General features: G+C 45.4%; 1 long non-coding RNA gene across 1 annotated transcript; it reads right to left on the bottom strand.

The window, feature by feature from the left end:
- Positions 1-24,651: 24,651 nt before the first annotated feature.
- LOC122693294 lies at positions 24,652-55,842 on the bottom strand. Its single transcript, XR_006340851.1, has 3 exons — positions 55,687-55,842; positions 26,660-26,765; positions 24,652-25,148 (listed from the first exon to the last, which is right to left on the bottom strand). It is a non-coding gene; the product is annotated as an uncharacterized LOC122693294 (long non-coding RNA).
- Positions 55,843-72,089: the final 16,247 nt, after the last annotated feature.

Raw genomic sequence — 72,089 nt, 5'->3', positions numbered from 1 at the left:
ATAGCCCAGCCAGCTGCTTTTGTATGCATTGTATCTCTATCCTCACCATGCTTCATGAAATAGCTATTATTACCCAGCATTTCATGATGAAGAAATTGAGGATCACACAGGTATAGTATTTGCCCCAGGACAGGCAGTTAGAAAATATTACTCATTGGTTCATTGATTCTGCTATTCAAACCCCTGTGTATTTTAACTTAGGTCCCCAAACAAGCTCACACACAAACCAAAACACCAGTTTGAGATGGCAATGGACTTCCATGTTTGTGACTGTCTTTTTAGATCATTATTCATAGTAGTAGTGGTTTGTAGTTGTAATTGTAGTAGCGTTTATTTTCAAGAGTAGAGGTGAATGAAGATCTCTGAGTTTGTTTTTGGTATTAAATTATACCAGGGACTTCCCCGGTGGTCCAGTGGTTAAGAATCCACCTGCCAATGCAAGGGACGCAGGATCGGTCCCTGGCCAGGGAACTAAGATCCCACATGCTGTGAGGTAACTAAGCCCCACAGCACAGCCAGAGAAACCCCTTATTCCCCACAACCAGAGAAAGCCTGCAAGACACGATGGAGATCCAGCAAAGCCAAATGGATAATGACACTGCTACTGCTCTAGTTAATCATTGTTACTTATTTAGTATTAATCAGACATCAGTACTTGATTGAAGATCTTTCCATGACCATCTCACAAACACCTCTGGATGAGGCACTATTTTATCCTCATTTTATAGATCAGGAAACCTGAGGCAGTGCATTAATTTTGAAGCACCTTATTGTTCAGCCGCTCGGTTTTGTTTGACCCCATGGATTGCAGCACGCCAGGCTTCCCTGTCCTTCACTAACTCCTGAGTTTGCTAAAACTCATGTCCATTGAGTCGATGAGACCATCCAACCATCTCATCCTCTGTTGACCACTTCTCCTCCTGCCCTCAATCTTTCCCAGCATCAGGGTCTTTTCCAGTGAGTCAGCTCTTTGCATCAGGTGACCAAAGTATTGGAGTTTCCGCTTCAGCATCAGTCCTTCCAATGAGTATTCAGGGTTGATTACCTTTAGGATCGACTGGTTTGATCTCCTTGAAGCACCTACTATGTCCTGTTCCAGGCATTATGGGTACAGTGGTGATGAGAACAGACCTGCTGACCTCAAGGGGCTTAGTTCTATTTGGTGGATAGGTAGATGCAGATAAGGAAGATATAGTGAATGAGCATTTTCAGCATGTGTAAGTGCTGAAGAAGGAAAAAACAGGGTAATGAGAGAGAGAAAGGGTGGATGGAAGGAGGAAATGCCCCTGTGAAGGTGACATCTGGGTCAAATTTGAATGATGCAAAGGAGGCAGTCAGTGATAGAAGCATTCACAGCAGAAAGAGGGATGGGTGTGTATTAAAGTAAGTACGTCTCATGAACTGTTCTCAGCACTTGCGCAAAGGGCTGGCCCCAGCATGGACATCCTGAACCATCTTATCCTCCTGCTTCCCGGGATACCTCATCCACCGGTCAAGGCTACAGTTGAACTCTCAGCAGGGTGGTTATTTGCAGGGTAGAACTGTCCAGAGTTTGATTTCCCAGGGAGCGAGCATCACCTAGAGGATGCCTGCCCCAAGAAAGAGTGGCAAAACCCCAAACGGGGCCTCAGTTCCTGGTTGGCCAAAGAGTAGAAGACCAAGCACAGACTCACGTCCTCACCAAGAGGTGTAGGCATAAGCTGTGCATCTATTAAATTCAAAGTTGAGAGGGCGGGGCTTTGGAGTGGCACAGCCAGTGTTTTTCAAACTTCAGGGCAGCCGTGCCTCCTGGGGGCCAAGGGGACATGCCGATCTGGTTCAGTAGATCTGGGGCAGTGTCCCAGGCTCTCCATTTCTCAGAAGCTCCCAGCCCAGCCCAGGCTGCTGCTCCATATGCTGAGTAGCAAGAATATATGACACTGAATATCCCAGAACAAAGAAAGAAACTGACCTTGCAGTGACTGTAATAGCCACTGCATAAGGAGCATTTGGGCTTCATGGTGACAGGTCAGTCACTCAGTCGTGACTCAGATCTTTGTGATCCCATGGACTGGAGCATGCCAGTTTTCCCTGTCCATCACCAACTCCCAGAGCTTGCTCAAACTCATGTCCATAGAGTCAGTGATGCCATCCAACCATCTCATCCTCTGTCGTCCCCTTCACCTCCTGCCTTCAATCTTTCCCAGCATCAGGGTCTTTCCCAGTGAGTCAGTTCTTCACATCAGGTGGCCAAAGGATTGGAGTTTCAGCTTCAGCATCAGTCCTTCCAATGAATATTCAGGACTGATTTCCTTTAGGATGGACTGATTCTCCTAGTCAATCTCCTTGCAGTCCAAGGGACTCTCAAGAGTCTTCTCCAACAATTCAAAAGCATCAATTCTTCAGCGCTCAGCTCTCTTTATAGTCCAATTCTCATATCCATACACGACTACTGGAAAAACCATAGCTTTGACTAGATGAACCTTTGTTAGCAAAGTAATATCTCTGCTTTTTAATATGCTGTCTAGGTTGGTCATAGCTTTTCTTCCAAGGAGCAAGTGTCTTTTAATTTCATGGTTGCAGTCACCATCTGGAGTGATTTTGGAGTCCAAAGAATAAAGTCTTTCACTATTGCCATTGTTTCCCCATCTATGTGCCATGAAGTGATGGGACCAGATGCCATGATCTTAGCTTTCTGAATGTTGAGTTTTAAGCCAGCCTTTTTACTCTCCTCTTTCACTTTCATCAAGAGGCTCTTTAGTTCTTCTTTGCTTTCTGCCATAAGGGTGGTATCATCTGCATATCTGAGGTTATTGATATTTCTCCCGGCAATCTTGATTCCTGCTTATGCTTCATCCAGCATGGCATTTTGCATGATGTACTCTGCATATAAGCTAAATAAGCAAGGTGACAATATACAGCTTTGACGTACTCCTTTTCCGATTTGGAACCAGTCTGTTGTTCCATGCCCAGTTCTAACTGTTGTTTCTTGACCTGCATAGAGATTTCTCAGGAGACAGGTCAGATGGTCTGGTATTCCCATCTCTTGAAGAATTTTCCACAGTTTGTTGTTATCCACACAGTCAAAGTCTTTGGCATAGTCAATAAAGCAGAAGTAGATGCTTTTTCTGGAACTCTCTTGCTTTTTCGATGATCCAATGGATGTAGGCAATTTGATCTCTGGTTCCTCTGCCTTTTCTAAATCCACTTTGAACATCCAGAAGTTCAAGGTTCACGTACTGTTGAAGCCTGGCTTGGGAGAATTTTGAGCATTCCTTTGCTAGCATGTGAGATGAGTGCAATTGTGTGGTAATTTGAACATTCTTTAGCATAGCCTTTCTTAGGGATTGGAATGAAAACTGACCTTTTCCAGTCCTGTGGCCGCTGCTGAGTTTTCCAAATTTGCTGGCATATTGAGTGCAGCACTTTCACAGCATCATCTTTTAGGATTTGAAATAGCTCAACTGGAATTCCATCACCTTTACTAGCTTTGTTTGTAGTGATGCTTCCTAAGGCCCGCTTGACTTTGCATTCCAGGATGTCTGGCTCTAGGTGAGTGATCAGACGGTTGTGGTTATCTGGGTCATGAAGATCTTTTTTGTATACTTCTTCTGTGTATTCTTGCCACCTCTTCTTAATATCTTCTGCTTCTGCTAGGTGCATACCATTTCTGTCCTTAATTGTGCCTATCTTTGCATGAAATGTTCCCTTGGTATCTCTCATTTTCTTGAAGAGATATCTAGTCTTTCCCATTCTATTGTTTTCCTCTCTCTTTGGGTTGATCACTGAAGAAGGCTTTCTTACCTCTCCTTGCTATTCTTTGGAACTCTGCATGCAAATGGGTATATCTTTCCTTTTCTCCTTTGCCTTTACCTTCTCTTCTTTTTTTCAGCTATTTGTAAGGCCTCTTCAGACAGCCATTTTGCCTTTTTTGCATTTCTTTTTCTTGGGGATGATCTTCCTCCCTGTCTCCTGTACAATGTCACGAACCTCCGTCCATAGTTCATCAGGCACTCTGTCTCTCAGATCTAGTCCCTTAAATCTATTTCTCACTTCCACTGTATAATTGTTAGGGATTTGACTTAGGTCATACCTGAATGGTCTAGTGGTTTTCCCTACTTTCTTCCATTTAATTCTGAATTTGGCCACAAGGAGTTCACGATCTGAACCACAGCTCCCGGTCTTGTTTTTGCTGACTGTATAGAGCTTCTCTGTCTTTGGCTGCAGAGAATATAATCAGTCTGATTTCAGTGTTGACCATCTGGTGCTTTCCATGTGTAGAGTCTTCTCTTGTGTTGTTGGAAGAGGGTGTTTGCTATGACCAGTGTGTTTTCTTGGCAAAATTCTGTTAGCCTTTGCCCTGCTTCATTTTGTACTCCAAGGCCAAATTTGCCTGTTACTCCAGGTATTTCTTGACTTTCTACTTTTGCATTCCATGGTGGCTCAGTCTTAAAAGAATCCACCTGCAATGCAGGAGACGTGGGTTTGATCCTTGGGTCAGGAAGATCCCCTGGAGGAGGGCATGGCAACCCACTCCAGCATTCTTGCCTGGAGGATCCCATGCGCAGAGGACCCTGGCAGGCTACAGTCCATAGGGTTGCAAAGAGTTGGACTTGACTGAGCAACGGAACAGCAATAGCAACAACACAGAAGCATTTACCTTTCACTAGGTGTCCTTTTTTCCTGCCCTTAGCACCCCCTACAGGTCATGCATTGTCATCACCTATTTTGCAGGTGAAGAAGCTGAGGCATTGGAAAGCTTGCCAATGCCAGTCTGGTAGTGAATGGTGGGATCCAGGCTGTCTAACTTCAAAGTGCCCTCACCACTTACATTGCCTATCCCCATCTTCCCTTCTACCTGGAAGATGAAGTTTGGACATGGGTCCAAAGCTGTTCTTCCAACCTGATAGGATTTCACAATTGCAGTTATAGATTCCATACTGTCTCACTTTAAGCAGATGCTCATTCTGAATCTTCAGGCTCACCTGTCAGGTGGGAATGTTTGGGGGTGTTAGTTGTTGAGACTGAGATTCTATACCTTGTGAGGAAGCACCCTGTATTGTCTTTTAAAGGAACTGTGGGAGCCAAAAGGGGCCTCCCACTGTCTGCGACTTTCCGGAGTCCTAAAGTTGTCAGCTAACCAGTTTTTCCAGACACATCAAATCCACCCGCCTTAGGAACAGTGCATCAGGTTTTGTGTTAAGTTCTGCTGACCCAGCCATGGTTGGCCCAGCAATGGTTGTGATCATTAAGGGGCACACTGGCCAGTGAAAAGAGCCAGGTAGTTAAAGAGGTAACTGTGATAAAGGGGAGTGGGGTAGGTACAAGGTCCTCTAGTGTGCAAACCTGGGACCCCTACCTTGACCCCGGGTAGAGATGCTGAGAAAGTCTCATGGATAAGCCAGGCTCTCCCTGCCCAGGGCTAGGGAATGTCTGACCTCCCACTTACACCCTGGCTCCTCTCCATCAGCTTGAGCCTGGTCCAGGGACAGCGCTTGTGTCTAAATCTTTGCCACTCTTCCAAAACCCAAAATAATAATATCAATAGAGGTGGCCCAGCTGCCACCTCCCAACAGTGGGCATCCTTTCCAACCCAGAAAGACACAGCTGGAGAGGAAACTCAGAAGCATCCAAGGATTCCCCTCTCCTCCGCCTGCCTCCCCCCTCCCACAAATGCTCCCCGCGCGGTCCCCTCCTCCCTTCCCCTCCTCCCCTTCCCCCTGCCCCTCCCCGTCCTTCCTCCCTCCTCCCCTGCCCCCTCCCCCAGAGGAACTTGGCAAGCCATCTCGTCGCCGATCAATCTGTGGTGTAACAATTAGCACTTAGGCACCACTCCTGCTAAACACACGCTTTGAAAACACTTAAGAAAAAAAAAGGAAGAAGAGTCACAAGGAGCAGAAGCCAGAGCAACACCCGGGTGCGGGGGGTGGGCGGGAGATGTCAGGGAGCGCCGCCAGAAGGAGGGGGTTGGGGAGGAAACAGATCAATGCTCTGCGGCCTGGGAGGCATCTCATCCCCTCTTACTGACGAGGCCAAAGCACTTTGAGGCGTGTTTCCACCGTGAGCAATTAGTCTGCGAGACCACAGGAGTTAAGCTAACACTGGTTGCCCCCCACCCCACCCCCCGCACCCATCTTCCCTTCCTCGGGGAGAGAGAGGTGGATGACAGTTTCAGCGGGTAGCGAGCCCCCGCAGCAGTGGCGCCAGCCTGCAGCCTTAATGGGGGCCCATCCGAGGAAGGCCAAATGCTCCAGCCTCCCAGAAGGGCTCCCCCCCCCTCCCGCCGCCCACCTGCCCCAGCTTCACTCCCCAGCCTCCCTCACCCCTCTGCTCCCTGTAACAGAATCCAGTCGACACCGAGTCTGTCTGCGCGCCTGCGAGCTGCCTAAATTGATTGTAATGGTTTTATCGCGCGCTGAGAGCGCTGGCGGTTTTCTCGCCTCTTTTGTCGGCTTTCATGCACAACTTCCCCGGGCAAGGAGGAAGTTGAGTCCTCTTCGGGAGCGGTGGATCGGATGAAAGGCAACTTTTGTTTGTGGGCAAAAAACTGGCCGCCTCCGCCGGCCGCCTGTCTCCAGCCCCATTCAAAGCTGCCCTTTCTCTCTGGGCCTTGTGGCTTGTCAGCAAACCCCCAACAGACAGCGGAGGAGGAGGCAAAAGGGGTGGGGAGGGGTCCTTTACAGTTCTGGGTTCTTCTCTAATAGCTAGAGCGTTTGAGGATGAGGGGGCTCCGGTGGAGAGAAGGGTTCTTGAAGTTGACAATATTGATCAATAATAATAACGCTGAAGATGGTGATGGCTAGCCAGCCTCTGAGCCCTCATCAGGAGCCAGTCACTGTTGATTAAGCACTCTATGGACCCTCACATTGAATTTTCACCCCAGTCCTGCGAGATAGGCATTATTTCCTCCATTCTACAGATGGGAAAACTGAGGCATAAGAGAGGATGAGACTTGGTCCAGGTTACACAAGAAACAGCTGGAAGAGCCAGGGGAACTAGAACTCAATCTTGCTGATTTATAATCTGGTCCCTTCTCTATCCACCCTATGGCTTCCTTGACTGGTACGATGAGAAAGATAGCACTGTAACACTTCAAATATTGGGTATCCATCCATCTGTGCATGCTTGTGAGTCGCTTGAGTTGTGTCTGACTCTTTGCCACCCTATGGACTATAGCCTGCCAGGCTCCTCTGTCCATGGGATTCTCCAGGCAAAAACATTGGAATGGGAATGATGCCCTTCTCCAGGGGATCTTCCTGACCCAGGGATTGAACCCACATCTCCTGCAGGCAGATTCTTTACCACTGAGCCACTGGGGAAGCCTATCCTTCAATCTACCCTTGTAAGAATGGCCCAGGCATGCGCCACGTAGGCAAGGATTCCTTGGGGAGTGGGTGGGGTTGGAGCATAATCTACTAATAAGATTTATGCCTTCTTGCTTGGGCATAGGTCTCTATGTGAGAAGAGTGGGCAGAGTCATTAAGAGGAGGTGAAAGCACAGTTTCTGGTTATGTTGCAGAAAGATCCTAGTTTTCAGAGGAGGGACCAAGACAAGGCAATTGGAAGATTGGGGGATTATCTGTGGATTTCACTATTGAGGGCATCGTTAATGTCACTAGCACCAATAACCAAATCGAGATGTAACCGTGAAATTGATGTCTGCTCAGCTTGTTAACAACATTGTAGGCTATGAATCTATATATAAAAAAAGAAAAACGAACAGGCAGTTGTTTACATTTCAAAGCCTGGAATTGAACCAGCAAATACATGGAGTTCTTCTGTGATCTTTTTTCTTTTAATTTTTATTGGAGTATAGTTGCATTACCATGTTGTGTTAGTTCCCTGCCACACAGCAAAGTGACTCCGTCACATGTATACATATATCCCTTCTTCTTTAGCTTTCCTTCCCGTTTAGCTCACTGCCCAGCACTGAGTACTGTGCCCTCTGCTATACAGGAGGTTCTCATCAGTTGTCTATTTTACACATAGCAGGGCAGTTCTTAAAGATCTCTTTCCTCCTCTTCTCCCATCTCCTCCCCCGCTCTGTCTTTATCTCCAATTTCCTGTTCTCATGCCTCCCTGTGTTTCTACGTTTCTATGTGGAGACTGGCTAAGGCATCAGCTGTCTTTGGGATGCCCAGCACAGTAGGAGGAACTGTGGGAAACAAGTGAAGGCAGCCTTGTAACCCCCAATTGGAGGTGCTGACCCCCTGCTTTTCAAAAGACAGTACAATGGTTCCCATTAGCTGTTGGCATTGGTGGGATCTCTTCTTTACACTGGACAAACTCTCTAAGCCTGGAATCCAGCCACAAGCCTAAAGGATGATATGAAGCCCCTAGGGGCTCAGCCCCCAGGAAAAGAGAATGTGACCAAGGTCAGAATGGAGAGATGAGCAGGAGGTGGGGTGGGAGGAAGAGGAATGGGTCTGGGGAGGTAGATGATGCGGTAATCACTCCCTGTCTCCAAGAGGAGGGCGACAAGGATAGGCTTTGGTAATCCCAAGGGCCCATGTGCTTGACGGTCCATCCTTACAATGGGCTGGAAGTTGAATGAGAGAGTGTGGGATCCAGTCCACTGTGATGACAGGAGGGGAAGCTGATCAGCCTGTGGGTTGAAGAAGCAGAAATGGGTGTGTGCATGGCCTGGTCAGCAGAGTCCTTACCTTTCCATAAGGTGGCTCCTTCTTACCTGAGTTGGTCCAGGTGTCTCTCTCTGAGGATGATGCTGGGAGCAGAGCTATAACAGGGACGGGGCTGGCCTTGGTGGTGGGGAGAAAGAATGCTTGGTGAGGGACTTGGGTGAGTTGCATACCAGTGTCTCCAACCCAGCTGCCCCTTTACCACTCCCAACAGCAGTGGGGTTCTATTTGAACCAAAGTGGGACCCAGAGACTAGTTTAAGTAATGAACACTTTTGTTGTACGGGATCCTCTGCAAGTTGTGTTTTTAGAGTAGGGGTCCTCAGCCTCCAGAATCTAATGCCTGATGATCTGAGGTGGAGCTGATGTAATAACAATAAAAATAAAGTGCGCAATAAATGTAGTGTGCTTGAATCATCCAGAAACCATCCCCCCAAACCCTGGTCCATAGAAAAACTGTCTTCCATGAAACCAGTCCCTGGTGCTGAAAAGGTTAGGGACCACTGTTTTAGAAAGAAGGATCATTGAGAGGGTTGGGGCAGAGCTGGATGGTGAGGTAAACTTAGAGGCCAGAAAGGAAGCAAACACAGGTCGGGATTAGAACTTGGAAACAAAGTGTAATTTCAGCTTCTTGTGGATGGTCATTTGGCCCTGAAAAAACAGGGACTCTGCAGTCATATGGCCCCTGGCCAAGCCAGCCAGGGCAGAGATGTTCCATTGCCTCTCCACAGTGGGCTGAGCAAGAAGAGAGGATTGAGGAATTAAAGGAAACATTTTAGAACAGCTAGAAGGAGGAAGTTCTTCCTCCAAGTTGATAGGAGTACATGAAGAGTCAAACTTCTAAGTGGAAGGGTGGGGCCCCAGTGCTCAAATGAGAAGCTCAAGGAGCCATGAAGTGAGTTCAACATGCCTAGTAGGGTACCTGCTGCTAAGAGTGTTCTTAAAAATAAGAACAATGGCATATTTTTGAGATGTTTGTCATTTGGTGGAGGAAATCAACATGGCGTATGAAACGACTAGAAGAGAATTGCACATAAGTGTATGATCAAGAACAGAATGATAGTTTACAAGCTCTACCTTCCAAAGGAGATGAGAGAAGGAGGTGAGAAGGTGGATATATTGGTTGCAACGAAGGAACACATCCAATTAACTGAAGCCCAAGCTGTCGAATACATAGCACACATTATTATCTCTCCTTCCATTGCCCTGGCAGACATCACCAATCTATCACCGCTACTCTTTCTTTCACTGTCCAGTTTCTTAAGACAATGAACTGGGGAGGTGTTACCAGAGGTGGTATGAGATGAAATCTCATGACCCTCTGGCCCTTAGGTGATGAGAATTTGTTTTAAAGACATGCAAGGACATGTGAAAGCACAGAGGATTTAGTAGCCATAAACACACTTGTATCTCAATACTTTTAAGACCAGGATAGGGAGCAAGCTTCCTAGATAATTGGACCAATGATTCATTTCCATTTCCACTCTGGATCTAACAATAGTTCCAGTAAATTCTGCATCTTTCATTCATATTGTGTGTGTGTGTGTGTGTATGTGTGTGTGTGACAGAGACAGAGACAGAGAGGGAGACAGAGAGAGAGAATCCAATTGGGGTAATTGTCATCAGCCAATATGGCATGCCTTTATAGGACAGACTGTCTCCCAAGACAACTTATAAATGCTTGACTCCTATTAGGAACAGACTTCCCTCAATTGCTTTTGGCTTGGATGGCAATTGTTTAATCCAGGGGCTAGTAAACTTTCTGTAAAGGACCAGATAATAAATATCTTAGATTCTGTAGGCCATGCAGCCTCTGTCACACTATTCTACTCCATCGCTGGAGTACAGAAGCATTCAGAAACACTACATCAACAAAATGATGTGTTTCCATAAAATTTTATCTACAAGAACTGGTGCCTTCCATGAGTCCGTGGTGGCCAGGTTAGTAGAGCACCACAGAGCACAATCGTGACATCTTTATGCAGAAGAAACTGTGTCTTTCTCAGAAGAAAACTGTATGCTTTGCAGATGTCTAGTGTTTTTTGACAGGCTTCCCTGGTAGTGCAGACAGTAAAGAATCTGCCTGCAGTGCAGGAGACATTGGTTCGATCTCTGGGTTGGGAAGATCCCCTAGAGGAAGAAATAGCTACCTGCTCCAGTATTCTTGCCTGGAGAATTCCATGGACAGAGGAACCTGGTGGGCTACAGTCCATGGGGCCAGTCCATGCAGCCTCAAAGAGTCGGACATGACTGAGCAACTTCTACCACCAGTGTTTTCTGAATTCTCTGGGGTTGGGCTAGAGATAGCAGCTGCAGCTATGGCTGTCGTGTGCAGTTTCTAAAAGATATCTGGTGGTTTTCAGTGAATCAGATTGCATTCATGTTTGACCTTTTCTTTTCCTGGAGTCTTCCTTCTATTGCTATATCCTTTTTGTATAAAACAGGGATGGAAAATACGTGGCATGCCTTCTGTGTTCCTCCTTGCCTCACCCATGGCAGACATCACTAATAGATCACAATAGTTTTCACTGAGTCCATGCTTAGCCTAGAATCTTTTTTATTTTTTTTTAAATTATTTGTTTACTTGGCTGTGTCGGATCTTAGTTGCAGATTGTGGGCTTCTCTTTAATTGTGGCATGTGAGCTCCAGAGTGTGCAGGCTAAGTAGTTGTGATGCCTGGGCTTAGTTGCCCAGCAGCACATGGAATCTCCCTGGACCAGGGATCAACCTGTGTCCCTGAATTACAAGGTGAATTCTTAACCACTGGACTGCCAGGGAAGTCCCCAGAATCCTTCTTAACATAAAAATAGTCAGAACCAACCACTCAGACATGGCCCTCAACATGAAACTCGTTTGCCATGCGACTAAGAAAACAGTAGAAACCGAGGAATGATAAAGTTTGAGAACAAAGTCCAGAAGGGTGTTAAGATTCCCAACTTCTCCATACCGCTGGGCTTAAATCCCACTTTAACTGACTGTCAACAAACCCTAGGGCAGAGTCAAAAAAGATCTTGCCAAGTTGTTCAGACTTTTCCTTGTTTAAGCAGTTGTTCTCATTTTTGTTATTCTAGGGTCCCTGGACACTGGGTTCTAGCCGCTTACTTGGAGAAGACTTGATGTGGAGTCTGGCAAATCTTTCTAGCTGAGCAGGGAGAAAAATATTTCAGCACAGATTTTTGTGACCCTTCATGAAGCTCCAGAGTTGGAAGCCAGACGGGGCCCTATAGTCCTTGCTCCCACGAATCAGTCCCAGGGCCTGGGTTGGCAGCCCCTGCTGACTTTTTCCTGCTGTTTGGAAAAACACCCTCTGCTCCTGGCCCGTGAAGTAGTCACAGCACCTGGGAGAGCATCTTCACCACCTTCCAACTCACATTGGTAAGAGGAGGAGAAATGGGCTTTCGACAGCATCATATGATGCACTTTCTGCATTTGATCTCACGGGGTGGAGCGAGGTCGGATCTGAGCCTTGGGAACCTTGTCAACAGGCATTTACACCAGGTGAAAGGGGGACTATCAGAGGCCCCACTGGCCGGGGCAGCCAGAGCGCTCGCTTGGGAAATATTTCAGGAGAAGCTGTCATGGGTGTTCTGAGTGCTGACAAGATGTCAGGGGAAGTCCACCGAGCGCTTGTAGGACGCAGTCTTCTTTTCTCGCAGAATCGTGCTGACTTTCTGGTTAGGGGCCCAGAGGGAGTTGGTTGGCATTGAGGAATGAGTCAGAAGAATTGGAGCAGCAGTGGTGGGGAAATCACCTCTGGGGCTGGAACAAGGCTGTATCCCCTTTGCGCTCATTTCTCCCCGCCCCCAGCCTCCCCTGTGCACGTGGCCTTGCCCCCCATTTACAAAGATGGCGAAGTGGTTAAGAGCGTGAGCTTGAGGCAGTACTTATTGAAACTGAGTTCCAGGCCTGCCATTAACTTGCTGGGGGATGGTGGCCAGGTTACTCAATCTCTCCGTGTCTCGTTTTCTGCATCTGTAAGATGGTGATAATACTAGTTACATGCCCTGTAAGGTTCGTCTTGTTGTTTAGTCACCAAGTCATTTCTGACTCTTTGTGACCCCATGGACTATAGCCTGCCAGGCTCCTCTGTCCATGGGATTTCCCAGGCAAGAATACTGGAGTGGGTTGTCATTTCCTTCACTAGGGGATCTTCCTGACCCAAGGATCGAACCTCAGTCTCCTGCATTGACAGGCAGATTCTTTACCGCTGAGCCACCTGGGAAGGTTCCTAGGAGGGTTCGAAGAATTAGTCCTGGAAAAGGGTTTAGTAGACAGAATAAGCACTTTGGGATTCATTTGGTTTATTTTTTTTAAGTCAGATTTATTGAGATTTAATTTATATCCAGTAAAATACATCTTTTCATCCATAAGTTCATTGATGAGTTTGATGAATTCTAACAAATATTTATGATCATGTAACCACTGCAATCGGAGAAGGCAATGGCAACCCACTCCAGTACTCTTGCCTGGAAAATCCCATGGATGGAGGAGCCTGGTGGGCTGCAGTCCATGGGGTAGCTAAGGGTCGAACACAGCTGAGCGACTTCACTTTCACTTTTCACTTTCATGCATTGGAGAAGGAAATGGCAACCCACTACAGTGTTCTTTCCTGGAGAATCCCAGGGACGGGGGAGCCTGGTGGGCTTCTGTCTATGGGGTCGTACAGAGTCGGACACGACTGAAGCGACTTAGCAGCAGCAGCAGCAGCAATCACTGCAATCAAGATGTAGAAAACTGCCATCCCCTCCCAAAGTTCCTTTGTGCTTGCTTCTTGATCCATCTTGGGCTCTAGGACCCTGACAGTCATTGATCTGATTTCTGTCTCTATAGTTTCACCTCTTTCAGAATGTCATAGAAAGGAACTTATTCAGTCTGTAGCCTTTTGTCCCCTGTTTCTTCCACTTTCCATAAGACTTTTGAGGTTCACCCATGCTGTTGTGTGTATCAGTAGTTTGTTCTTGTTTATGGTTGAGTAATAGTCCACTGAATGGAGACTCCACTTTTTGTGTATCCATTCATCAGCTGGTGGACATTTTGGCTGTTTCCAGTTTAGGATGATTATGAATGATGCTGTTATGAGCACTCACATACATACATGTGTTTGTGGTCTTTGTGTTGGATATCTGTTTTATTGCTCCTGGGTTAATACCTAAGAGTCACATTACTGGGTAACATGATAAGAGAATGTGTAACTGTATATGATACTGCCCAGCGGTTTTCCCAAGTGGTGTTGCCATACTGCGTTCTAATCACCAGTGTAAGAGAATTCTAACTGACCTGCATCCTCGCTACTGTTTGACAAGACCAGCATCTCTTTTTCCTTTTAATTTGATCTTCTGGTAGGTGTGTGGTGGTATTTCACTGGAGTATTAATTTGACTCTCCCCAAGACTAGTAATGATGACCGTATTTTAATGGACTTCTTTGGCAAACGTCTCTCCTCTTTGGGGAGCTCTGGGGTTTTTTAAGGAGTGAAGACAACCACTCACTTCCCTGTCCTCCATGATCATGTATATGCATTTGGAATCACTCTGTTTTGAGAGACTAATGAAGTTGAATAATTGAAGGGTCTAGTTTGGCTTCCATTACTTTGGTTTCTCTCCATCTCTGTGTTGGTTTCATTGTTCACGAGACTCTGTGGCAACTCCAGGACCTCTTCTCATTGGAGAAAGATGGTGTCATTGCACTAGGAAGCCCAACCGCAGCTGGAAGGCACACCGACTTCTCTTGTAGCTCTCCTAGCCTGGAGTTATCTGTAGCTCATTAGGCGTTTGGTCACTAAGAACCATCTCTGTGGCCACAGGGACTGACTGACTAACACCTAGATTCCATGCCCATCCCTCGGGCTAGTGATGGGGGCCCATGGATTGAAAGTGAGGAAATCAGAACTTCCCCAGGCAAATCAGAGCTACTGAGTGCCTTAAGCAGTGAAACTAGGGCCATGTGCAACCCCTCTCCTCTGGTCTTATCCTCCGTGGAGGTTTGGATGAGCTCCTCCTGCTCGCATCATGTGAACCTCCTGGGACTCCTGTTGGTCTTGAGTGGGCAGGTCTGAGCGGGGGGACCTAGGGTGTGGGTGCTGCCTGGACCATACCTGGAGCAGTGAGGGCACCAGATAGGCAGCTGATAAAGGGTAGCTGCAACCACTACTCTTTCTTTCCCCAGAAGAGGGCTGTGGCGATCTCTTGCTCAGTCTCTCCCAAACATCCCGAGAGGGCTCATTTCTCCAGAGTGGTTGCCAACTCGGGAACAATGAGGTGACACGAGACAGTGGCAGAAATGGCGTCTGATGGCCGACACGTGCTTCCCTGGGCAGGTGTGGAGAGCGCAGGGCCAGCTGCAGGGGAAACCTCTAATTGGCGAGGGAAGTCACTGGGCTTAAACAGGATGCAGGCAGAGGGCCCCGTGTCCCGGCTCCCCTGCGACCTTGGGCCTGAGCTGCCAGGGAGCGAAGGAAAGTGGAGCTGGAAGCCCAGGCTTTCCTTAGGGTTGAGTAGCCACCCCCGGACTTTCCATCATGGGAGGCTGAGCTGTGTGCAGGGCATTCTTCTGGAAAGACGTGTGTGCACGGAATCCTTTGTAAACTGCAGCTGCCGCTCTATTGTTCATTTATCAGATTTCTTTAAAGTATCTGTATTTGTCTCGTAGGAACAGATTACCATTAACCTGAGGGCTTAAAACAGCAGATGCTTCCAAGCTACTCAATTTGTCCCCCTACTCCTTGCCCTGCTGTGTCCACACCTCCGTTCTCTACCTCTGAGCCTCTGCAGAGAGGTTGATAGGGACCATTTTTCTAGATTCCACATATATGCCTTAATATATGAGATTTGTTTTTTTCTTTCGGACTTTTTTGCTCTGTATGACAGACTCTAGCAAAAGTGATAGCTAGTGGGCAGCTGCCGTGCAGCACAGGGAGCTTAGCTCAATACTCTGTGATGACCTAGAGGGTGGGATGCGAGGGGAGGGGAGGAAGGTTCAGGAGGGAGGGGCTCGATATGTAGACATAGAGCTGATCCACGTTGTTGTACCACAGAAACTAACACGATGTTGTTAAGCAATTATACTCCAATTAAAAAAAATGAATCCATTGATCAATTAAAAAAAAAAAACACAGCAGATATGTATTCTCTCACAGTTCCTAAGGTCAGAAATGTGAAATCAATATCACAGCCAAAATCAAGGTATCCAGAGGGTATCCTCAGAAGGATCTCAGAGATCTCGTTTCTTGCCACTTCAGCTTCTGATGTTCCTAGGCTTGTGTCAGCGTCGCTCCCAACCTTCAAGACCAGCACTTGCAAAGCCCTTTTCTCTGTCTTCACTTGGCTTTCTACTCTCTGTCTTCACATGGCTTTCTGTTCTGTGTGTGTCAAATCTCTGCTTCCCTCTTGTAACTGATGTGTTTAGAGCCCACCTAGACAGTCCAGGAAACTCTATCCATCTCAAGTTCTTAATTATAACTGTAAAGCTCCACCCCTTTTTCCCTATAAGGTAAGGTTGCAGGTTTCAGGGATTAAGACATGGATCTCTTTGGTGGGGGTTATTTCAAACACATTATCAGTCTCCCTGCTTGAAGGCTATAAGCCCTGTGAAGGCAAGGGTTTTGTCTATTTTATTCAAAGGTATGGCTTCAGCACCTACAAGAGTTCCTGGCATACCGTAGAGGCTTGATAAATTTTATTTTTTTATTTATTTGTTTATTTATTTTACTTTACAATATTGTATTGGTTTTGCCATACATTGACTTGAATCTGCCATGGGTATACATGTGTTCCCCATCCTGAACTCCCCTCCCACCTCCCTCCCCATCCCATCCCTCTGGGTCATCCCAGTGCACCAGCCCCGAGCACCCTGTATCATACATCGAACCTGGACTGGCGATTTGTTTCACATAGGATAATTTACATGTTTCAATGATAAATTTTTTTAAACAATATTTATGTATTTGTCTGTCCTGGGTCTTAGTTGCAGCATGTGGGATCTGCTAAGAGTTCCCTGAACAGGGTTCGACCCCAGGCCCCCTGCAGTGGGAGCACAGAGTCTTAACCACTGGACTACTAGGGAAGTCCCAATAAATGTTTTTTGAATGAATCAATCAGTGATTACATTTTTAAGTCAGAGAGATAGGGGGCTGCTGTTTCAAGAAACCGGCTTAGAATCTGTTGTGAAGAGTGGTTTGATAATCTGAGTAATTGCCTTCAATTCATGCTCTGAAAAAGTGGTTTTTATCAGCATCACTGTTTCTTCATGACACGCTTCCTCCCTATGCAGCTTGGGATGTTGTTCTTAAGAAAAGTGGCAGAGAATCAGCAAGGAGCCTTTTTGTTTCCACGGAGTGAAAAGAAAAGCTCTTAACTAATGTCATTGTCCCTGTACTTTTTCATCTCTAAATTTCACTGGATGTATCACTCAATCATGTCTGACTCTTTGCAACCCCATGAACTGTAACCTGCCAGACTCCTCTGACTGTGGCATTTCCCAGGCAAGAAAACTGAGGTGGGTTGCCATTTCCTTCTCCAGGGGATCTTTCCAACCCAAGGGTCAAATCTGGGTCTCCCAAATTGCAGGCAGATTCTTTACCATCTGAGCCAAGAGCAGCCAAATAGTCCAGAACACAGCCCTGAGTCCTGGAGGTGGTGTTTAGAGAACTGAGCACCTAGGTTCAAATCTTAGCCCTGCCCCTATCAGCTGTGTGACTGTAGGCAAGTTCCTTTCCCTCTTTGAGCCTCAGTTTTTTTCACCTGTCACATGGGATTGATCATCATATCTTACTTCATTGGACTGTGGTGAGGATTTACGACCTTGATGAGTACTTAGTATGTGATGGGCACTGGGTCCACAGTGTGAAGAGAAGACACACAGTTCCTACGTGTCGGGAGCATCCATGCTCTCAGGAGTATCAGGACTGTGAGGGCTCCTCTGGACTCTGGACTGGGTCACGTGATCCATGAATGTTTGTGGTTGCTGTTACTATGAATAGAAAAAGTCATCACCATTTCCTTCTTATTATTGGGCACCAAATCAGCAACTGGGATTATTTTTCCTTTCTGTGGCTTTAAGGAGGGGTCACTGCGCCTTGGAACTGAGCAATGGACCTGGGGTTCAGACAGAAAGAAGTCTTATCCTTGCTGGCCAGTACGGATGGGAGAAACTGCTCTGGCGTTAAATTAGAGGAGGAAAAAAGTGACTAGGTTGGGACTGGTGATAGGAAAGAAAAGTGGATTTATGGTTCAAAAGTGTGGGCCCACCTAAGATGGGTAATAATCTAGAAATTCATTCCTGGTATGTGGTCTGAACTCTAGAGCTTTTACAGACCAGAGAGGCTATGCACACAGGAGCAGAGGCCATGTGTGGCTTTGGCTGCAGGGAGCTCCATGAGAGGCAGGGACTACTGGGAGAGGAAAGGAGAAGAATCTGAGGAGCAGGGCTTGGGCAGGGAATGTCCTTGCTTCCATTTCTCTGGATGGTGACAGCAGAACTGTGGGCACATGGCAACTTCTTTAATCATTATTTTTCTCTTACCCCATCTTACTAGATTAGAAGCTCCCTGAGGAGTGTGCTCATCTTTCTCATAAGTTGGCACTTAAATCAGGTGTACAATTGGCTACAGTTATGAGAAAACTCAACTCTTATATGACTTAATAACTTATTTTCCTTACATAACATGAAGTCCAGAGGGAGGTAGATCTTGAAATTAGCTTAACAGCTCCAGGGTCCCTCTATGATATTCTTAGCTTGATTCTCTTCCTGCTTAATGCCTAAAAAGTAGCTGATTACAAAGTAGCTGCTGTGCCTCCAGAAATCACATCTGCTTTCCAAGCTGGCAGGAGAGTGAAGGGACAGAAAAGCCTCAACTAGCCACTCACTCATTGGCTACACTGGAGCCAACAGAGAAGACTGGGAAATAAAATATCATTTTTTTAAAATTATGCTTGTATGGAAACCCCAATGGGATGTAGGCTGCTTGAAGACTCTTGAGAATGAATGAAAGAAGGAAGGAATTGGCAGTTATCTTGAGGATGAATGAATGAGCCCATAGTCCATCTTCTCAGTCCAGCAGTTTGCCACAATAACGTGTCTTTCTGATGCCCACGAAGATTATGTGGATCCCAGGGCAATTAAGATCACTGGGCCTTAGTAATTGAGAAGATGAGGGTTGGGTGATGTTTGATTTAATATGTACATTTGCTCATTCATATTGAATAAGCTCCTCCTTGGGGTGGATCCCTCTTCCAAGTGGACAAGAAGGTCTTACTTTGATGCTTCCAGGTCTCTTGAAGATGCCACTGGGGTTGTCTTCAAAGAAACAAGTGAAGTGTAGGGCTATCGGGCAGTGCTCGGGGTTCCTGTCTTGCTTTCAACCTTAATTAGTTCTCTTTTGTCCTTGCCCGGCTTTAGGAGCTGGCCAGCATTTCGCCCTAGAGCCTTGAGTCCTTGCAAAGGCAGGATGGAAGTTCAGCTGGATTGAATTGGGACACCTCTGCCCCTTAGCTCCTTCTCCGGGGCCCTTGGGATGGATATTTAGCCAAGACCTTGTCCAACTGGGGCATCTTGGCCCAACAGCCTTTTGTGGGAGGCCCTTGGGGATAAGTGCCTGACCACTTGTCCAGAAGTGGAAACAGAAATGTGACCTTGGCCAAGTTACTTAACTTCTCTGAGCCTCAGTTTTCCCCTCCGCATTGGCTTGCTCTGAAATTCAACTGAGACACGCTTTTAAAGCATCTCTATACAACCGTGCCTGGCACCTAATAGACGTGAATAAAAACAGGGCTGTTCTACTTCCTTCTTATAATTATTACAACATGATTAACTGGAAAGACCCGGGTTTGACTTATATATTCAATTTGTTATTCTATAGAGAGAGTTTTCTCTTGTGTAACATGGGTGATGATAGAGCTTCCCAGGGTTGTGGGGAGTTAGAAATGTGGCCAAGTGGGACTTCCCTGGCGGTCCAGTGGTTAAGACTTCATCTTCCAGTGCCGGGAGTGCAGGTTCAAGCACTAGGGTGCTTTCCTAGTTGGGAAGCTAAGATCCCACATCCTTCATGGCCAAAAAAATCAAAACATGAAACAGAAGCAATATTGTAACAAATTCAGTAAAGACTTTAAAAATGGTTCACATCCAAAAAAAATCTTAAAAAAAAAAATGAAAGAAATGTGACCAAGCAAAACCCTAGGGTGCAGAAAAGGCAGCCACGTGGGATGAATGCGTGTGCCTGTTATGTGCTGAATGAATGGGAGAGCTCAACTTGAACCAAGTGAAGGGTCTGCCTTGGGACGGGGAGCTCCGCTGAGGAAGGAGAAGACTGGAGGAGAGAGGTCAGACTGAGTATTAAGGGAAGGCGGGCAAGGCAGGGGAAAAGCCTGGATTTTGAATAATTAAAATATAGGGCAGAGGAGATACATTTGATGAAGTCTTAATAGGATGATGGGAGCTGGGATGAGCCCTGAGCCTCTGGGGCTCTGGTTGGGGCAGGTGCTGAAAAGTGCCCGCCCTGGATTGGGCCAGAGGCGGGGGCATTTAGGGCTGTTTTCCAGGGAAGAAGAGGAGGTGTCCGTTCGGCCTACCCTTTCTGCGGTTGGTCCTGGACTCTGAGGTCAGATTCCATAGTTGGAGAATGCAGAGGCCCCGGGCGGGAGAGAGTACAGTGGGAATCAGTGGAGTAGCACATGCACACCCGGGGATCCGTCTGGAGTCACAGTCTGAGAAGCTCAAACATTCATGGGCTCCGACCTGACATTCCTATCCAGGCTTCCTTCTTCACTGCCTTGTTGATTTGACCGTGTTCACTCAGTCTCTCTGAACTTTCAGCATCCCCATCTCTTAGTGTGGTACAGCAGTCGCTAAGTCGTGTCCAACTCCTTGTGACCCCGTGGACCATAGCCCGACAGGCTCCTCTGTCTGTGGGATTCTCCAGGCAAGAATACTGGAGTGGATATTGCCATGCCCTCCTCCGGGGGATTATTCCTGACTCAGGGATCGGCCCCTTGATTCCTGTGTCTCCTGCATTGGCAAACAGGATTGTTTAGCTCTGAGCCACCAGGGAAACCCTTTAAAAGCTCACAGCTCCTGGTAATTTACATAGTATATTACAATGCCTCAGTTCTCTGCGTGTCCCATGGTTGCAGACAACCCTCACTGCAGCCCTGTGAGGCAGAGGCTAGTATTATCCTCCTTTGACAGATGAAGAAACTGAGGCACAGAGCAATGAAGTGACACCGCTGGCGTACCCACTCAGGCAGGAGAAGACTAGAGGCCCAGACCTTCACCACTTGGTTCTTTAATAATTGCTCAAATAATTCACTGTCAGCAAATGAGATGCAGTCCCCCTCCCCCCCCAAAAAAGATGTCTGGGGCAACCCAGTCTTCCAGGCTGGAGCCAGAGGTCAAAAGGCCAGTGTCCTTCTCTGGCTCACCGCACAGACTTTACTAGGTGGAAAGTTGGATGCCAGCAGGAACCTTGGGTCTGGCCACCGCTTCATTCATCTCCAGTGCCCAGCACAGTGTGAGTGTACACTCTGTGTGATTCAGTGGCTGCCTTTTGCACTAGGCTGTCAGTGAGCATCCAGAGGCTGGTTCCAGGCTTATGCCTACATTACGTCTCTCCTGGGCTTCCCAGGTGGCTCAGTGGTAAAGAATCCACCTGCTGAAGCAGGAGACACAAGGGACGCGGGTTTGATCCCTGGATTGGAAAGATCCCTCTGGAGGAGGAAATGGCATTCAACCCCTTGCCTGTATTCTTGCCTGGAGAATTCCATGGGCAGAGGAGCCTGGGGGGCTACAGTCCATGGGGTCACAAAGAGTTAGATAAGCCTGAGCACATACACACACGTAGTCTGACTGCTTGCTTCTCAAGATCAGGGGCTGTTTGGTTCATATTCACCCATCTTTCCACCTGATCAGGTACCCAGTTCCTATGGAGGCTGGAGGCCCACATCAAGGTGACCAGGGGCAGTTCTTGGGGTAAGAGCCTGCTGGAGATGGGAGGGGGTGGACTGACTTTCTTGCAGACACCATCTGCTGCCCCAGATCTGCTAGCTTCTTCAAATTCCAGCTTCTACTGACAGGAGCTTTCTTATAGGCCTTTAGCCTCCACCTGGGATTAGCTTCTAAAAGATCAGAAAGCACTTAAACATATAAAACACCATGTAAAGACGTAAATAATCCCCAGTAATTTCACAGGGAATTAACTCTTTCCTTAGGCTGTTGGACCATCCCTGCCCCGGTTGCCTTTGGTCAGAAGCTGAGTAATCAGGGTGTCAGCAGATGTTAAGTCAGAAAGGAACCTGGGAAAGCCTCTAGTCATGGAGCCACATGAAAAGATGGGGAGACTGAGGCTCAGAGATGGGAAGAGGCTTGTTGAAGCACATACCCCTAAGCCAACTCTAAAGTTAAAGCATAAATCAACATGTAGGCTTGGGAAGGCTTCTCCTTTCTGTTTTAAAGTCTCTTGCTTCAAGTAAGATCTCCAAAGCAGTGTGGGCAGAGTCATGTTATACTGCAGAACACAGGCTCCTGAATGGGAAAGAATTATGTCTGCAACTTAACTGCTGGTGATCTTGGAGAAAGGCATTTCACTCCTTTGAGACTTAGTCTCCACATCTGTGAAATGGGTTGATACATGAATGGAGTCAAATTCACTGAATAATGTAAAGATGAAGTGAAGTGGTGATCTTAAAGAGCTGTGTGTGTATTAAACACCCGTTAAATAACTAATACATAGCTATTATGATAATTACCATCCTCTCTTGCCCCTCCCTCAAACCCTCACCTCCCAGGGTCTTCTCCACTTAGGTGCCTCCTAAGGGCTTCCCTTGTGGCCCAGCTGGTAAAGAATCCACCTGCAATGCAGGTGGCCTGGGTTCGATCCCTGGGTTGGGAAGATCCCCTGGAGAAGGGAACGGCTACCCACTCCAATATTCTGGCCTGGAGAATTCCGTGAACTGTATAGTCCATGGAGTCGCAAAGAGTTGGACATGACTGAGCAACTTTCACTTCTGGTTCCTCAGGCCCCGAACTTTGGCATCATCTCAGATTTTTCTCTCTTACACTTTGCAGCCAACCTCTCAGAGGTCCTATTGTCTGTACCATAAAATATATCTAGAATCTCCCACTTCCCTAGTGTCATGTTCCCACTCTGGATGACTTTAAAAATCTGAGTTTGATAAACTACAGCCTCTGGGTCAAAGCTGGCTTGATCCCTTTCTTTTTTTTTTTGACTCAATGAACTAAGGTTGGTTTTTACCTTTTGCAGTGGTTGTGGGAGAAAGCTATAGAAAGCATATTTCATAACATGTAATGATTATAGGAGACTCAGAATCCAGTGTCCAGAAAGTTTTATTGGAGCACAGCCAGGCCCATTTGTTTCGGCATGGCTGATTTTGTGCTGTAATCACAAAGGTAGGTAGATATAACAGAGGCCATGGGGGCCACAGAGCCTAGGGGTAGACTCTTCATGGGCCTCCTTGCACCCATGTTTTCCTGTCTAGTAGTCTAGTCCCAATACAGCTTTCTGAGTGATTCTCTTAATGCATTCCCGCCTCTGCTCACAGCCCTTCAGTGTGGCTCCCTGAATCATGTTCTTCAGTGTCACTGCCTGAGCAAAAGTCGTGGTCTTCATAATGGCCAACAAGACCCTACCTGATTCACCCAGCACCTCTCCATCCCACTTAGTTCTTGGGCCTCCATCTCCTCCTCTCCCCCTTTACTTCACTCTAGGCACTCTAACCTCCACCTCTATTTGAACAGGTTGGATACACCTCTACCACAGGGCCTTTGCACTGGCTGTTTCCTCACCTAGAAGCCTCACTCCCTCATCTCCCTCAACTCTTTGCCTGAATCTCACCATCCCAAGACCTCTTCCAGTGTCCATCTAATCCTCTGACCCTTCTCCATCCTCTTACCATCCTCTATTTTTTTTTTCTTTTTGTTATTACACTTGTTCTCCTCTTATGAACTAGCCAATTTGCTAATCCATTTTGTTTACCATTTATCAACTGTCTTTCTCCATCCCATCACTTTATTGCAAATATAAGGGGAAAAAAGTGGAAACAGTGACAGATTTTATATTCTTGGGCTCCAAAATCACTGCAGATGGTGAGTATAGCCACGAGATTAAAGGGCGCTTGCTCCTTGGAAGGAAAGCAGTGACAAACCTAGACAGTGTGTTGTTGTGGTTGACAGTTGCTCAGTTGTGTCCGACTCTTTGCAACCCCATGGACTGTAGCACGTCAGGTTTCCCTGCCCTTCACCATCTCCCAGAGTTTACTCAAACTCATGTCTATTGAGTTGGTGATGCCATCCAACCATCCCATCCTCTGTCATCCTCTTCTCTTGCCTTCAATCTTTCCTAGCATCAAAGTTTTTTCTAATGAGTCCGCTCTTTGCATTAGGTGGCCAAAGTATTGGAACTTCAACTTCAGCATCAGTCCTTCCAATGAATATTCAGGGTTGATTCCCTTTAGGATTGACTGCTTTGATCTCCTTGCTGTCCAAAGGCCCCTCAAGAGTCTTCTCTAGCACCACAGTTCTAAGGCATCAATTCTTTGGTGCTCAGCATATTAAAGAACAGAGACATCACTTTGTCAACAAAGATGCATATAGTCAAAGCTATGGTTTTTCCAGTAGTCATGTATGAATGTGAGAGCTGGACCATAAAGAAGGCTGAGTGCCTAAGAATGGATGCTTTGAACTGTGGTGCTGGAAAACACTCTTGAGAGGCCCTTGGACTGCCAGGAGGTCCAACCAGTCAATCCTAAAGGAAACCAACTCTGAATATTCATTGCAAGGACTGATGCTGAAGCTGAAGCTCCAATACTTTGTCTACCTGATGTGAAGAGCCGACTCATTGGAAAAGACCCTGATGCTGGGAAAGATTGAAGACAAAAGGAGAAGAGGGCAACAGAGGATAAGATGGTTATATGCCATCACCGACTAGATGGATATGAGTTTGAGCAAACTCTGAGAGATAGTGAAAGACAGGGAAGCCTGGCGTGCTGCAGTTCATGGGGTCGCAAAGAGTTGGACACGACTTAGTGACTGAACAACAACAACTCTCTCCATCAAACTGTGAGGTCCCCTGAAGGCAGGCATGTCTGTTCAGATGTGTTCACGACCATATCCCCAAACCCCACAACCGTGCTATTGGGCTGGGCTCAGAAGGGCTGAGAAGGGGTCCCTGCTCAGAAGGATCCCGCAGTTGGTTTAATGCTCTGTGCCACCGTTGTGAAGCTCCTAACAGCTTTTGGACAATGAATCTCATATCGTCACTTTGCATTGAGCAAGGCCAGTTTTCTAGCTGGTGCTGGCTGTAGAAGCCTGCCAGGCGCACAGTGGGCCCTGGGAGAACATTTGTGGAATGAACGAATGAATGAATGATCCTTATTATGATTTAGCTCCATGCCCGACCTGCTTCTCTGGCCATTGCAGCCTCCACCCTGTGCCTCCCTTCCTCCTGCCTTTTGAAGGCATGTGTATTGATGGAAGTGGACAGGAAGAGGAGTCAGTCCTGGATCGGGGAGCCAGGAGAAGATCACCTACAGAGCAGAGAAGACACAATTACTCCAGCAACTGTCCATCCCACCGACCGCAGCTCGGAGCCTCCACTTAATGTAATTGAGTGTGAAGGCCGGCTGGAGACACAGGCGCCCCTGCCGCTCCCTCTCCATAATATAGACACTGTTGGTTGCTAATTGGCGCCAGTGGGCTGGTGCTAATTGTCCTAATGCACTCGGCTTGATGGAGGCCGAGGCCGCCCAGGATGGGGGGTGGGGGGGCTCCTTGGGAAATGGTGGGGGCAGTGGGCGCCCAGCGGCAGCAGACACTGCTACACTGCTCATAAAAGTTGGAACGGGCTTTAATTTTGCATCAAATATTTAAGCGGGTTTGGGGAGGGGGTGGATTGAGGGGGAGGCAGATCATTGAGCTTAGCTTGTGGTAACCCGCAAGGGGTCCCAGGTGGGAATAGGCCCCCCCTGCCATCTTTATCAATGGATTAGAGATGACCGTGTCCCCAGCATTGTCTAATTAATTGTGTGAATTTCTAATGACCCTTTTACCATCCCCCCTCCCAGTCCCCTCCCTTCTGCCCTCATTCTGGCTGCCCCCTCTTATTCTAGTTGTTTCTGAAATGTGTGTTTTAGTGACGTGACTTGTCATCTGCACAGGGAGGCAGCGTTGAACAGAAAGCAGTGCAGGGGGCTGGGGACCAGGGGTGGGGTGGGGGAGAAGCTGCAGTTGGCCTTGAACTCACTGTAGTCTCAGCAAACTCACTCACCTCCTCCAGGCCTCAGGGTCCCTAATGAATGACTGTTGGGTGGGGCTAGTGAGTGTCAAACGACAGCACTTCCTTGCTGATGGACAGCAAGACCTTTGCGAGAATATGGCAATATATATATTTTAATTTTGCAGCTGATTTGTTTTAGGGAGCATTAGGGGAAACAAAGGGGCTTCCTGGGTGGCGCTAGTGGTAAAGGACATGCCTACCAAAGCAGGAGACATAGAGATGAGGGTTCAGTCCCTAGGCTGGGAGGAAGGGCATGGCAACCCACTCCAGTATTCTTGCCTGGAGAATCCCATGGACAGAGGAGCCTGGCGGGCTACAGTTCATGGGGGTGCACAGGGTCAGACACGACTGAAGCAACTTAGCATGCATACATGCATGCAGGGGAAATATATTTATATTACATATTATACTAGACATATTATATGGATTTAATAATGACACAAAGATGCAGTGTGCTGGTGAATATTTAGCCGTCAGCCCTGCAGGGGAAGAAAGCCCTGATCTGGAGCATTTTCCAGTTTCCACGTGCTTCCCTGGTGGCTCAGTGGTAAAGAATCCATCTGCTGATGCAGGAGATGCAGATTCAATCCCTGGGTTGGGAAGATCCCTTGGTGATGGAAATGGCACCCCACACCAGTATTCTTGCCCGGGAAATCCCATGGACAGAGGAGCCTGGTGGGCTACAGTCTATGAGGTCCCAAAAGAGTCAGACACGACTTAGCGACTAAACCACAGCAACAGAAATGGGGTCAATACACTTACCATCAAGCTGCTGCTGTGTCACTGAACACAGAGTTGGGAAAAGATGTCCAGGATTAGATAATGAATACAGAATTCTCATCCTCCAGAAGCAATAGGTGAAAGTAACCTGAAGGACAGAGGTCATAGGAAAATGTAGTAAAATAATGAGGAAGGGATGAGTTCTGTGTACTTGTTCCCCTTATCTTTCAAAAAATGTAATTGCAAGCTTGTATAATTTAATTTTTCACAATGGCTGTGTTTCACGGCAGGCTTGCAAAACCCTTGACAAGTGAACACTGGCTTTTATTAACATTCTGGGCCAGCTGTAGCACACCATTGTGTGTGCACGTGTGTGTGTAGCATATCACCTGTGCTTCTCATGATTTCTCAGAGGGAATTTCATAGGATAAAGCTGAGTTTTTTTTCTTTTAAGATTCTTTATAAATCAACTTAGAATAAAATGTTAAATGATTAATGGCCCAGGTGATTTGCACAGATAGTAAAAGTCACGAAGTTGGTACCCATGTGATTGTAATTCAGAGAGAGGGGTGGTTTCCTTCTAGCTGTCCATGGGGCAATTTGCTAGCGATTTCTTGAGCAGTTTGGGCAGCCAGTGTTTGCTGCCCTCTATCTTGTTTGCTAGGAGGCATGAAATGGCCATGTCATGCTCTTTCCTTTTACCACCGACTTCACTGTTTGTCTCTTTCTTCCCAAACCCAAGGCACCCACTCCGATGCTGGTCTTTATACTGTTCTTTCTTTTGTTTTAATTGGAGTGTAATTTATTTGCAATGTTGTGTTAGTTTCTGCTGTAAGCAGCATGAATCAGTCATATGTATAGATATAGCCCCTCCCTCTTGAACATCCCTCCCACCCCTCTAAATCATCACAGAGCACTGAGCTGAGCTCCCTGCATTATACAGAAGCTTCCCACTAGCTATCTATTTTATACATGGTCAACATATGTGTAAATATATTTACACATATACACACAACACAATGGTGTATATATGTCAATGCTACTCTCTTAATTCGCCTCCCCCTCTTCTTCTCTCTGTGGGTCCACACGTCTGTTCTCTGCCCCAGAGTCTCTATTCCTGCCCTGCAAATAGGTCCATCAGTACCATTCTTCTAGATTTCATAGAACTACCATGAAAGTGAAAGTGTTAGTCGCTCAGTCCATGGGCTAACCCCATGGACTGTAGCCTGCCGGGCTCCTCTGTCCATGGAATTCTCTAGGTAAGAATACTGGAGTGGGTTGCCATTCTCTTCTCCAGAGTATCTTCCCAACCCAGGGATTGAACCCAGGTCTCCTGCATTGCAGGCAGATTCTTTACTGTCTGAGCCACCATGGAAGCCCAGAACTACCATATGACCCAGCACTTCAACCACAGATAATATGCCCTGAGAAAACCATGACTCAAAAAGACAACATGTATCATAATGTTCATTGCAGCATTATTTACAATAGCCAGGACATGGAAGCAACCTAGATGTCCATTGATAGATGAATGGATAAAGAAGATGTGGTACATATATACAATGGAATATTACCCAGCCATAAAAAGGAATGAAATTGAGTCATTTGTGGATGAACCTAGAATCTGTCATACAGACTGAAGAAAGTCAGAAAAAGAGAAACAAACATTGTCTATATTGCTCTTGAACTCCTGTTTCTAGCCCTTTCCTCACTTTCCAGCCTCTCCCACCCACTCCTTTTCAGAGATTTGACTGCATTGCTGATGGCTTCCCTGATAGCTCAGTTGGTAAAGAATCCACCTGCAATGCTGGAGACCCTGGTTTGATTTTTGGGTTGGGAAGATCCCCTGGAGAAGGGATAGGCTACCCACTCCAGTATTCTTGGGCGTCCCTAGTGGCTCAGCTGGTAAAGAATCCACCTGCAATGTGGGAGACCTGAGTTCGATCCCTTGGTTGGGAAGATCCCCTAGAGAAGGGAAAGGCTACCCATTCCAGTATTCTGGCCTGGAGAATTCCATGGACTCTATAGCCCATGCAGTCGCAAAGAGTCGAATACGACTGGGTGACTTTCACTTTCACTGAGGGCATCAGTGGCTGGAGGATCACCACACCTTCCTGACACCATTCCCTGGGGAGGAAGCATGAGATGGGAGTCGAGAGGGTGGCTCCCGTCCAAGAGGACTGGAATAAGGACCAGTTTGTACAAGGTATAGGGAAATCACGAGTGCTTTGCATCTCAGGCACCATTCTCCTCTCTCCAGACAAATCATCTCAACGTGCTTTGCCTTAGATTTGCTTTATGAATCTGTTGTTGTTGATTTTCAGTTATAAATATGGTTCATGAGATTGCAAACACACACGCCCAGGGGGGCCGACAGGAATCATTAACGCAGAAAGCAGGCCAGTGAGGAGCCATGGCAAACTGGGGAATCTAACATCCGGCCTGAGGGGACATCAGGAACCCACCAGCCAGCTGGGAGTGCACATAGCCAGAATTCCTTATTGGAGCTGAAAAATGCTGATTTGAACACAAATTTCCTTCTTAAAAATTTTTATATTTTTAATTGGAGGATAATTGCTTTACAACGTTGTGTTGGTTTCTGCTAAACATCAAGATGAATCAGCCATGAGTATACGTATGTCGTCTCCTCTTGAGCTTCCCTCCCACCCCCCACCCCGACCCCTTCCGATTCCTCTAGGTTGTCAGAGAGCATGGAGTTGAGTCCCTGAGTCATACAGAGAATTCTTACTGGCGATCTGTTTTACATGTGGTGGTGTATATGTTTCAGCGCTACTTTCTCAATTTGTCTCACCCCCTCCTTCCCCCAACTGTGTCCACAAGTCTGTTTTCTACCTCTGTATCTCCATGTCTGCAAATTCTTTTTTTTTTTTCCATGTCTGCAAATTCTTATATACATCCCCCATGAAAGAGGTGGATCTGTGGCCCCTGCCCTGTATAGACACCATGGTGCTCTGTGACTTCCATCAGTAGAAAAAAGCAGAAGTGGTGCTGTGCTGGCCCACACTTTAAGAAACTTGCAGGTTCTACTTTCTGTCCTGTGGAGTCCTGAGCCATCATTTAAGACATCAGACTATCCTGAGGCTACCATATTGGAAATACTCTGTCAAGAGACACTGTCCAGCCCTTCACTTTTTGAGTCAACCGCACTTAGAACAGACAAATAGCACAGAAAAGGGGCATCTCCAGTCAGCCTTGCCTATGTGTCAGATTTGTCAACCAAATAAAGAACTGTGGTTGTCACTTAGCTTTGGGATTTTTTTTTTAATGTCAAAAGAGATAATCAGAACATTGACTTAGCAAGACCATGTTGGTTGTGATCCAATTGTTTCCTATTTTTAAATTTTAGACTGAAAACTACAACAAATGTGGTTGTGAAATTGATCACTTTTGCCCCTGTTTCAGATAATTTGCTTGGGTGAGGTCTCTATAAGCAGATTTATTGGATCGAGATGTTTAGACATTGTTGGTGCTCATGAGAATGACTCTGCCAAATTCCTCTCTCCAAAAGTTGAACCAATTTACATTCTGGTGAGAAGTGATGTATTTTTTTTTAATTAATTATGTGAGTGTAGTTCATTATGGGTCTTCCTGGTAGCTCAGCTAGTAGAGAATCCACCTGCAGTGCAGGAGATCCTAATTAGATTCCTGGATTGAGAAGATCCCCTGGAGAAGGGATAGGCTACCCACTCCAGTATTCTTGGGCTTCCCTGGTGGCTCAGAATCTGCCTGCAATGTGGGAGACCTGGGTTCGATCCCTGGGTTGGGAAGATCCTCTGGAGGAGGGCATGGCAATCCACTCCAGTATTCTTGCCTGGAGAATCCCCATGGACAGAGGAGCCTGGCGGGCTACAGTCCATGGTGTTGCAAAGAGTTGGCCATGACAGACTCAGCACAGCACAGCTCAGCTTATTCTGAGTTGTGGAGGGAAGAAGAATCAGAGGTGTAGAAAGGTCTTTGGTCCTTAGACCAGACAAGTGTCGGCTGACCAGAAAAATTTATTCCCAGTTGAGAATTTACTGTCGCTGAAGCTGATGCAGAGCCTCCCTTTTCACTACAACCATAAAAAGGATTTGCTGAGTCAACCTCTTACACAAACAAAAGATCAATGCCTGACCCGGGTGCCTCTCTCCCTCCTTAATTTGTATGTTCAGGTATATTTTCATTATATCTTTCTTTGCATGTAGTAGTAATAAAAACTGATGTAAAATACAGCCACCGGCCAGTCTGGGCACTTGATGCAAATGTAGGTTTGGTGAATGTCTATGTTGTAATGTGTACTCAGTCGCTCAGTCGTGTTAGACTCTTTGGCAACCTCATGGACTGTAGCCCACCTGCCAGGCTCCTCTGTCCGTGGGACTTCCCAGGAGAGAGTACTGGAGTGGGTTGCGGTTCCTTTCTCCAGAGAGTCTTCCCGACCCAGGGATTGAACCTGCATCTCTTAGGTCTGTTACACTGGCAGGTGGATTCTTTACTACTAGCTACCAGTGTGGGGTAGCTTGGGATGGAAGTGCCTAGACTGACCGGGGCAGGGAGCTCTGGGTCAGGACCCGCTGCCCAGGAGAGGAAGTGACACAGAGAATAACAACCAAACAGGTATGAGAGAAAGATAAGGAAGAGTCTGAATCCCCAGTGAGCAGAAGAACCAGCTTACAAGTGGTCCAGGGATTTGGTGTCCCTAACCCCTCCATTGTTTTAAGGGTCAACTGTGCTTTCAAAGTGGCCCAGAAATAAGGATATAATGAAAGTGCAAGACATATTAATGTTAACATTAATAATACTGTGGTTAATGATAAGTAACATTTATTGACCACCTATTACTTGCCAGACATCCTTCTAAAGGTTTTACACAACACTGTGTCGTAAGGATTGTTATTAATTGATCTGTGGACACAGGGCTACAGAGAGGTTAATCAACTTGTTACTCAGGTTGGGGGAGGGGGGACTGGTTAGCAGTGAGCTGTGATTGAACCTGGAGCCTTCTGACTCCAGAGCACAGGCTCACTGGGATTCTGGGCCTCCCCTGGTGTTTGTTGAGTGACTGAATGATGATCCTCATCAGGGCTGGAATCCGAATTAGCATAAGCAGCGGGGGAACACCTCCTACACCGTCAGCCCTGGCCTAGGTATTCACGGGGTGCCCGAGGCCAGGCAGGGCTGTGGGTCTGGGCTTCGGAGAGGATGGCGAGACAGTTAGGGGGCTTGATGGATGGAACATCCTGGTTCCCATTGTTTGAAAGAGAACATGGGACGGAAGGGGCCAGTGACACCTCCCTGGGCCCTGGCCCTGTAAGGAGGGCCACAAATAGCCAAGGAGCGGAGAGGAAGCAGCTTAGCTCGCCTGGGATCTGGAGCCGAGACAGGATTGAGTGGGCAGCCCAGACGCCTCCTCATCCCGCCAGGATATCTGGACGCCTGGGACAGGAGCTGACAGCAGCTGGTGTGACCTGAGGGTGACGCGGGCTCCCCTCCCGCCCCGCCCTCCGCCCTCAGCAGATGGCTGCTTTAATCCTTTTTTTTTTTTTTAACATTCACATTTATTTTTATACTTACTATCTTCTTAAAAGTGTGTTATGAATTGGGATATACTTTTCAGGGCTTTATATTGAATTTGTCATTAGATGCATGCAACTCAGTTCTTTTGATTTCCTTGTTAACCTGAGAATCACTAACAGTAACATTGTTTTAAAATTTTTTTTAAATGGTTTTTTAAAGTTAATTTTTATTGGTGTGTAGTTGCTTTATAACGTTGTGTTAGATTCTACTGTATGGCAGAGTGATCAGCTACACATGTGCGTAGGTCTCCTCCCTTTTGGACTTCCCACTGAGGTCACCACAGAGCATTGAGTAGAGTTCCTGGTCTTAACACACCTTCCTGCCTGAGCAGTTCCCACCTCATTCCCTCCAGACTAATGTATTATTATCTCACTTACAATGATGGGGTTGACCATACAGTCTAACTAAAGTTAGGCATTCATCCTGTGTCCAGCCCCAGGTTTTGAAACCGGAAAATGAAGTAGATTCTATGATTCCCATTTTACAGAGAAGGAAAACTGAGCCGTATAGACCCGGTGGCTAATACTAAGCAAAGCCTGGACTTGAACCTGGATCTTAATCCTGGCTTCAAAGCTCATGCTCTTAATAGTTACACCATGCTTCTCCCCAGAGCAGGGTCAGGAAGTGGTTAAACACATGTCCTTTGCTGCCTGCCCTTGGTTAGGGTGACCCAGCTGACCTGATTTGCCTTGGTCTGAAGGATTTGCTAGGTCACACAGCTTTCAGCACTAAAGTGGGGACAGTTCTGAGCAAACCAGGACTGCTGGTCACCCAGGTCTTGGCTCTGCCACTTCCATGCTAACTTGGGCAAGCTACTTAACCTCTCTGTGCCTCAGTTTCCTTGCCTATAAAATGGGGTTAATGATGGTGGCTTGAGTGTGTATAAAGTTTGGCTTATAGGAAGTCTAAGCGTTACTTTTTTAAAAAATGTTTTATTGAGTTATAATTTACATACCATATAATTCACTTGCTTTACTTGCACAATTCAGCGATTTTTGCTATGTTTACAGAGCTGTGTAACTGTCACCATAGGCACAGAGATCTTTTTTAGCCACACAACATGTAGGATTTTAGTTCTCTGACAAGGGATCGAACCCTCATCCCCTACATTGGAAGCATGGAGTCTTCACTTTTGGACCACCAGAGAAGTCCCTGTGTTAGCTATTCTTATTGGTTTTATTACTGCTATCGTGGTTACCAGTTCAAGAATGTAGAGGAAGCTTGAACTTGGTGCTTAGAAGCTCAGTCTTTGCAGACAGGCAGCGAAGGTACATGCCGGCTCCTCCCTTGGCTACTGGCCCTGTGGTCTGAGCAGTGTTGCCCCTAGCTTGGCTCTGCCTTCAGTCAATAGTGGCAGCCTTGACTGGGGCCAGCTGCCTTCCTGTGAAAGGCCCCCATTTTCTCCCATCCATCTCTCTCTTTGCCCCATCATCTTTTCTCAACAAGACTCTCAGGCCCCCATGCTGAGTCACCGTGGGCAGCAGAAAGGACAGTCCAAGGCTTGAGTTTCATTGATTTCTTTCTCCCAGGGAGAAAGGGTTTCCAGAATCCCACCCTTTACCTTTTCTCCTCTTGCCCAGTCCATGCCCCACCGCTCCCCACCCTTTCTCTTTTGGGGCAGAATTGTTTCTGGCTTGGTTTGTGCTGCTTAGTAGGAGCTAAGGTCCAGGAGCTTGGAGGCTGAGGGAACTCTCTGGCTTTCTCTGACCTTTCCTGTTTGAGAAAAACATGAAGATGCTAAATTCTGGGAGAGGCAACACTTGCAGGTGAAGTTTAAGTGAATTTCTATAGCTGGCCAAACAGCTATGGATCTCCTTCCTGGCTAGAATTTGAGTTGTTTTGAGGTGGTGAGCATTACAGGAAGTGTTCAAATGATTTGTTCATTCATTCATTCATTTACTCACACTTTCACTCATTAATTTTATTCATCACTACTATTTGTTCATTCATTCATTCACCCACTCTCTCATTCATTCATTTTATTCATTACTATTTGTTCATTCATTCATTCACTCACTATCTCATTCATTCATTTTTATTCATTACTACCTACTGTGTGCCAAGCCCTGCAGAGGCTCTGGGAACAAAGCAGATGATACCAGTTCTGCCTTTCCATCATGTACCCTCCTATTTTCCCAAGGAGAAATTGCCATTTTTTAAACAGCTCAAATGTACCAGCTTTTAAGGACATGGAAATGAAATAATCAGATGTCTCCCACCACTTGAGGTATTAATTTAGTTATAGAAACAGCATTTTAAATCACTTCCTATGTTAAAATAGTACATTAGTTTAGAAATTGATGCTTTCCCTCCCTAACCTTCCCATTTAAAAAACTGTTTTCTTCAAACCCTTCCTAAGCTTCCCACCTATGTCTTTCTCATCACTTGAGATACTTTTTCAGGCATCACATGGAAGGCTCAGAGCAAATCACTTTCATTTTCACCTACAAAACATAGCCCTTTTCCAAATGTCAACCTTATGTCTTCACTGAAAATTTTATTCTAAGCAATACATGCCCACTCATTTATTCACTTCTCATTACAGTCAATTTTCATTTGTCCTATAGGTTAGCTTTACTAGGTCTGATCTACAAAGGTTCATTTCAAATTTCTAACACTTGTAATTGAGAGATCACATTCTTATAAATATCTACTAAATCTCTGTAGATTTAGTAAATATGCATATTCATTATGGGTTGCACCATAGTCCCTTGTAGGGTTTGTTACTGTCTTCCAACCGGTCTTTCACCAAGACAGACAAATCTTTAGTTAAGCAGTTAAATGTATAAACATCTCAGGATCACTTGGGAAAATGTAGTAAAAAAGAAGCCCACCAACTACAAAGATTGTTAAATGATTCCATCAAGTGATGTATGAGTTTCCACAACAACACTCTCATATGTGGTTCAAAATAAGGTAATTGTGAGCACATCACCCTGTTTACATCCTCCATGTCATGTGAGAAGCCGTTTAAAGCCTAGAGGATGTAAACTATGGCCTGCACATCAACTCACTGCAGCCGCATTGACTGTCTTTATAAATAAAGTTTTATTGGGACATGGCCCTATCCATTTGTTTTCATCTTTGCTGATAACTGCTTTCACACAGTCACTACAGAGACCCACAAACCCTCAAATGTTTATGCTCTGGCCCTTTCTATAAGGTGCTTGCTGAGTCTTGTATTAGACTATTAGACAGCCCGTTTGTTTCTGAGAGATAATTGGGTGGATTTTGGGCGTGTAGAGAAAATCATGGAAGCCCTTAAAAGACTGAGTAGGCAAACAGGCAATAAAAACACTGCCATCATTATTATCATTACTAGTAGTAATAGCAACAGTAAACTCGACAATGACAATACAGTAATGAAGACAGGACTGTTTTGTTCATGTCACTAGGATGTAATGTTTTAGGAAGAGGAGGCAGGTAGGATCTCTTCTCAAAACCAGGGTGTGCCCTGGACAGGCTCCTTGGGAAGTTCCTAAATTCCAAAGGCCTCTGCCTGAGCTTGCAGGCAACTGGGGCTCTTTTTGGTCTCCTCAGGTATCTAGCATGGATTGGAATGTTCCAAAGGCTAAATGGTCTGGAGGCTTAGCCCTAGGTTCAACCAATGCAGAGGAACTAGCCCCACTTAGAGGCTACTGCGGGGCAGGACTTGTGCTGGGCACCTTCCGTGGGAGATCATATTTTGTGCCTCAGCAACTCAGGAATAGGTAATGTAACCCCTTGTTTGAATTGCAGGGAACAGGCTCAGACAGGTGAGGGCTTAGCCCAGCGCCACACAGCTTTCTAAGACCTCCGTCAATCCCTTAATGTTAGTCGCTCAGTCATGTCCGACTCTTTGGGACTCCATGGACTGTAGCCTGCCAGGCTCCTCTGTCCATGGGATTTCCCAGGCAAGAATACTAGAGTAGGTTGCCACTCCCTTCTACAGGGAATCTTCTGCATTGCAGGCAGATTCTTTACTGTCTGAGCCGTCAGGGAAGTCCAATCCCTTGGGCATCCCCAAATCTTTCTGTTTCCCTCCCTCGTTGGCCTCAGATGTTACACTGTGTTCTCTTTATAGTGGGAATCACAGTTTGCCATTATGTGCTTAAAACCAAAACCAGACTCCACCCCTGTTGTAGTGTCTGTCTCCCCCACCAGACTCTAAGTGCCACCTTAGGGAAGCATCTTGCTGTGTGGCTCATGGCAGGCCTAGAACCTTGTACAAGTCCTGGCACATAGTAGGTGCCCACTAAATAGCCACTGATTTTGTGGAGGAACTTGTATGTGCAGACTTCTGCAGCGGGTTCCAATCAGATGGTTGCGTCTCAGAGGGGCCAGTGGCCTTCTCAGTTGAGCCTGGGTCCCCTGTGCCCTTATCTGCGTGAGTGAGAATGGTTGCCCCCATGCCCAACTGTCAAAACAATGACGATGACAGCACAATGATAACAATAACAGTAACAGGCTTGCTTTTAGAAAAAGAGTCCTGACAACTGTGCTGAGGCCAAATCAGACAAATGTCCCCTTTGTCTCTGACTCTCCATGAGTTGACCTTCTCAGCTATTGAATCTCAAGTGGAAGGTCTTATTTGAAAGGGTTTTGAATGGACCCCTGAGGCTTGCCCTTGGAAGGCAGGACCAGGCCTTCCACAACACGGTGCTCTGTTTCAGCATTCTTGGTCAAATGTCAAAGAAAGAAGCAGAAAAGCCTGCGGGGGAAATTATAGCATTCTTAAGTAAGTACTGGGCACCAGGAATAAAATGATAGTCGCCTGGGAATCGGGCACTGCATTCAGGGCTTTATATTCATTGTTTCTAAGCCTTTCAAAAGGTTCACAGGTATACATTTTGGTGCTCTTTTTACCTACGGGGAAAACAAAAGCTCAGAGATGTTGAGCAACTCACACAGGGTCACACAGCCAACAGGAAGCACAGCAAGGATGTGAACTGAGGTTGTCCAGCTTTATATCTGGTTCTCTTTTGGAAATAGGAACTCTATTTGAGCCCAGTCTCTGGTGGAAACATCTAGTGCCTTCTGCCAGCTATAGAAAGACAGGAAGTGTGAAAGCTGCTTGAGGCTAGCCAGGGCTTTCCTCTGCCTCCTCTAAGGCTGAGGAGGCTGAGGATGGGGTGATTGGTGGAACCAAGATTAGGCCTCCTCCTGTCAAAAGGGTTAAGATGAGCCTGGTGACACCTGGCAGGCAGGAGTGAAAATCCTGTGGCCTAGCGGTGGCACTACTAGAAATTTATCCAATGAAAACACCCATGGAGGTAAAGTTATATATACGAGATGTGCTTGAAGCATCATGTGTTACAGTGGAGACTGGACACAGCCTAATGGGCCAGCAAGAGGGGAAGGATTCAACTCTCAGCACACATTTGCAGGAGAATACACCTGAGTGTGAGTTCAAATCCTGACAGCCCCTTTCAAATATTTAGAGAGAGAGGATTTGAGAGGAGAGAAAGGGAAACGTTATTTGTTGTATATTGGCCCAAGCCCCGGGGGTTGCTTTCACTTGTCATTTGTCTTCTCCACAAACCAGGGAGGTGTGACTAGCCGCATTTAACGAATGGAGAACACGAGGTTCAGAGAGGTGAAGCAACTTGCGGGAAATCACACAGCACTTTCCTGGCAGAGCTGGGATGACAGCCAGGTCCTATGTACTTAACCACCCTGCCCTAGTGCCTCTCGGGCTGCTAGGATTTCCTTGTTTCTGCAGGGTGAACTGAAGCCTGAGAATCATACTCTGTTCTTGGCTATCTCGGGGCTGGGAGGAGCCAGAGAGAATAGAGACGCTCTTTGTTCTATCTCAAAGGCAAGTAACGTGGAGTTCCCAATTTCGGGCCAATAAAGGCAAATTTGTTATGGCCACTTCAGAGGAGGTGCAGCGGTTTGTCTGGGGTGGGGGGCGCAGCGGGCGTGAACCCCCACGCTGGCTAGGAGAAGCCCAATTACTGTTCTCCGGTGGATTCACACTGTTTTGAAGGGCCAACAGGCACGGAGAGGAAACAAGCGAAGGAGCATTACAAATTCATTATAGCAACTAACTGCTTCCATTTGTGCCTATGGCTGAGGGCTCGGTCTCCAAGTGAAGCACATTATCCCTTTGTACAGAGCTCTGCCCTCTGGAAGCCAGGCCCTGGCTGGGCCACAGCTCGTGGGAGCACAGAGGCAAATTGCTTTAGACTTCGGGCTGTGTCTGGGGAGGTGGTGGCGGGTCACAGCCTGCCTGCCCTGGAAGGGAGTGTGTCTTGCCTAGACTCTTCGATGCTCTCAGAAGCCATATTTTGTGCTTGTTATCAGGGTATTGTCTCAGACGCCCTGATTCATAGGATGACCGACAACCGTGACCAGTAATTGGTGGGTCTGACTTGAATAGATAACTCCACCAATTTGACTCCTGTTTGGGCAAACTGGATTTGGGGAAATGAGACGCTGGGCCCCGGGAGCTGGGAAAACTGAGTTGAGAGACTAGGAAATGGATGCCAGACCAGGCTGGCTGTTTTATTTTTCTTTATTTTTTCAACTTGGTATATTAATAATATTTATTGCGTCAAATCCTCAACAGTGCCTAGACGAGTATTCATTCTGACAGTAATTGCTAACAAAGGATGGATTTTTCAGCTTGTCACCAAGCTAAAATTGTTCATTTGTCTATGTACCATTTCAACCAGTTTTACCAAAATAGGAAACAGAAAAGTTCATGGCTTTTTTGGTCTTTTACTCCTAAAGCAAGAAATCTCCAAAGAAACTTCTAAAAATGTATCATTAAGTTATTAATAACAAAAATGTAATAAAGTATCACATGACTATAATCATCACTGAAAAAAAGCTCAGTAAGTTTGTCTTCCCATTCTGAATAAAACTAGTTTCTTTTTTCATTTTTGAAAACTTTTTATTAGAGAATAGGGCTTCTCTGGTGGCTCAGCGGTTAAGAATCCATTTGCTAATGCAGGCGACATGGGTTTGATCCCTGGGTCGGCAGCATCCCCTGGAGAAGGAAATGACAACCCACTCCAGTACTCTTGCCTGGGAAATCCCATGGACAGAGGAGTCTGGCGGGCTGCAGTCCATGGGGTCGCAAAAGAGCTGGACACGTCTGAGAGACCGAACAACAACAGCAACAAGTAGCCAGTTAACAATGTTGTGCTGGTTTCAGGTGGACGACAAAGGGACTCAGCCTCACACGTACATGTGTCTGTTCTTCTCCAAACTCCCCTCCCATCCAGGCTGTCATACAACAGCCTGGCTATTTTAGATTACTACCAACTGATGTTATGAAGAAATTGGCCTCAGTACGGGAGAAACATGGCAGAGAGACACAGAGAGAAGCAGAGACGCCATGACTGAGAGGCTAGAAAGAGAGCAAAAGGAGAAAACGTGCCTGGGGGATTCCTAGTGACACTTCTTTCTTCCCCCCAAATTCCCTTTTCCCAAAGGTCACTTGTGTAAATCTGTTTTAACCAATGGAATTTTAAGAGCAGCCATCATTTTTTTTAGCATAGGGACCTCAACCCCATGCTTCTAGAGGCCCAGGAAAATTGTAAATGCCAGAGACAGGCTGATAATAGAAGAAATAGGGGGTGATGACTAGAGATACAGAGACCACATGCCCTGGATAAGGGGGAACACTTCCTGAGTTCTGACTCATATTTGTCATTTGAGGATGTGAACCCAGACGCTGGAAATCTGGACTTTTTGTCAACCCTCTAATAATTAAAATGGCTCGGTGGGTGAAGAATCCACCTGCCATACAGGAGACACAGGAGGTGTCGGTTTGATCCCTGGGCCAGGGAAGATTCCCCTGGAGGAGGAAATGGCAACCCACTCCAGTATTCCTGCCTGGAAAATTCCATGGGCAGAGAAATCGCGAAGAGTCAGACATAACTGAGCACATGGCATGCAATTAAAAATTGATAACTAATTAAAAGCTACAGTAAAGGCCAACCCAGCACACATGGAGCCATAGCTCACTGTGCAAACTTTTCTGGAATCTTCTTTACAGTTGAGTGGAGTTCAGCCTATGGTGGGTGTGTCCGTGGGCTACCCAAAGGCATTTAATTACCAAAGAAGCAAAAGTCATCGGTTATAAAGCATTTTCCTCACTGTGCAGACTGCAACTGGTATTATTGTGATTTTCATTCCACTGCATTGTTTTAAGTTCAGAACTTTGTAGTTTTAGAAATGTTACTTACACGTGGTAAATAAGATCCTTATGGAGTTAGAAAAACAAAACAAAACAAAACAAAATGAGTGCTTTGTGACTACTAGAGACATATAGCCCAGCCTGGAATCTCATATTTGATGGTCTGTAAAGTAGTCTGTTGTGAATGGTTCCTTTTTTCATTAGCCTATTTTGCTTCTGCCTCCTGTATTTTTTTCTGACAATTTTTAAGCTTACCAATATGTATCTGAAAGCATTGAAACTGATTTCTTTCCATTTTATGCTTCGCTGGTTACTGATTTTTTTTCATAACTTCCTTTTTTTCCAGATCTGATTTAATTAGATTTTACTTTATTTCCTTGATTCTGCAATCTTTTCCCCTTAGAGACCAAGCATTTCATATTGTCATTTATTTGCTTACCAAGATGCCTGGGTGATGAAGTGAAAGCATCAGTCATCTATAAAAGGCAATCTGCATTTTTAAAGCAAAATTTTTAGTAATTAGAGTGTTTGTTCATCTGACTTCCTTCTGAGAGCAGTCCTAGGCTGAGAGATTGGAGACTCATTTCGAGACTTGCAGTTTGCACTTGGTTGTCAAAGAAACTTAACTCAGGTCTTTCTGTCTCATTTTTCCTATGTGTGAGATGAGGATAGTGATGTCCCCGATGGTTATTGTGAAAGTGAAAAAAGAACGAATGAGAAAAGGAAATGTTAAAGCTCTGTGGAAATATCAGATTTGAGTTCAATATTATAACCATGTAAATTAAAAGCATGGCTTCTAGAAACTCAGGATGTAGTTGATGTGTATATGATACAGAGTCGTATGCTGGGCATAAGGAGAAGACTCAGATCAGCATGGAGAGGAGAAGCCTTTCTATGCCTTTTATTCTGCAGGAGGTATTTACAACCCATATTCTATTGCCAGTTCTTTTTTTGGATACAGAGGGTCCAAAGTGAATTGTGACAGCCATGGTGCCTGTCCTCATGGAGCTTTCTGTCTGGTATAATCAACGTGATAGTGAAGGAAGTCAGGGAAGGCTTCCTGGAGGAAGTGTCATCTCACCTGAGACTTGAGAATATATTGGAGTTAGGTGAAATGGATCTGCATGAGGAGGAGTAGGAGGAGTAACCCAGAAGCTGGGAACAGCATGTGCAGTTTTTCAGAAATAAGAAAGTCTCTAGAGTTTCATTAGTCATCCACTGCTGCATAACAAATTACTTCAAAATATAATGGCTCAAAACAACAAACATTTATTATGTCAGTGTCTCTGGGTTAGGAATTTGGTATGGCTTTGCCTGAGGTTCCCAATGACTATTGGGTGGATATATCTATTTCTTGCCAATTGATGCTCTCCATAGAGCTACTTACAACAGCTTGGAGCAGAGTAAGAGTGGGGAGAGGAAGCGAAGAGAGAGAATATAATGAATGTCAGAATATTTTTGTAACCTAATCTTGGAGGAGACATCTTTTCACTTTTATCATATTATTTTCATTAGAAGTGAGTCACTGGGTCCAGGTTATACTCAAGGGAGAGGGATTATACATGTGCTTGAATATTAGAGGAGGGGTCATTGAGGTCATTTTAGAGGCACCTCTAAAATATACCAGGGGCATATTTATTCAGTTCTCAGTTTCACAAGAAAGGGTAGTGAATGGAAGGGTAGTGTAAGATAAGTATGGAAAGGTGGATGGGCACTTTATAGGCTTTATTAGTCATGTTAAGGGTTTGAAATTTCTTTTTTTTTTCTAAAGGGATTTGAGATTTCTTTTCCAAGAGTAATGGAGAAATTTTGATGAGATTTAAGGAAAGCTGAATACGACCAGATTTTTAATTTTAGATGGTTGCAGCTTGGGAAATAGATTGGAGGGAGGCATTTGTTGTTGCAAGAAGGCCATGTTGGTTATCCAAGCAAGCAAAATGGCAACCTGAAGAGGGGAAGTGGTGGAGAGGATAAAGAAGAGTGGAAGGATTCCAGGGATATTTAGGAAGACAAATAAGTAAGACTTGATGAATGGATGTGTGTAGAATAAATGAGGGTGAAGAAAGGGTCAAGGGTTATTTCTAGGATTCTGAAACTTGTGTTGTTGGATACATCGTGATACCATTTCCCATGAAGTCAGGACCAACTGAAAAGGAGTGGATCTGGGCAAGGAAATGTTGGATTTGGTTTTGGGCATGCCATATTTGAAGAACCCATGCCATGGCCAAGTGGAGATGGCCAGTGGGAAGTTGACTCACTGGTCTTCAGGGAAGGAGGGAAATCTAGGATGCTTAGTTTGGAGAGTCACCAACATCTGGTAAGTAACTGAACCCATGGGATTGAATGAGGTCTCCCAAGGAGAAGGCTGGTTTGCCTCAAAGGGAACAGGCCTAAGGTGCTCTGTGTAGGCTTGGGGCTCTGGAAGAGCAGCAAGTGGGACACAATGCTGACAGGCTGTATAGACTGGCTACCATATCACCAGTTAGAAGTCAAGCATTAAGCTCTATGACTCTCGGGCATTATTTTACCTTTTTAATTTGTTGCGGTGCTTTGTTTTCTGAATGATACCATTACTGATGATTTGCAGATGAAGCCTGAGAATTCTGTCTTTCTTGGTCTCACTTTCATTTTTGTTCTCCAAACCTGTTGCTAGAAGTCAGGAGAATGGGAAGAGATGGGATGGGTTGGGGCGAGGCAGACAGGTTCCTTTGCCATTTGCAGGCTTGTGATTTACTCTGGGCTCACCACACAACTTTTTAAGGCTGTGTGAAGCACTCCTGCACTTTGATCTCTGAAGGCTTTAAGGAGTCAGACGATGGAGACCATGTTTCTTTCTACTTAAACTTGAGAGATAGTAGAACATAGTGGTTAAAGGCATGTATCCTTGAGTCACACTGTGTGGCTTCAAATCCCAACTTTGCTAATTACCAGGTGTATGACCTTGGAAAAATGACTTAGTATTTTTGTCCCCCAGGTTCCTCATCGCTAGAATAGGCTGATAACATAGTCTGTCTCAAAGGGTTGATAGGAATGAAGGAAACACTTGGACCAGTACTTGGCACATAAAAAGTGCTATGGAAGTGTTTTAAAAACAAAAGTAGCCCAAGTACAGTATGGTTATCTTGTAGAGTGACTGCTCATCCTATAAATCTTTATTTCTGAGAAGGTCCCTCTCATTCACTGGATGATGCTCAGCAGCCATGTTGATATCATGTGACCCTCCCTGACTGCAGCTGATTGGATCAGACATAAGCTCAAGAAACAAGTTGGGCCAATCAGATTTCTTTTTCAAAGAGACTTTAGCCTGTCTCTGTCCCCGTGGCTGGAACTAATGGTGTCCCCCTCTGTGGTTTGAAGTTTCTGTAGCGTGTGTATGTTTCCCATGATCTGTTTCTATACCTAGATCTATCCTTGAAGATGACATCAGTTGAATGATGTATAGAAATTCTCATGCCATCCCTCAGATTCACTTAATAATTGGCCTCGTACTCTGAAAGGTGATCAGGGGTAGCTCAGAAGTTGGGGAATAGAATGAGGAAGTCATCAGGGATAGAGTGGATGTAAGATGGAACTTAGAATGGAAGGTCAGCATTGGCTGATGGGTCAAGATTGGGTGAGAGTAACGTATGGGGATTAAGGCCAATTTTATGGGTGTTCTTTGCGTGTTGATTGTCTGTTGCTTTATCCTGTCCCCAGGAAGGGAACTAGATGCATTGGGGTAGGGGTGCATAGCTGTCCAGAGACAAGTGGGCCAATATATGTATTGACTTTTCTATGGCCCCTACGGGAGTCGTATGTGTGCTCGGAACATTCCACATTTTGGTGGTATTTTTTTCTGTGTGTGCGTGTGTGAATTCATATATTTGACCTGTGATTCTTTGATCCTACAACTTAGTTTCGAGCTCTGAAGATGCAGATTTTTGCACGATAAATTCTTCCCAGACTTTTTCAACATGCCTATTGTCAGATGAACACAGGTTGCCTAAGATGCAGGGCCTTCTCAAAGACATATAGGCAGAAATAAAAAGTCAGTTGGAAAAACACATTCCTGACTAACACCCACTTTGGCCACAGCAGTGGCTTTGAAGGTCAAAGGGATTGGAGGGGAAAGATTTCTTCAGAGGAGGTTGGGGCTTTGGATCTGAGGAAGAAGCAGAATTCACTAAGGAAAGTGTCGATGGCAAGACTCAGGAAGGGGATGGAAATGAAAACAGCCTGAGAAGTAGACCAGTCACCAGGAGATTGATTCAACACTAGATGAAAATAAAACCAAAGTCACAAGAGTCTTTCCCTCCTGGTGACACATCAACCTGCAAAATGTAGATTCTTAGGGTCTGCTCTGGACCTGCTGATCACTGTCTTCAGGACCGGACCAGGAATCAGAACTTTCACCACCTCCCTTCCCAGTGACTTTGTAAAGCCAGTCTGGAATCATTACCAGAGGAGTCTTTAGGGATCTCCATGCCAGGAGGATTGTCCAGTTAGAGTCTTCTAAGTATTAATAAGGTTCCTTCTGACCTCCTTGGTGGTCTAGTCACTCAGTCATTTCTGACTCTTGTGACCCCGTGGACTGTAGCCTTCCAGGCTCCTCTGTTCATAGGATTTGGTGATATTAGGGAATACAGATTAGGTTCCATTTCCTAAGACTGGAGTTTCCAGGGCAGGGCAGTGTGGCTCAATGTCTGTCTGCCTGCCTTTTCCTCTCCTCTCTTTTCTGGTTCTCTGACTGGGTAACACAGAGCGTCAGCCTCTTCTCTTTAAGACTGTTCCCCACCCCTAACTGTCCTGTGTAGTTTGCAGGTGAGGCAATATGGGGTGAAGGAGAGCTGGAGTCAAGGTTGTCTTTGGCCACAGGCTATTTAGACTGCACTGGCCTCAGAATAGAAGCCTTTCATGTGGTATGACCCAGCCCAGGTGACTCTCTTGCCCTGCCTTGGGACTTGGCATCGAAGCCCCAGTTAATAACACAATTCTGTTTTGCCTTCCATTTGTCTGGTATTGTTCTTTGATGATTATCCCTTTAGAAAAGAGTAACTCTCAGGATTTGATAGTTCTGGTTTCCTGTCCAGAATACTATGTACATGCACCCCCAACTCTACCCAAATTTTTAAAGCAAATATCCAGTTGTTGGAGGGGAGAAGGAAGCAGCATTTATCTGAAGTCTTACTGTGTGCCAGATACTTTATAACTATCACTTTCTCTGACTTTCACGATAATCCTAAAAGATTGGTCCCTTTTAATAGAGATGGGAGCTAAAAGATCAGTGACCTTTCTTTTTCAGAGGGTAGGTAGAGGTCTGAGTCTCCTAAAGACATATTCCTTCCTGGATACCATCCATCTTCTGGAGGACAGTTTAGTCCTGGCAGCCCCAAGCTGGCACCCAGCTGAGCATGCAGGAAGATGAGCAAAGGCAGAGACACGTGCACTATCTTAAATATCTCCACAGCTGTTACAACACCTTTAGAGAAAGAGCTATGCCTCGTCCCCTAACTCATCAGTGTTTCAAAATCAAAGGGAAACCAGACCACAAACTGATTCATGAGCCATGGCCCTTGAGGAATTTTTGTGAGGGTGGAACAATGTGAGTATTGGGGGTTTTCATCCGGGGCCTTGCCTCATACCGCATGGTCACCCGGCATTGACACAATGATTTCTTGTGGTGAATTGGGAAACACGTTTGCTGTGGATTGGCAGTTTGGGTGAGAGCTGGGGTGAACTTGGGAACGTGGAGCTGGCAGGGTTTTGCTAGATCCGGGTGTGGAGGAGCCAGGTAACCACAGTGTAATTCTAAGAGCCTCCAAGTTCAAAGACTACTACTGAGTTGTTGCTTTGTCTAGTTCTTCCTCCGCTGAGACACTCCCAGGGTATGAGGACTGCCTTTCCGTGTCTGCCTCCCTTCCACCATCAAGTTGGTGGTTTAGAAGTTTCTCAGAAAAGAATTAAGAATCTTACATGGTGGTAGAGCTTTTTTCTTTTTTCTTTTTTTCCTTGAAGGTGGGTGGTGGTGGGAAGAGATAGGAATCTTCCTGTCTTGAATGTTGTTTCCTGGGAAACCTCCACAGAGACTGCCAGTTGACAGCGTGAGTCTCATGGAACCGTTTTGGTGAAGGGGTTAAGATCTTGGGTTCTGGAACAATGCTGTCCAACAGAAGTTTCGGTGATGAGGAAAAGGTTTTATGGCTACCATATTGTGGCAGCCACCAGCCTGCATGTCACTACTGGGTGAGAACTTGGTCTGTGGCTAGTGCAACTGAGAGACTGGATTTTTATTTAAATTTTTTTTAAAAATATTTATTTATTTGGCTGCACCAGGTCTTTTGGTTTGTTTGTTTCGTAATTTTTGGCTGTGCTGGATCATCATTACTGAGTGGAATGTCCTCTAGTTGTGGTGCGTGGGCTTCTCATTGCAATGTTTTCTCTTGTTGTGGAGCAAGGGCCCTAGGGCACATGGGCTTCAGTAATTGCAGTTCCCAGGCTCTAGAGCACAGACTCATGAGTTGTGGTGCATGAGCTTAGTTGCTTCATGGCATGTGGGATCTTCCCAAACCAGGGATTGAGCCCGTGTCTCCTGCATTGGCAGACGGATTCCTCACCCCTGAGCGACCAGAGAAGCCCTGCTCTGGGTGTTAGCTGTGATACATGGGATCTTTAGTTGTGGCATGCAACTCTTAGCTGTGACATGTGGGAGCTTGTCCCCTTAACCAGGGATCAAACCCATGCGCCCTGCATTGGGCACTTGGAGTCTTCGCAACTGGACCACCAGGGAAGTCCCAGGGACTGGATTTTTAATTCAAAGTGCTTCAGAATTAAAAAGTCACGTGTGGCTAGTGGCTGCTGTATTGGGCAGCATGACCATAGCATCTGTCAATTTTAAGAGTCCTGAGTCTACTACTGTATAACTGTGTGACCTTAGGAAGATTTATTAAAATTAAGGTTATTACAGGCTTTCCTGGTGGCTCAGATGGTAAAGAATCCGCCTGCAATGTGGAAGACCTGGGTTTGATCCCTGGGTTGGGAAGATCCCCTGGAGGAGGGCATGGCAACCCACTCCAGTATTCTTGCCTGGAGAATCCCTATGGACAGAGGGGCCTGGCGAGCTACAGTCCGTGGGGTCACAAAGAGTCAGACACAACTGAGTGACTAAGCACAACTTAGGAAGATCACTTCACTATTTTGAGGCACAATTTTCTCATCAGTAAATGAGGATAAAAATGGTACCTACCTCGTAATGTTGATGTGAAGACTAAGCAAGGTGATGTCTTGAATGCTTAGCTTTGGTGCCTGGAACCTAAGTCTTCATAAAGGTTAGAAGACACAATTCGAGGCGGGAGGCGACCCAGAGGGTGGAGTTATAAGATGCTCTTGGTTGTCCACTCGACAGCCACGTTGTCCATTCTGGCTTAGAAGTAGAGCTTTAATGTTTTTCATGAATCACTTGGTCAGCCATGCACATTGCAAGAAATTATACAGCTCCCCAGCTCCTATCCCATGAGAAACTGGGTCCTTGAATCATGTCTGGTTTATGTCAATCATGGTTGCTCCTTCCTGCTTTTCCACTGATAGATTACATGAGGTCATGTGACATGCTTGTGGCCAATAAAAATTAGAGGAAATCTGCTAAGCAGTTCCTGAAATGTCTTTAATATCACCCTTGAAAAGAGATACAAGAAACAGATGCATGTTTTCTACATCCGGAAATTATTCTCCGTGATGCCTGGATCTGAGCATCCTTTCTGAGCCATGTTGGGCAGCCTAAGAGGACAAACCAAGCCTGGGAGAAAGGCAGAGCAGAAAGACAGAAAGAACCTGGGTCCCTGCTTATGTGATCAGCTTGCTCCCCTTCTTCCTCAGTCTCTCTTAACCTCTGCTTCCTCTTGGTTTCAATCCCTGAATTTGAACCTCAGTTCCAACCCCAGTGGGATCTTCCCCATTTTGACCTGGATTTTTCTGCCTAGTTTTTGGCTTAAGGTCCTCCCTCAGCCTTCTGATTTCCCTGGCCTTGGGTAAGGAAAGCAACTGTGTCTCTCTGAACTCCAGCCCGGGAGAGGCCAGAGGGAGCGAAACACTTTCTACCCTGCAGCTCTCCGTGCTGCTTACACCGTGCTGCCTTTCCAAGTGTGGTCACGAGTGCCTCAGACACCTTCAGTCCAGCCCAGAGCATCTCAGGACTTCCAAAGAGGCCCCACCAGTGGATACGGTACTTTCCAAACCAAGTTCAGAAATCGCGGGGCGAAAGTGAAGGATCTGTTTGATCCTTTCACTTTCACTTCTCCCCCTCCCCCAAGACAACTAACAACACCAACTCAACACCCACCCTGTGCTGTTTAAACACACCACCTCCTTTGATCCACACAACCTCTCCAGGGTGGGGGGAGTTTTACAAATTCTACAAATAAGGAAACTCGGGTTTCCAAAGTTCAGAGAACACTTCCAAGATTCCACAGCCAGTAGGTAGTCATCCAAAATTGCATCCCAGTTTCTCCAGCTCAGGACTGATGCTCGCAGTCACTTGACTATACATTCTCACTGTCTCCTGTGCCCTAGGAAGCCTCCAGAATAGTGTGTTAAGTATTCTTCTAGTTGTCCACACACTAAAGCCACACCAGTAAGGATGTTTTGAGGCCAGTGAGGAAAGTTTCTTTCCATCTAGCTCTGCTTTTTCTCTTGATCCAAATTCTGGTTCTGCCCTCCTCTTCCCCAGGTCAAATCCTTCCTCCTTTTCCTTCTGACTTTTCCCTTTATCTCCCACCAGTTGACTAAATTGGAAGTCATTGTGCTGGGATGACTGGTGTCTCTCAGATGCCCTGGGTACTAAGTTATTGGTACTGGTGCCTGGAAGCAGGTCACACGTTGCGAGGGGGTTTAAAGGCAGGCAGTCCGTGTCCAGATCAACTTCTCTTGGAAGGAGACGCAGGCTTTGAGGAGAGAAAGAGTTTTTAAACTGGCCAAGTCATGGCTGAGTTTGTATTCACTAAAACGTGACATCCTCAGGATCAAGTAAGATTTCACATCAGGCAGTAAAGGGATTTGAGAGAGAGGAACTGTAATGAACTCCTTCTCTTGCTGGGTCCTTGGAGCCAAGATCCTGTGTGTATGTGAATGAAGCAAGTGAGTTTAAGAAGTGAGAATCTTCGAGAAAAGTTGTTTCTTCATGAGAGCTATTTCACCTACAATTATCTATCTGCAGTTTTACATCTCAGAACCAGCATCCTTCTCTCTGAATCCCGAGTGTGTATAAATATTCAGAAGTTCACACTATTTTAGGATCTGATGATGCTCTGTTCTGTTAGAAATATTTTACTCAAAGGGAGAGGACTGCACAAGGCTGTGGATACCAGGAAGTGGGGCTCGGGGGGGCCATCTCAGAAGTCTATCGACCATAGATGTCAGATGTGCTGAAGGTCACGCCTACATTTCACCTGTGAGCTTCTATTAAGGCAGACACTAGGTTTTGTCTACTACTGTGTCTTCTTTTTTTTTTTTTTTTTTTTAGATGGTACAGGTGCATTTATTTATTTATTCCTGTATTTATTTCTAATTTTTGGCTGCACCCCACAACATCTGGGACCTTAGTTCCCCGACCAGGGATTGAGCCCATGGCCCCTGCATTGGGAGGTGAAGCCTTAACTATTCCTGGGCTTCCGGGAAAGTCCCTACTGCTGTGTTTTCAGTCCTTGAGACCTGGCACATAGTAGATACTCCCAGTGTTGCTTCCATGCCATTGCTCTGTCTTGTCTCATTTTCCCATTCCATTTTACGTGGCCAATTCAGTGTAGAAACAAAAATCTCTTTATAAAACTTACTTTGCTGATTCCATTAGAATCAACTTTGGGATCACTCAGGGTTCTGTGGGATTCCCATTGCTGTTGCTCCTTCAATTACAAGAGTCAAGCAAGGGACTTCCCTGGTGGTCCAGTGATTAAGAATCCACCTTCCATTGCAGGGGATGCAGGTTTGATCCCTGGTCCAGGAACTAAGATCCCACAGGACACAGCGTGCTAAGCCAGCATGCCACAACAAAGCCCTGAAGAAGTCAAATAAACACATAAAGGAAAAAGATAAAATATTTTTTAAAAAAGAGTAAAGCAAGAGTTGATTATAAAAAAGGTCTTTCCCCAACTGTCAGGTTCCTGGGACTATAATTCACTGAAATACCCCCTGCCACAATCAATGAACTTCCCTAAATAGCCAGCTCATGCCCACAGAGCAATTTACTCACCTGGCACAGTGATCCCCCAACGAAGCCTATAATTGAAATATAATTTTGCTTATAGAGTTAGTTGGAAGGGACCCCAATGCTAAATCCTCGATGATCCAAGAACATGTATTTCCCATCACACCTTTCACTAAGTCTCTATATTTGTGTATTAAAACAAAACAGTCTTGAATATCTATTAAATTGTACAAGAGATCATAACCTAATACTGCAACACAATTTCTCCTAGGGCCTTGGGGAGAAATAGTTTATTATTATTTTTCTATAAAACTCATAAAATAGCAAAATGATTTAATACGCAGAGTAGAACTAAATTGTCTCCAAAGTGGCCAATTTTCACAAAGTTTAAAACAATGCGGTACTCCCCAGCATGGTTCCAATATCCTTTGACACTTGGAAAAGATTCTGGGGAATGTCACCAAGTGTGGCTTGGGTCTGGCCTCTCCATGTTTCCCTGCAGAATTTCCGATGCATCTGGCCCGGGGGAGAGAATTGTCAAACCGCCACCTGGAGACCCGCCGCAAACACGTACTCTGGTGGTTTTGTGACCTGTAATCATTCCGCCAGGAAATCATCTTGCCGCAACTTGGGTACCAGATTTCACTGAAACCCTTTCAAAGTCACACACGTTAAATTTGGTTTTGTTTAGCGTTTTGAGCCAATTTCTAAGAGCTCCTGGGGGAATACAGGTGACATTTATAAAATGCCTAGCATGCAGCCGTACGTAACACTCCAGTGCTACTTTCTAAGTGCCTGTGTTCAATGTCTTTATGCAGTAACCATCCCTTTGAGGTTTACAGTCACCTTAGGAAGCAGCAACGATTGTTATACCCATTTTACAGATGAGGAAACTGAGGCAGGTAGGCCTGGTCCTCCAACCCATGCTCTAGAGCATGATGCGATACTGCTTCTGTAGAAGGCTCTCAAGCATCCACAGTCGTTCTTATTATCTGGATATTCCTCAAGAGTGCGAGAAACTCATTAAAGATGAGAGAACCAGGATCATATCCACAGACTCACAGTGGGCCTGCAATTTTTACTCTGGATTGCCCCACTCTCTTGAGCCTAATGATAAAAAGAGCTCCATGGTACGTCAGGGTTTGGGCACTTCTCAGAATCTGGGACCAAAATCCTGAGGAGATTTGCAGGAAGAGAACTTTTTGAATTTAGTTAAAGAAGTATTTCTCAAACTTAGCTGAGCACCGAACATTTTGGCTTAGCATCCTGTCTACTGCCTTACCCTCCCGAGGACCAGGGTTCCACAGAACACAGTCTGGGAAACAAGGCTCCATCTGGATATTAAGGACATCAAGCCTTCCAGGGAAAGCATTGGACCCTCGCTGTTCCAGCGTCTTGTAGAATGAAGATGGATTTCATCCATACTATGACACCTCCAAACTATGTTCTTAAAAGAACTGTAATAGTAACAGCAACCACATATGGAACACTTTCTAAGTGTCAAGAAGTATACCTAAGACTTTAAGCATTTGATCCCCTGGTCCCAAGCGGAAAAGGAAGATACCAGCCAGTACTTGCCATGTGTCCTTTCCCTGGTGGCTCAGATAGTAAAGAATCTGCAATGCAGGAGACCTGGGTTTGATCCCTGGGTCGGGAAGATCCCCTGCAGAAGGGAATGGCAACCCATTCCAGTATTCTTGCCTGGAGAATTCCCATGGACAGAGGAGCCTCTCGGGCTCCAGTCCATGGGGCCGGAGTCAGACACAACTGAGTGACTCACACACACACACATTGCTGTCTGTGGATATAATTCCTGATGAGTTCCCTGGGCAGTGGCCTTTGGAAAGTTTGGGATGGAAATGAGATCTCTGCTCTGGGGAGCATAGTTGACTGAAAAACCTCACTGGTCGCCTTCCTGGATCTTCTACTGCCCTGATGATAAGAACGTGTTCTCCTAGGCTGCTTCCGGACAGTGACCGCACCTAATGGGTTCAGTCCCTCAGGCCCACACCTGCAGGCTACAGGATTCCTCCAACAGGTGATGTTGACCTGATGCCTCCCTATTAGCCTGGTTGAGACTTCCTCTGACCCGCACTGTGATCTAAGGTTCTTCCTTCTCAGCCCTTCTTCCTCCTCACACCCTCCTTCAGACGTCTCAGAGTTGCATCCAGGTATGAAGGCTCCGCCCTCTCTCTCCTGCCTCCTCCCCTTAATCCTTCATAGGCATTGTTGTTGATGCTTAGTTGCTAAGTCGTGTTGGACTCTTTGTGATCCCACAGACTGTAGCCCGCCAGGCTCCTCTGTCCATGGGATTTCCCAGGCAAGAGTACTGGAGTGGGTTGCTATTCCCTTTTGCGGGGGATCTTCTCACCCGAGGGTGTTGGACTCTTTGTGATCCCACAGACTGTAGCCCGCCAGGCTCCTCTGTCCATGGGATTTCCCAGGCAAGAGTACTGGAGTGGATTGCTATTCCCTTTTGCGGGGGATCTTCTCACCCGAGGGATCAAACCTGCATCTCCTGTACTGGAAGGTGGATTCTTTACCACTGGGCCACCAGGGAAGTCTTTCATAGGCACTTCCCCTACTTAAATCATTTGCACATCAAAACCTGTTTTGGAATCTACTTTTCAGAGAATCTAACACAGCAGCCAAAACATCCTTGGCCTCTGCTGCCACCCCAGAGCGTGATGGCTCTGATCCAGGTTGGGATCCTGCTTTTGTGGTCAAGAGCAGGAGGTGGGCAGCTCCCGCCCTCAGGCCAGATCCGGCTTGTTGCTTCTTTTTGCAAATAACATTTTATTCGCACACAACCAGGACCTTTCATGGATGCATTGTTTGTTACTGTTTCCACGCTTCAGCAGTGGAGTGGAATGTCCTTCGCAGAGACCATATGGCCCACAAAGCCTAGAATATTTACTATCTGGCCCTTCATAGGAAGTTTGCCGGTGGATGGTCTAGAACAGCGTATCTGGCTGTTTGGATAGTGTTTGGATAAATAGCATGTTTTCTGCCCTTTGTTGTTGTTCTTTAGTTGCTGAGTCATGTCTGATTCTTTGCAAGCCCATGGACTATAGCCTGCCAGGCTCCTCTGTCCATGGGAATTTCCCAGGGAAGAACACAGGAGTGGGTTGCCATTTCCTCCTTCACGGGATCTTCCCAACTGAAGGATCGAATCCGAGTCATCTGTGTCTCCTGCATTGGCAGGTGGATTCTTTACTACCGAGCCTCCTGGGAAGCCCTCCCTGCCCTTGAGGTCCTTCAATTTTTTTAATAAGGAATCTGATAACTGGATATTAAAGTTGATTTGGCAACTTAATACACCCCCAATGCTATTCAAGGCACTGGGACAAATTCATTTGTTCAATAAATATTTACTGAGCACCTACTAGGTATCATGGTAAATGTCAGGTTGGATATGTTTATTCATTCTTCTCACAAAGATTTATGGAGCCCTGACTTTGTGCCAGATGAGGCAGGAACAGCAAAGACAACGATCACAACTTGTCCTCAAAGATAAGCTCTACAAGATAGTTGACCTACTCACCATCTTTTTTCTTTTTTCTTTGCTAACAAAATCCCAATTTCATCAGGGTGACAATGAGCAAGCCCCAGTTAATACAACTGAGTTGTGTCCGTATCAGTTATGTTAATACAACTGAGTTTCCCAGGCTCCATGATTATCTAGAGTGGACAAGTGACTCAAATTTAGCTAATAAGATGTAAGGGGGAGCTCTGACAAAGGCCTCTAGGAAAATTCTTCCCTAAAGAAAAAAGAAAAAGAGAGAGAGAGAGATTTGCCAGGAGAGGGTCATTTTTTATCAGCCCCTTTACTATCCACATTGGGATCATCTTGTGAGGGCTTGATGTCAATAGTGGCTGCAGCCATTTTGTGACCATGAGGGGATGAACAAGAGTGTTATGGATTTTGCCCCTGATCCCTACCATCATTAGCTACTATAACAATCCTAGAACATCCTTGGTCAGGCTTCTTGCCACATGAGAAGAGTAATCTCCCATATAAGCCACCTTAACAGTCTTTCCCTTGTACCTCAAAGAGTACTCAGCGATGTTCTCTTCCAGGAGAGAAACACACCATCTAATCCCAACAGCCAGTCAAGTTATTTTCTGTCCATGTTCTCATTATAATCTTTAAGAATATTGTTTTGTTGGTCAAAGTGTGGCCCAATAATTCAGAATATAAAGGCAGACCAACCCAGTAGTCTGCAACCTTGGGAAGCTTCTAAAGGAAAGAAATCTGGTTCCCATTTGCACCTTGACACCTTCCCTTGCTGCTGGCAGGCAGCTCACGGGGCCAGGCAACTTTTGCACAGAAACTTACTCAGCCTAAGTCCCTTCTAGTACAATGGAGGCCTTTCAGAGACGAGACAGGATGGAATGTGAAAGATGGTTTTAGATCCTAGAGACCTTGGCAGCTGGGCATGGGGGTGGTGATGAGGGTGGAATTGGATAAGAGAAGTGGTGAGTTCTGGGGGCTGGTGGGGCAACAGGCAACACAGCTGTCTCACTCCCCCTTTTAATAGACCACATCACTCAGAGTCACGAGAAAGTAACTGATGTATAGAAATTATTTTATCTTTTCTTTTGTCTTTTGGCAGCATGTGGGATCTTAGTTCCCCGATTGGGGATTGAATCAATGCCCCCTGCAGGGAAAGCACAGAGTCCTAACTACTGGACCACCAGGGAAGTTCCTAGATGTTTTAATTTTCTTGTTTGTTTTGCAACCTCTACAATGAAGACAATGCCATGATCACCATTTTGCAGGTGACTGAGATTCAGAAAGCTGAGACTAACTAGCTTTGGATAGAACTGGGGCTCTGATCACCAGGGTTTATGATCTAAAAGCCCACACTTACTCCACCACTGTCCTCCGATTTCAGAAACTTCCAGTATTTCTTTCATCCAGTTGCTGGAATCACAGGAACCTTAAATACTGAAACTACCTCCAAACCAATAAGCCTAATGCTACAATAGTAATAATAATAGTAATGACAAAAATCTGAATGACAGTCATAACAGGGCTATTATTTATTGAGTGCTCAGTAGGTTCCAAAGTTCATGCCAAGCTCTTTCCTTGCATTCTCTGATTTGATTCTTGTAACAGCCCAAGAATTGGCAATTAACGTTATTATTTTAAATGAGGAAACTGAGGTTTTGAGAGAATAAGGGACTTACCCGGGTCCCAGGACTTGTAAATGGCCGGGCTGGGAATAGCTCCAGGTGTGTCTGATGCTTCGTCTTGAGCACGTCAACTCCACCGGATGCCGCCTCCCTGAAGAATGTCTCTCCTTGGTCTCCATCTCTCCTTAGAGTCCCGAGCCCCTTTTTGGCAATGTGCTATCTCCTCTGTCCCAAACTGCTCCTGCTGCTGCTGCTCGCTGCACGTCGACTTCCTCTGACCTCAGCATTGATGCCAAATGGGCATGCGTCCCTGTGGGGATTTGCCCATTCTGTTTTCCGGGTTCTCTGTGCTTAGCATACCTTGTGGGTATTGAAGACAGGAGTGGAGGAAGCCAAAGGTCCCTGGGGAGTGGAGACGGGGATATTATTAACTACAGGCTTTTCTAGGGGATCCTGTGTTAACTGTTATAAGCCAGCAGCTCATGCACTCCAAAACGGGCACATCTGGTCAGCAGCTCCTGGTTTGCAGTTTCTGGCTGGGATTTTCCCCCTCTTACGTGGAAAAGTGATCTGATGGTTAAATTTTTAAAAGGCAAATGATAGAACAGCACACACAGCTGTGACAAGTGGAAGCATGACCTTCTTGGACACCCTGGCAAGGGCAGCCAGAGGAGCTTTAACTTGTCCTGCTGTCTGGGGGTTGGGGGGTGGTGTGTGTTAGTTGCCCAGTCGTGTCTGACTCTTTGCGACTTCATGAACTGTAGCCTGCCAGGGTCATCTGTCCATGGCATTCTCCAGGCAAGAATACTGGAGTGGGTTGCCATTTCCTTCTCCAGGGAGAGAAGGGTCTGAGTCTAACATGCAGCCTCCATGCTCTTCTCCCATCTGTGTTGCTGCAACTGGAATTTCCCTCTTTGTTATGGCTGAGTGATATTCCACTGTTTATATGTTGTTGGTATTTCATCACTAAGTTGTGTCTGACTCTTTGCGACCCCATGAACTGCAGCATGCCAGGCTTCCCTGTCCTTCACTATCTCCTGGAATTTGCTCACATTCATGTCCATTGAGTCAGTGATGCTATCCAACCATCTCATCCTCTATCACCCTCTTCTCTTCCCACCCTCAATATTTCCTAGCATCAGGTTCTTTTCCAAAGAGTAGGCTGTTCACATCAGGTGGCCAAAGTATTGGAAATTCAGCTTCAGCATCAATCCTTCCTATGAATATTCAAGTTTGATTTCTTTTAGGACTGACTGGTTTGATCTTTCAGTCAAAGGGACTCTCAAGCGTCTCCTCCAGCACCACAATTCAAAAACCTTCTTTATGGTCTAACTCTCACATCTGTACATGACTACTGGAAAAATCATAGCTCTGACTAGATGGACCTTTGTTAGCAAAGTGATATCTCTGCTTTTCAACATGCTGTCTGGGTTTGCCATAGCTTTCCTTCCAAGGACCAAGCATCTTTTAATTTTATGGCCGCAGTCTCCATCCACAGTGATTATATATATGCACCACATCTTTTTTATCCATTCCTCTGTTGATGGACTTTTAGGTTATTTCCTTGTCTTGCCTATTGTGAATAGTGTTGCTATGAACATTGAGGGGCAGGCGTCTTTTAAAATTATACTTTGTCCAGATATATGCCCCAGAGTGGGATTGCAGGATCATATGGTAGCTCTATATTTCATTTTATGAGGAACCTCCTTACTGAGTGAACAACAAATTTACATTCTCCACCAACAGTGTAAGAGGGTTGGTTCCCTTTTCTCCACACCCTCTTCAGCTTTTATTGTTTGCATATTTTGTAATGATGACCATTTTGACTGGTGTGAGGTGATACCTCAATGTAGTTTTGATTTGCCTTTCTCTAATACTTAATGACGTTGAGCATTTTTTCATATGCTTCTTGGTCATCTCTGTCTTCCTTGGAGAAATGTCTATTCAGGTCTTCACCGTTTGTAAGATTTTAAATAAATGGATATGTTTTATTTAGTATCAAAATAATCAAATAGACACTGTTTGGAAAAAGTAGAAATTGTGAGAAACTTTTAAGACTAAAATGAAAAGCCTATACCATCCAGCCATCCCATGATGATCTCTTAGGTATGTATCTTTTCTCACTGTTCTTAAGTGCATTGGTCAGCAAACATCTTCTGTAAAGGGCCAGATAGCAAAGTTTTCTGCTTTACAACCTTCCACTCTGTTGCATTGCTCAGTTCAGTTCAGTCATTCAGTCGTGTCCAACTCTTTGTGACCCCATGAATCGCAGGCCACCAGGCCTCCCTGTCCATCACAAACTCCCGGAGTTTACTCAAACTCATGTCCATCGAGTTGGTGATGCTATCCAGCCATCTCATCCTCTGTCGTCCCCTTCTCCTCCTGCCTTCAATCTTTCCCAGCATCAGGGTCTTTTCAAATGAGTTAGCTCTTTGCCTGAGATGGCCAAAGTATTGGAGTTTCAGCTTCAGCATCAGTCCTTCCAATGAACACCCAGGACTGATCTCCTTTAGGATGGACTGGTTGGATCTCCTTGCAGTCCAGGGGACTCTCAAGAGTCTTCTCCAACACCACAGTCAAAAGCATCAATTCTTCAGTGCTCAGCTTTCTTTATAGTCCAACTCTCACATCCACACATGACCACTGGAAAAATCATAGCCTTGACTAGACGGACCTTTGTGGCAAAGTAATGTCTCTGCTTTTTAATGTGCTATCTAGGTTGGTTATAACTTTCCTTCTAAGGAGTAAGCATCTTTTAATTTCATGGCTTCAATCACCATCTGCAGTGATTTTGGAGCCCCAAAAAATAAAGTCTGACACTATTTCCACTGTTTCCCCATCTATTTCCCATGAAGCGATGGGACCAGATGCCATGATCTCAGCGGTGCCATAATAGTATGAAGGCCATTGGTAACATGATCTTTGAACACTGACATTTGCATTTTACAACTTTTCATGTGTTCTGAAATATTATTTTTCTCTTGACTTTTTTTCAATCACTTAAAAATCTTAAAAAAGAAACCCAACATTCTTAGCTCACAGGCTAAAAAAAAAAAGAGGGGGAGACCATGAGCTGGATATTGCCTCCAGGGTAGTTTACCAGTCCCAGAATCTGTGCCTAATATTTGCATGCATGAGCATAATATGTAAGATAAATTTAGACTCTACATGTATGTACAGTTCTAATCATGCTTGTTACACTTGTGTATGTAGGAATTTTCCCATGAGACCAAATCTATGAAAACCTGGATTTTACTGGCTGTTAGTTGTTCTCCTTTATACATGTTCAAGATTCCTTTTGGTTTGCAGTGAGATTGTTTCCATTTCTTTGGCTATAATGGACAATGCTTTGATAAAATGTACTCTGTACCTTCTAATGAAAAAAAAAATTTAGTTACACATCCTAAAGACTCCTACAACTTTGTCTTTATCCAAAATCCAGAGCCATCCGTACCCATGGACGGTGTGGGGGGAGGGCTGCTCCACTAGCATCTTTCTCTTCAAGGGACTGAGTCAATTTCAGGAAGGCTTTGGGATGTGCAGATGGAAATTTGGATAACTCAGGTCTCCTCCAGTGAATACCTTGGGTCTTGAATCCTGTCTTCCTGTTCTCCACCCAAGGAGGTCCACTTAAGCAAATTCACCACCAGATGCCATTAGGGGAAATCGAGGTCCATGTTGGGTTAAGAAATTTGCTGAAGGTCACACAAGTTGGTGGTTAGGATTAGAACTCAGAGCACTTTATTCTAATTTCTTATGGGAATATAATTGCTTTGCAATGTCGTGTTCGTTTCTGCTGCACATCTAGTAAATCGGCCGTACGCATACACGCATCTGCACCCTCTTGGACCTTTCTCCCCCCTGCCTTCCCCCCAACCAGGCCACGTGGGGTCCCAGCTGAGCTTCCTGTGTTACACAGCAACTTCCCACTAGCTATCTATTTTACACTTGGCAGTGTATGTATGTCAATCCCAATCGACCAATTTGTCCCAATTCTTTGGTGTGTTGGTTAAATATCTTAAGCAGAGAAGTTTTACTATGAGAAGACTATGAAGGAAAGGAATGAGAACAATACTCCCCCTCCTCCAACACACACACACACACACACACACACACAGAAAGAAAAAAAAAAACAAAAAACTCTGGCCCATCCACTCTTTCCTCTATTGGGATTTAGCTTAATTCAACCTTTCGACTTGTTTGCCGTGTACGACAATTTCCTCCTTTCCCAGAAACAAATCGAGGTGTCTCTTGAACTCATGTAGACTCTCACTGCCTCGCCTCCCTGTTTAACATTTTCCATATGTGTTTTAACTTAGTGGGACGCCAGCTCCCTTGGTTCCTGAGATATCCGATGCCTGGGTAATGTTCTCGAGTGTTTAAACCTCGAGTCATATGAAAAGTCTCTCTCTTTTCCTTCTGCCCTTTCATAAATGGGGGCATTGCTCGGGAATCTCATTTCCTTTGTGTGTGAGTCCAATTCTTTTGTTATTAGTGTGCATAGGCTGCCCACATCTTATTTCTTCTCCTCTGAAATCACTTTGTCCCCACCGTTAGAAGCAAGAAAGACCTATGGAATACAGTGAGATTCCAGGAATTAATATAAATCAGGGACTGAGGATTCTGATTCTTTGAGTGGTTCTTTATGGCTGGAAGAAACGTCAGAGATGATTAGAAGTTTACAAATTGAGCAACTGAGTCCCTGAGAGGTTATATGGCTTGTCCACATCCAAGGTCATAAAAATGCTAGGGACACATAACAAACATTCTGAGTGGCCAGGATAAGTCTGTGGTTCACCCATAGGAGAAAGTCACTGAGAAGAGAAGTACAACTCATCCCCGAATTCCTGGCATTAATATGAACAGCTCAGGCCTAGCCTTGATTATTCTTAGTTTCCTAACTGTCACTTACTGTGAATAGCTGATGGGAAAATGTATATATCTATATCTATCTATCTATATGTATATGTATGTGTGTGTACTTATATATCTATCTTAGCATCTCTGACACATAATTTATTTTGAAAAACAAGCAAAGAGTGAGTTAAAAAATCAATGAGCATAATTTTTTAACATTTGAGGTTAAAAATAAATGACTCTTACATTATTTATTGAACTGGGCAACAGTGAATTAAATATTTACATTATTAAAAGTCTCACTTTTATAGTCTGTAATGGGCATGAAGAGTTTATTTGAAAAATAATAATATTGATACTAAAGATGAGAGCTCACGCCTGCTGAATTTCCCAACAAATCCCAGGAATTTGAGGATCAGTTTCCCAGTCTATAAACTGTTACCGTGAGTCATTGAAGCTGAGCCCCATTATTCCTTTCAACCCAGGCCAAGATTTTCTCTGCACGTGGAGCCCTGTTATTTTGTGGGTAGGCTGGAGTGTCTCTAGATGAACCCATTCACTCATTCCTCCATCTATTTATTATTCAGCAAATATTTATTGGCCACCTAGGATGATGCTTTTGAATTGTGCTGGAGAAGACTCTTAAGAGTCCCTTGGACTGCAGGGAGTTCAAACCAGTCAATCCTAAAGGAAATCGACCCTGAATACTCATTGGAAGGACTATTTTTGAAGCCAAAACTCCAGTAGTCTGGCCACTTGATGCGAAGAGCTAACTCATTGGAAAAGACCCTGATGCTGAGAAAGACTGAGGGCAGGAGGAGAAGAGGGCAGCAGAGGATGAGGTGGTTGGATGGCATCACTGACTCAATGCACATGAGTTTGAGCAAACTCCAGGAGATAGTGAAGTACAGTGAAGCCTGGTATGCTGCAGTCCATGAGGTCTCAAAGAATTGGACACAACTTAGTGACTGAACGACAACAGGAGGTGCATGTCACTGGGTGAAATGGAGGACCATGAGGCCTGGGACCCACGCTTCTCCATATTTCTGATCAAATCTTGATTTCAAGTGTGTGTGTGCATGCTCAGTTGTAGTTTGACTCTTTGTGCCTCCAGGGACTATAGCCTGCCAGGCTCTTCTGTCCATGGAATTTCCTAGGCAAGAATAATGGAGTGGGTTGCCATTTCCTCCTCCAGGGGATCTTCCTGATCCAGGGAGAGAACCCACATCTCCTGCATTGCAGGCAGATTCTTCCCCATTGAGCCACCATGGAAGCCCAGCAGTTCTTTATATTAAATTCTGTCTGTTAAGGTAACTGGTGTGATTTTAGACTCCTAATTGAATTCTGTCAGATAAAGCCAGTAATCAAAAAATTCCACATACATATCATCATAAACAGTGGCTGTGCCATTAAGGAAAGGCTCAGGATGCCATGAGAGCATTTTGGGGGAAGCTGAGAGTTCAGGGGAAGCATCCCTGAAGAAGTAGAACAAATGGGAGTTAATTGAGGAAAGCAGGGAACAGTGTTCTGGCTCAAGGAACAGCATGGACAAGAGCAGAAAGAGAATGAGGCACTTGGCCTCACTGGTCAGTGGCTCAGATGGTGAGCACAAGGTTGGTGAGGGGCTGGGGACTCCTCTCCAGTGAGAAGAGCAGTGGGAAATGTAGGTGGAGAGAGGCAGGAACCAGAGAATGAGATGGTGTGAGGCCAAGGTGTCATCTGGTATTAGGGGAAAAGAAATGATTGAGTCCTAAGGGATAGAGACATGATCTGTTTTGCAGTGAGAGGAAATATAGCATGATGGTTAAGACTCTAGCCCAGTGCTAGAGTGAGTTGTGCATGTGATTGTAAAATTTCTGATAGCCACATTAAAAAAAAGTAGGGGCTTCCCTGGTTGCTCAGTCAGTAAAGAGTCTGCCTGCAATGCGGGAAACCTGAGTTCAATACCTGAGTCAGGAAGATCCCCTGGAGAAGGAAATGGCAACCCTCTCCAATATTCTTGCCTGGGAAATCCCTTGGACAGAGAAGTCTGGTGGGCTACAGTCCATGGGGTTGTAAGAGTTGGACACAACTTAGCAATAAAACCTACCAACTACCTAAAAAAGTAAGAAACAGGATGAGTTGATTTTAATGATATTAACATATATCATTAAATATATCCATATTGTTATGGAACCCAATATGTCCAAAATATTCTCATGTTAACATACAATCAGTATAAAACAATGAATGAGAAATGTTATATTTTCTTTTTCGTACTTAGCCTTCAAAATCCAGTGTGTATTTTACTCAGGGCACATCTCAGTGTGACAAGTGAAAGTGAAAGTCACTCAGTCATGTCCAACTCTTTGGAACTCCATGGACTGTAATCTGCCAGGCTCCTCTGTCCATGGGATTCTACAGGCAAGAGTACTGGAGTGGGTAGCCTATCCCTTCTCCAGGGGATCTTCCCAACCCAGGAATTATACCAGGGTCTCTTGCATTGCAGGCGGATTCTTTACCAGTTGAGCTACCAGGGAAGCATCTCCATGAGGACTTGCTATATTTCAAATATATAGTCCCACATGGCTACTTGCCATATTAGACAGAGTAGTGTTAGGGAGAGACTACCTACGTTCAAATTCCAGCAGTACCACTAATTAGCTGTTGAATCTGCTTAAGTTTTTCCATCAGCTTATTTTATCATTTGTAAAGTGGAAATAACCATAGGGCTTACATAATAGAACTACTGAGAGATCTGAATAAGTTGATACACTCAAAGAGCGCAAAGCATACAGTAACAATGATTGTCATAACTATGTGAAAAAACAAAACAAAACATCAACCTGGCAAAGGTATGGAATCAATGGGCAATGCCAGGAGTGATGGTAGGTAGACCAGTTAGACATTTGTTGAGGCCATTTCAGCAAAAGAGATTCAAGGACTAGAAGAGAGGACTTTTCAAAGCTGTGGCTTTAGTCCCAGAATATTAATCCCTCTGAACCCCATAGGGTTCATGAGGTCTTAGAAAACTTCTGAAATCTGGGATCCATTTCTGTCTCTGTTTCAGTCCTTTTTCTGGGATTTCAGGGGAACTCTGAAGCTTATAAAATGAGAAAATTGTAATCAAAACAAACATTTCTCATCCTGGAAGTGAGGTTTGGGAGGAAGCATTCTTTAAAAAAAAATGATTTATTTCTTTGGCTGTGTTGGCTCTTAGCTGTCTCACACTGGGACCTTCATTGTGTCAGGTGGGGTCTTCTTCCACCATGGTACACAGACTGTCTAGTTGTGACGCACGAGCTTAGCCGCCCCATGGCTTCTGGGACCTTAGTTTCCTGACCAGGGATTGAACCTGTGTCCCCTGCAGTGCAAGGGAATCTCTTAACCCCTGGACCACCAGGGCACTGTCAGCATTCTTGATGTACAGAAAAGTGTGGTGGGGTGGTGGTGGTGCATTCCTATCCAACCAAGTGAAAATACGTGTTAGAGTGTGAGGTTGCTCCAATATAGTCAGCGTAATTCCAGCCCAAGCGGACTTGCTTCCGTGGGTTCCAGGTGGACCCTTCTGTTTAAGAAACCAGGTGGCGATGACACTAACTCCCCTCGCTTCTGATGGAGGGATGCATGCACACACTCCTGAGCCCAGGCCTTGGGACTTACTGAGAACATGGAATTCAGTGAGAAAATAAACCTACTCTCCACTTGACCCCATCTGGACTCCCTCCTCCCACCCCAGAGGTGATAATTACCGAAGGCTTAACACCTCTCCTGTATCTTTATATACCCACTCCTGGGTGGGAGATGACAAAAATTCCCAACACACTGCCGAGAACTCTGGCCCTGGGGCAGAAGGAGGGGGCTGGGCAGGATGGAGGAAGTTCCTTGAGTTCTGACTCTGTCTAACTAACTGGAAGGAAGTGGACAGGCCACCCAGGACAGAGTGCGGGGTCAAGAATCCCTGATTCAATCTACACCATCGGGGCAGTGGGGAGCTCAGGCCTAGGTGGGGCTTCTTAGAGAAGGGGAAGTGGGACTTTTCTATTTAATTCCCAGAAACACAAGCCTGGTGGCTTCCATTGTTCTTAGGATGGAGATGGGACTTTTCCCAGAACTAGCCAGGTCCAACAGGGTCTGTTCTCTGTTGCTCACCTCAGATACCATCCGGCGCCTCTGCTTTGCTCTGGGCCACTGCCATGCATATCTTCTGTCCACTTCATAGGCCTCAGGACCTTTGCGTGTGTTATTTCCTACATCTTGACTCTGTTTTCTTTACCTCCTCTCCTGATCTTTGCCTGTCTGCCTTATTTTAGGTCTCAGTTCAAATGTCACCTTCTTTGTAAAGATTGGAAATAACCTTAATACTTACCAGTATGTACTAGTGAGGGCTTCCCTGGTGACTCAGATAGTAAAGAATCTACCTGCAATGCAGGAGACCCAGGTTTGATCCCTGGGTCAGGAAGATCCCCTGGAGAAAGGAACGGCTTTCCTTTCCAGTCCAGTACTCTTGCCTGGAGAATTCCATGCACAGAGGAACCTGGTGGGCTATAGTCTATGGGGCCGCAAAGAGTCAGACACAAGTGAGCATCTAACACACATGGACTAGTGAAATAAATTAGGGTATAAGCAAATGATGGAACACAATGCTGTTTTATAAAAGAATGAGGAGCTGTGTCCATATGAATAAGGAGTCTGCTGTAAGAAAAAAATAAGTAAAACGAGAGAGAGAAAGAGGGAGTGAAACAGAGAGGAAAGAAAGAAAGAAAGGAAAAGAAAAAGAAAAGCAAAACATGGAATATTATGTATAGTAGGTTACCATTTATGTATTAACAAATCCAGAAAAAATATATATGGGGTATGTGTGTGTGTCTGTGTGTGTGTGTTTGGTAGTATGTACATACCTGAATACTTATTTTTTATTTCCAGTATATTTCCAGTTAGTGACAAAGCATGTTACAAAAAGGTATGTCAGCTATTATCCTATTTTTTACATAAAATCATAAATACATACAGAATGGGGCTGGAGAGATTTGTAACTTAATATCTGAAGGTGTTGCAATTTCAAGTGATCACTTTTCCCTGTGCTGTGCTAAGTCGTTCAGTCCCGTTTGACTCTTTGCGACCCTGTGGACTGTAGCCTGCCAGGCTGCTCTGTCCCTGGGATTCTGGAGTGGGTTGCCATGCCCTCCTCCAGGGGATCTTCGAACCCACTGCTCCTGCGGCTCCTGGATTGCAGGCAGATTCTTAACCGCTGAGCCACTAGGGAAGCCCCTCACATCTTGTTTTGTACTTTCTGTGTTTTTTCCTCCAATGAACATGTTACTTTTGTAACCTGAAAAATGAAACAAGACACAGAGGCAGTGATAGGCAGCCCAGCCTAGATCTTAAGTGCTCAGATTCCAAGGCACATTGCTCCAGTTTCAGTCCTGCTCACTGGCTGTGTGACTTTGGGCAAATAACTTAACCTCTCTGTGCCTTTGTTTCTTTCTTTTTTTTAATTTTTATTTGTTTATTTATTTTGTGCCTTTGTTTCTTCATTAATAAAATGGATATGATAATAGTCTCTAACTCACAGGGTATTGTGAAGACTTAACAAATGTATATGTCTATAATGACACAATAAGTTATATAGCTATATCTGCATTTATTTTTATTATTTTTTAAAATTTTTATCTTAAAAATTATAATTAAAATTGTTTTATTTGAAAATATTGGAACATGCAAGTATGTTAGCTACTTAAAATATGTAAAATAAAAAATAAGCTACATTTTAAAATATACATTATCATGGTTAAACATATGCATGGGGTGCATATAATTTTATGTAAAATATTATCATTGTTATTTCTGATATACATCATATAAAAATGTTTGACATACATTTTTGTAACTGGCTTTGTCACTTAATATGTTAGAAATATAAAAAAGGTATTTCAGGATTCTCTTCCACTAGTTTTCTCCTTGGAGGCAATGCGTGTCTATCCTGAAATATTTTATGGATGTACTACCAAACACACACGTGCACGCACGCATGCACACTCACATTCATAAAACATTGGTCTTCTCTCCCTGACCTGGTCCCACAGTGGGAATGTCTACTTCCCAAAGCATGTAATCGCAACTCCTCTGGCACGGTGCTGTAGAACCCCCGGGACACATGACAACCTGCCACTAGACACCCCAGACACCCTGGAGCTGTGAAATGTCAGGTGCCAGGAGCAAGTGCTTGAAATTCACCGGCGTGGCTGATGCTGTTCGATCGGTTTTCGTGGTGAAGGCGGTAGAAGAAGGGTCAGGAGAGGTCTGCCCTGGCCTCCTTCCACGGACCCCCGGCCCTCGCCCGAGCGCACACTGACTCGGTGTGACAACTGGCTGAGCAGCTTTGATTAATTAAATATTTCACCCCGAATTTGCAAAACATCATCTCCGGCAAGTCCACATAACGCCTGTAACGCTGGGCTAATTAGCTTAGCAGGTCACCGAGCTGGTGTGCTGATGTCTGTGTGACTCTTAGGCTGAAGAATGCTGGCTTTAGAAGGGAGGGGAAGGCTTTAGGATCTGGCTAGCGTGCCATTTTGTATGGCACTCAATGAAAGATTTCTTCCTAATCACCTTGAAAATAGAACAACTCAGCGTGGAGGAGTCTTACTCTGTGTTAAGTATGTTCTGAGTTTTACCATCTCATTTACTCCTGCGGATCAGAGCTGCAGTTAGGACTATTCTGGCTGCAAGGCTGGAGAACCCAGTTATGGTTGCCTTGTGCCAAAAAGGCATAGCTGCAAATTATATACTTGTCTACTATTATTGGCTTCTGGAATTGGATGATCTTGGAGTAACCAGCTTCAGGAATAACAGGATCCAGCACCCACTTGTTGTCCTTAGGGCCTGGCTGATGCTAGGTGTGTGTGTGTATAGATATACATATATGTGTGTGTGTGTGTTTATATATATGTATGTATGTATGTATGTATATGGGGCTTCCTTGGTGGCTCTGTGGTAAAGAACCCACCTGCCAGGGCAGGAGAAAGGAGATGCAGGTTCGATCCTTGGGTGGGGAAGATCCCCTGTAGGAGGGCTTGGCAACCCACTCCAGAATTTTTGCCTGGAGAACCCCATGGACAGAGGAGCCTGGCAGGCAACAGTCCATAGGGTCACAAAGAGTCGGCTATGACTGAAACGACTGAGCATGCACACCACATCTTTTTATCCATTTATCTATTGAGTAACACTTAGGTTGCTTCTTTATCTTGGCAATCGTAAATAATGCCACTATGAATATTGGGGTGTGTGTGTCTTTTTGAAGTAGTGTTTTTGTTCTTTTTGGATATATACTCAGGAGTAGAATTGCTGGGTCATATGATAATTATATTTATAGCTTTTTGAGGAACCTGCATACTGTTTTCCACAGTGGCTGCACCCATTTACATTCCCACCTATGGTGTACATAGGTTCCCTTTTCCCCATCCTTGCCAACATTTGCTGATTTTAGGTTGGCCTTATTCCTAAGCCTGTGCCCAAGGCATGACCCTTGACATGCCTTCCCATCTGACTCTACCATGCCCTTTGTTATGCATATAATTCTCACTGTTTTGTTTCATCATGTCCTCATTTATAGCTCTTGATCCTTTGCTTTATTTAAAGTTTTATTGTTGTTAGACAGCGGAGAACATTACAAGGGAGAATTAATGTTAGGAATCCTTTTCTTACCAGGTATACCACATAGATGATCATTTGTAAAATTTCTGATCCTTTGCATTTGTTTTATTTGTATGATAAGACATAATGATAAACACATGATAATGGTTTATCATACGATATATTTGATAATGGTGACAATGCTACTACAGTTAGCTAAGAGTTATCTTGTGCAAGGTACTATAATATGTTTAATTCTTGAAACATCTCTATAACATGGTTATTACGCCATTGAAAGTATTAAGCAATTAAAGAAATGAAGGAGCAGAGAGGTTAAGCATCTTGCCCAAGGTCACACAGCTAGAACATAGCAGAACAGAAACTGAAACCCAGTCTGTTTGACTCTAGACCTCTGCCTAATATTGCCTCTTACCATATAAAGTTTGTGGTTTCACTGGTATTATTGCTTAGAATAAGGCTGGGTTTAAGAAATAAAGAGATTACCAGAAAAATAAAAATAAATTTCAGTGCTGGGGCTTGTTGAGTACTGGGGAGAGGTATCAAGGATTGGCACATAGATTCAGATTCACATATATTTGGATTGGACGTGATCATTCAGAGCCCTCCTTGCCAGGGCATGAGTCCCTTTTGTAGAGTAGCCAAATCCTTGTGGAAAGTATTCCCAGCTCACCATGATTCCCTCACTCCCAGCTAAGGGCCCTGGTGGCTTTTTAAAGCCTGTAGTGTATTTACTGTAAGTCCATACTCATTGGTTTAGACCAAGGTGGTTACCTTACCCAAGATGTGCCAGTAAGAGTTTTTTCCCTGATAATTTGGAGTTGAGAGAGAGGAATGAAAAGATAACACATACACTGTATAGCACAAGGAACTCTGCTCAGTATTATGTGACAACCTAAATGGGAAAAAAATTTGAAAGGGACTTCCCTGGTGGTCCAGTGGCTAAGATTTGCACTCCCAATGCAGGGGGCCTGGGTTCAATCCCTGGTCAGGGAACTAGACCCCACATGCCTCAACTAAGAGTTTTCATGCTGCAACTAAAGATCCTGCAACAAAGACAAAAAATCCTGCATCCTGCAGCTAAGACCTGGTGCAGCCAAATTAATTCATTAAAAAAGAATAAATCATGTATATGTATAATTGAATCACTTTGCTGTACACTTGAAACTAACAATATTGCAAATCAACTATACCCCAATATAAAATAAAGATTATTTGAGATTAAAAAAAAGATTCACACACACACTCACATGCATGTTGCTTCATTCTTTTTTAGTGGTTGAACCAATGACATCCCCGCCCCTGCCGGGTACTGTGGGGTGGGCCACGATACAGTAGAAGAATCTGGGGTCTGTTTCCAGTTAAAGCAGAGGGATAAAGGCAGTCTGTAGACAGACAGAGGGAGTGAAGAAACGGGACCGCTGGATTCCTGAGGGCCTCTTTTCCAGTTCTGCACCTTCCACAAGCTCAGCTGCATTCCATTCTTAAGGTTCCCTAAGACTCACTTGTTGTTATTCAGTCAGTAAGGCATATCCAACTCTTTTGTGACGCTATGGACTAAAACCTGCCAGGCTCCTCTGTCCGTGGGATTTCTCAGGCAAGGATACTGGAGTCGGTTGCTCAGCCCTCCTGCAGGGGATCTTCCCCACCCGAGGATTGAACCTGTGTCTCTCTGCTGCCTTGGCAGGCGGGTTCCTTAGTGTTGAGCCGTCCAGGAAGCCCCTCTGACTCCCCTGTGTACGTGCTAAGTCACTTCAGTTGTGTCCGACTCTTTTGTGACCCTGTGGACTGTAGCCTGCCAGGCTCCTCTGTCCATGGGATTCTCCAGGCAAGAATACTGGAGTGGGTTGCCATGCCCTCCTCCAGGGGAATTTCTCAACCCAGGGATCGAACCTGCATCTCTTATGTCCACCTGCATTGGCAGGTGCGTTCTTTACCACTGTGACTCCCTTAGTCCTTTATAACATATGCTGTCTAAAATACCTCTATCCAGTTTCTGCCACTTACAATCACTCAGCTTGGTATCAAATGCCCAACTTCTCTGCCCAGAGCTGGGTCAAGTCTATGGGGCAATTCAAGGGGAATCCCTTCTGAGCAGACCTTCTCTCTAACCCTCAGACTCGGCTGGAACCGTGGTTTCAGACAGCAGCCAACAGGAGCCCTTACCATCGAGGCCTGGTCAGCCAATGTGGATTTCTTTCCCCCCAAGGTCAGCAAAACCTAGCACAGTGATTTCCCTCTGTCAGCAGCCAAATTGATCATTTTCTCAGGCTGCCTGAGAAACGCCAATTCCCGAGCCTCAGATATTCACAGTGGAAACCTGTCTCTCCCCCTGGATGCCCTGGGGCCTTGTTAAAGCTCTCTCTTCAGCTCCAGGAGTCAATGTCCAGTCTCAGAAATGGCCCCATCTCACAATCCATCCAGGGGAGCGGGCAATGCTAAAATCCCTGGTGTCACGGCTGGAGTCTCACTGTCTCTCTTTAAGGGTTGATAGTTAAAAATTCATGGTTATTTTCAAAGGAGGAAAAATGCTTAAACTGCTTTCCTACTTGCAAACCTTCCCTTTTTTGATTCAAAATCAAACTTTTGTCTAGACAGGCGAGGGCTTTTTGCTGACATGCCTTGCCAGCTCAGAAACCTTGAGGTTTTCCAAAGGCAACACCCCCGCCCCTTCCTGGCGGCCGGTCTCTGGCCATGTTTCTTCCAAACACAACCTCTGAGCAGCTCAGAGCAGAGCTAACTGGGTGGAAAAGCCCAAGATGAACATTGGCGGTTCTTCCTTGGGCTCAGCCACCTTCCTTAACCAGTTGTCTATGCTGGCAGCTTCTATGCTAACTCCCCGGCACAGTCTAGCTTTATTGCAGTGTTTGAACAGGTTCCTCATCACCCAATCTGCGTATGTGCTGGCTCAGTTGCTTCAGTCATGGCTGACTCTTTGTAACCCTGTGGACTGTAGCCCATCAGGCACCTCTGTCCATGGGGATTCCCCAGGCAAGTATACCGGAGTGGGTTGCCATGCCCTCCTCCAGGTGATCTTCCCGATCCAGAGATTGAGCCCGCAAATCTCCTGCAGCTCCTGCATATAGGCAGATTCTTTACTGCTGAGCCACCAGGAAAGCCCCCATCACCCAACAGCTGCTGCTATTTCTCCTCTCCCCTTCTTCTTCCTTCTTAACTTCTATTCCAAGTGTGTGTTCACTGTAGAAAAATTACAAACTGGATAAGCACTAGGAAAAGAATAAATACCCGATCCCATGATCTTATTCTTAATAAAATTTTTCTCTAAATATATATACATACACACCTAAGTGCGTTCCTGCTTAGTCACTCAGTCATGTACAATTTCCTGTGACCTTGTGGACTGTAGCCTGCTAGGCTCCTCTGTCCATGGGAATTTTCAGGTGAGAATACTGGAGTGGGTTGCCATTTCCTCCTCCAGAGGATCTTTCTGATCCAGGGATCGAACCTGTGTCTTCCGTGTCTCCTGCATTGCAGGCAGATTCTTTACCCACTGAGCCATCAGAGAATCCCACATATATTCCTAGATATGATTAAATAAGGATTCTAAAAATTATTCCCAAAACTATACAGCTTAAGCAACACAAATCTATTTTCTCACAGTTTCTGTGGGTTAAGAATTCGAGAACAGCTTGTGTGGGCAGGTGTGTCATTATCTCTTGTGAATTTGCAGCCAGATGTTGGCTGGGGCTTCAGGTCTCATCTGAAGGCTTGCCTAGGGCTGGACAGCCTGCTACTGAGATGGTGAATTCACTTAGCTGGCTACTTGGTGCTGGCTGTTGGCAGGGGTCCAGATGGAACTCTCTTTTAGTAGGCTGTTTGATCGTCCATCCTCATAATATGGCAGCTGGTTTCTCCTCAGAGTGAGTGATCCAAGCAAAAGCAAAGCAAAAGTGGGAATGATATTTTTGACATAGTCTCAAAGTTATATTTTATCACTTATGCCATAT

The sequence above is a fragment of the Cervus elaphus genome, chromosome 5, assembly GCF_910594005.1.
Source record: "Cervus elaphus chromosome 5, mCerEla1.1, whole genome shotgun sequence".
Classification (NCBI taxonomy): Eukaryota; Metazoa; Chordata; class Mammalia; order Artiodactyla; family Cervidae; genus Cervus; species Cervus elaphus.
This window is presented reverse-complemented; position numbering and strand designations above follow the sequence as displayed.